Source organism: Mya arenaria, chromosome 7 (genome assembly GCF_026914265.1).
Source record: "Mya arenaria isolate MELC-2E11 chromosome 7, ASM2691426v1".
NCBI lineage: Eukaryota > Metazoa > Mollusca > Bivalvia > Myida > Myidae > Mya > Mya arenaria.
This window is the reverse complement of record NC_069128.1, coordinates 64,179,476-64,251,564: the sequence shown is the minus strand read 5'-3', so window position 1 is coordinate 64,251,564 and position 72,089 is coordinate 64,179,476.

Genomic DNA, 72,089 nt, shown 5'->3' with positions numbered 1-72,089 from the left:
CTAATGTTGAGAAAAACAACCCATACAGAATAAATATTTGTTAGACGGCACTCCTGAGCTGTTCCATGTAAAATCTAGGCAATAGTAAATATTATTTTTACCCTTTCATATACATTAAACATTCTTAGCCGCTGTTTGCAGATTCGGAATGTATTGCAATACGACGTGTCTTAGCCACAACGCTGTTTATATTGACATGACTCCAATCACTCTCAACATGATAATATTGTAATATGTTGTACCCCCTTTATATTTTAACAATTGTCCGGATATCCGAATTTACTTACACTCTGTTGTCTTATCGCTGTTTTTCCATTTCTTTTATGATTATTCCAGAAGTCTTGTAGTACATGAATATGTTGATAATTACAATTTCAATTTAGATATAACTTCCATAAGTATACCTTGAATCGAAGCTGTATAACCCGTTTATAAATTTGAAGTACACACGACTGTCACAAATATGTACGCCATTTTAACTGTTGGGTTACAGCGCAGTAATATTTATTAGATATTTATTCATTGGAGTAAACTTTTCCTGTATGAATTGTAAAGTAAAATTGTTTCAAGCATAATTTTATTATTAATGTTTTATATAAATGTGCTCATGTTACAGATTATAATTACAATGCTGCGAGCGCACTATTTGATTCGATTGTTGCTATGACACTATTTCGCGGATGAAGGATATAGGATAATATTATTTCTGCAGCATTAAGATATTTGTTTTATGATAATTAGATTGTTTAATTAAGTGTTCGAATAGGATGCAATTTGTCATTCTCGATCGATTGATGTATCTATTATTATGATTGTCTTGCAAGACTTCATATTTACTTACTTACGTTTTATTGTACTCGAGCCTTGGCACCTTCTTCTCACCTGCAAATGTGAGCTGCAGCCCTGCAGACCAATCAAAAGCCTTGCAGCATTGCTGCAGCATCTTGCGGGTATATAAGAAGTGTCAAGTTCGAGCTTGTGACAGTTGACATTTCTGAACCTTGAACTATTTTTAACATCTTGAAAACAAACATGCGAGCTATATTCTTTTGACACATATTCTAATTAAATCAACGCGCACATTTATTAAGTAAATGAACCTCGCATATTATTTAAACTAATATAAGAATAAATAATCATTATAATTACATTGAACTTGACTTTATTAAACTATTGATCAACTCGTCAACTGTCCACTGAACATGTCCGCAATTGTAATTATTGACTTAGCTTTGTGGAGTTGATATTAACTTGAATAAATAACGTTTAATTGAGAAACGGACTTGCGTTTTCGAATATTCATCACTGATCATTATTAAACTACATATACCTTGGCCCACCAGGCACTAGGCCTGGTGTAAACAGTGATTCACCACAGATATACTTTGGCTCACCGGGTAAAATACTTGGTGTAAGCAGTGATCCACCACATATCATCGAAAGTTAATAATCATTTAACTTTAAACGTATGAGACGGATGATACAATATGTCATTTGTGCTCTTTCCTCAAATGCCAAGTTCAGACGTTTTTATACGTATCACTACAACGTTTTCATGTTAATTCCAACCATGCTGATAATATTATAACACAGCTTTTAATATTGTAGAACATCATTACAAACTGAGTTACCGTTAACATGTCACGGGGAACCATTGTGACCGCATTTGTCTGTAGTCCCCATCTCATTAACCGTTGTCTTATTTCTTGGCCTAAAGCTACTCTATAATCGTGTTCCGAGCCAGTAGATATACACTAGTTTAAATAAGTGTATCAATTATCCACCAGTTCAAAATGCTTTACCAGTTGCTTTCAACTCATAACCCTCAGATCAAGACACGTCAAAGACTTCATTAGTTTGTTACTCGTCTTAAATCATGTAGCTATATAGTGTACAGCTTAACTTATAAAAGATGCATTCAGCCAATACGTCTTCGATATTTCAGGACTTGCAAATATGCTTGTAGAGAAAGTAAAATATAATAACAACTTCTTCAATATCAGAAGGCCTGAAACTGAGCTATTTAAAACGGCGCAAGGCATAATTCACGTAAGGGATCCTTTTGTTAACACATTAATCTGAGGAATAACGTTAAAATACACTAAGACAATCACAGCGATACCGCATTCTCGTAATACTTTTCCATTATTTACACATTAGCGCAGATGTCGTAAATCTGAAATAAACCAGACCGCTGATTTATTGCCGAAAGATAGTCTTCCTTTCGTGCAAGGAGCACCCCAGGGAAAACTGTTACTGTTTATTCAGAGCATACACGGAATTTCGCGGATTGCCACAACATAAAACTTACTGATAATTACCGATGGTGAACCACGGCCGTCAGTTCTTTCAGTATATATCTATAAAGAAATATTTATAAGGCGTGTCTGTTAAGTAGGGACGTATAAGAAATATGTACTATGTCTGACCAAAACAGTATATTATCTTGAATCAGTAGATGCTGCGGCCAAAAAACATTAATCTCACTTTTGAAAAGAACAACAGGACAGATACTTTGCGTAGCTTTTCTACTTATTTTATTAGTTGTAATATATTTTTTCCGTTACATTATTGAAGTAACTGTAAAGTGAATTGTTAAAATCAACTGCAGCCAATTGCATATAACCTTGGCTAGTTTGCATAGTTAAATGACTTGGTTCGTATATAATATTTATTGGAAAATATTGGCGAGTCAACGCTTTGGCTAACTTTGGCAAAACCAACAAATTAAAGCTGTACTATCACAGATTGAACATTTTGACAACTATTTATTTTTTGTGCTGGAATGGGCCAATCTATGCGAAAATGCATGGAAATCAGTGAGATAAAGCTGTTGTCAAAAAATCAAAGCGCAGATTTTCATCTTTAAGTTCAAATATTGATGTTTTATGCATTTTCTTAAACCGTTATCATTGATCAAAGCCTTAACACACTCATTTCCGACCGGACATGTTCAAATCTGCGATCTGATCTTTTGTCAGCAGTCTTAAATCACTAATTTGCAGATTTTTACGCAAAAACTGGCTCATTCCAAGAGCAAATATAAAATAAAAGATGTCAACACTTAATTCTTTGAGAGTGCAGCTCTTACTAGCTGTATAAAAAGTTTCCGCAGTTCACCCTCAGCAATCCTCAATATAAACAAATAACTGATTGTGTATACTGTTTTTGGTTTGGAATATTAAATTTCGGACTTTGATCTTTACAGCACTAATAATTAACGTCTAAACTCAGACTTCGAACATTTCTTTTTGATACCGGAATGGTTACACAAAAGTATAGTTGAAGCCATCTGATGAGGGCCATTCAGTAAATTATGTCACTGCTCTTCCCATGTCTAAAATAATCACTGCATCGGAAACTTTTTCACTTCAATACGATTACACGAATGCTTTGTATATTAACTAAAAATAAGGGCAACCGACGGTATTGCTTGTGTCATCAGGTCAAATTTCCCTAATTACCATATACAAAAGCCATTTCAAAGGTTATTTCTACTTTTTTATAACCAGTAATTTTATCCGTCATTTCTATAGCGTACCCGCGTACCCTATCAACTCTTTCCAGGGACTGATTTTGATGTAATTTAATATACCTTATCACTTTTCCATCAGGTTTTCTGGAGCATTATCCGTCATTTCTATAGCGTACCCGCGTACCCTATCAACTCTTTCCAGGGACTGATTTTGATGTAATTTAATATACCTTATCACTTTTCCATCAGGTTTTCTGGAGCAAAAGCTACAGTTCTTTTTAACTTTAAAATGGTGTTTCTTTACAAGTGTGTGACAAAGAGCCGCGGTGCCCCATCCGATATCAATACACCTTTCAATACATATATTTTAATATACTTACCAGATACACATTACCGTTCAATTTTCCCCGGAGAGCCGCCAACACAGCCTCAAGGTTTGCGCGATCACCAACACCGACGAAATCGCGTACGAGTACCAGGTAACCTCACTATGAAAGCATGTTCTGTATTGAATTACTTGTTTTAACCGTCTTTTTGTGTACTTATACAAACAGTGTTGACTGTACAACAATTGCATCGTACATGGGATGAGTTTGCTTTATTCATTTATTTGCAGATGATGTGTTTCACCTCATATTACATAATCTTGTAGCTGATCCTGACTCCGATAACGATCTTCTGTTTAAGTTTGCTATTATTGATGGATGCTGGGACAGGTAAGACATTGGGTACAAATACACTGGTTTAAACAACCAGTATGGTGGTAATTCAAAACACGGTTTTATAGAAATGTTCTGCCATTTTTAATGTCAATAAAAATAGTATTTTGATTATTAAGAAGGCTAAAAGCACATTGTTTAATAATAACATAATGGTAAAAAAATATGTCATGATCGACAAAAATGTTAAGTTTTTTTAGATCCAACAATGAATTCGTCATAATTGAGTTCAGCCTTTTCATACTACCATTTGTATTTTTACATAGAAGTATAATGAAACACTATGTTGACTTTCTTTGACAACTGTTTTAATAGTTGTTCACTTTTCTAAAACAAGTATTTACAGCCATTAGCGTATTCTGCAACTGGCATTTCAACGATATAAGAATACCAGAAAATGGATGGAATACAAACCCATTTGATTCCACTTTGTTTTTCATAAATAGTCCTTTCACGCAGAAAAAACGTCAACTGTGGCGATACAACTTGTCTCTTATGTAAGGTGACATGACCTTTGTAACGGTCATTTACACAGCCTCCAAGAAAAAGAAAACAATTAAAAGATACGTCTATTACCTGAATGAAGTTCTGTCTGCGTTAGAAGTGTTTCAGATATACACGGATTTTTATATAAGGTCAAGCGCAACAGCCTAGCATGTCAGTTCTGAAATAATGTAAAAAGTAACTTTTATTTAGACATGCTTTTGTTAATAAATAACTGCAATCAAAGAGTTCCATGAAGCAGTAAGCGACAAAAAATATGATTTTATAATCCCCCAGCGCATTGGCCCATAACGAAAATTATTTTGAAAAAAGATCTAATACGATACCATACGACAACGGAATAGTATTGTCAAAGATGTATTTCTCCAACAAAGACAATATATTTTATGATGTGATATTTAACGCATTTAAGAGCAATAAAATTATATGACATATCTTTCATTATTACACAAAATCATGTTTATAAATCCATTTTAAATCATTGACAAATGACAAAACAGATGTATTATACAGGATAATACATGGTTGACCATGGCTTTTGGTTGATTATTGCCCCAGTGTCAGGAATAATTGCCCGAGGGCTTTAGCCATGGTCAACCATGTATTATTCTATAAATAATTGCAGTGAGGATGAATGTGATTATGCATTTTTTGCTTATTAATGTTTTTGGTCGTTTGGTAAATTAGCTTCAGTAACTAAAAGTTCAGTTAAATTCCGATAAATGTGATCAAAAGTATAAATTTGAAAAAAAACACACAAATTGTTACAATTTTTATGTCATTCCAATTATGTGAAGCCAACTGTTATACTGCTTACCTCTCTTGCAATTGCTGCGAGGGAAACTCTACATGGCCAACTGTGATGCTTTTAATGTGTCTGAAAGTATGTACGTGGTCTATGATGGATCATTCATGGACTTTGATATTCCATAGCCATTGGTATATAACGTAACCTTGTTTTATCATCACAGATAAAATGCAATATAATTGTAACATTCGAAATTTATGTTTTTCCAACAAAGCGAAATAAAGAGAATGACAAAGTGTTTTCAAAAATCCCCTAAAACAGTAATTATTTCGAGGAACGACATCTGATGGCAGTATCCAACGACTCGTAGCAATCTAGATTTCGGACAGTGTAACCCTTCTCACATTTGTGGTTGGTCTATGAATGATGTTGCATTCTGTTAGAGCTGAAATATGTTACGGGCTAGGATAACTCAGATGAAAATCTTTTTTAATGGTGTACGAACTCAATAAGTAATAATTATTATTTTCAGCAATGTTTAATTTTAAGTCATTCTAAAGACGCTTGATAAAGGAATCACAATACATAAATGAATCAAACAAAGTATTTTGAAATTAAACGTTTATTTATATTAACCAAAATTGACAAACAACATTAATATTATAATCCTACAGTAGTTCTACATCGAAATGCATTCTTAACGACAAAACAATCCAAATCAATATACAAGCTTTTCACCAAATAATTAATACCAGGCTGCCTCTTCTTGGTACAGTGTGAAGTGAAGAGAATGACAAAGTATTGAAAATAATCCCCCAAAAGAATAAATGATAACATTTGTATTAAACCGAATCTTTATAACCAATGCACCTGGTAAAGTTGAATTAATATTTGGTTCTTATGCAGACATATATAATAAAGGATCGAAACAAAACGAAAACATGTTTGATAAATACTTAGCAAATTAAACCAAAAACAAACATAAATGACGTAATGATACACATATTGTAAATATTACACAGCATTATATGACTTTCGACCTTCATAAATCGACCATACATACTTGCGTTCGTATTGTATGTGTATAGCGTATTCCCTTTTTTCAAAAGGAGATGGCTTAAAATTGACATTTTTAAACTATTTTATTTGACCAATTCTGCTTTAAAGAAGCAACCTAAGTTGTTTTACAATATAATGTGAACGGGTTGCTAATAAATAAACACTTAAAAATTATAGTTGTTATTAGTTTTGAGGTCCAATCAATCTTCAACATAGTCTCATGATCCTCTGCGTCATGTTGTGGTGTAAGAAGGATATGTTAAATGTTTCCCAGTCAGTAGTTCATCAGAGATGTGTTGAAATTCCGTTACGAACAAGTCTTTTGATACTGTTAATATGCTTTTGTGTGAAAAACAAATATTGTTGTTTTTTTAAACCGGTACTTGAATTTGTTGAATTTCAAATCAAATGTTAGACTAACAAGCACAATTCGCATAACACATAAACTAGGCAATTATTTTGCTTGCATTTTCATTGTTGATGTCGGACCAGCTACAACAGTATTTATTTCGACAAGGACGATATCTGATAGCATTATCAAACGACTCGTAGCAATTACGAATCCGGACAGTTATAACATTTAAACAACTGTGTTTAATTTACTCATTATGTTGCAACCTGTTTGCACTGAAATCAATTGTTTTTGTAATAATAATTAAACCTTGTTACCGGTCGGAGTGACTCATCTTTTCAACATATTTTTTTTAAATGGTGTACGGACTCAATAAGCAATAGTTATTATTTTCGGCAATGTTTAACTTTCAATCATTCTAAAACCGGTTGCAAAAGAGATTAAAATAGATTAATTATTCAAACAAAACAATATTATCGCCTTTGAAGCAATTTAAATAAAACGGGGGTTTTTTTAACCAAAATTGAAAATCAACATAAAAATTATAACACTACAGTATTTTCACATAAATATGCACTCTTATGACAAAATAAAATAAAACAATATAAAAGACAAATAAATATTACCAGGCTTCACCTTCTTTGTTTATGTTTCAGAATCATAGCAATTTAATTAAAGCATCACATAAGCATTTATATAAACCATAGAAAATAAATTACAGAGAAATACTTGCACGTTTGATATTGAACTTATATATTAACTGATTAACACTATTTGCGAGTGAGGGCTGTTGACAAAGGAGCTCGAGAAAAGCATGGTTTTTACCCGCGCTTGTGTATTGTCAAAAATAGCAATTTCAACAAATTACAAAAATGTTTCCACTTTAACCTCCAATACACTTTTCATAGTTAAGTAAGCATTACTATTATTATTGTTTTTTTTGCATAACCGGGATTCTGTACTTAACACAATGACCTAAATCAGGGTATATCATTGTAGACAACTTAACATCTGAAGTAAAACTCAAATTAATTCATTTATTTTAGAAATTACTAAATTAAATCCACATATAAAAACATGCAATCAAAATGTGTAGGGTCGGGAGGGAAACGGGTCAGTTAGTCTAGTAGAAATGAAATCATGATTGTAACGCCTCATTAAAAGAAATGAAGATAGGTGTTGCCAAAATAACCCACCAAATTTGTAATAAAAACACCTGAATTTTCGCCATAAAACCATAAGGCATTGGCAATTATAATTGGACATTTGTACTTGCTATTTATTCATTAAGATTTCGAATGTGAAATCTGACTCTGACAGCATTAAGTCATCTGTCTAAATTGCTTGGCAGTTTTCTCTGACATCACAGCCCCCTTTGTTATAACAGTAATTGAATTATTCTGTTTGTACGAGAAACCTGATTTAGCCATTTTCTACAAAGATCTCATATTTCATGCTTCCGGTTGTTCTTCTGATTGGTTTATTGACATTGAGAGATAAATGACGATTCAATATGAGCCATTCGTAAAAGTTCTGGAGCAAATGTCACCAAGAAATCCCTGTGCAATTTTACTTTATGTAAAACAACGAATATTTTGTACCTGGTCATATAAGAACATAATGATACTTTAAATATATGTAATAAGTCAATATCTTTGGTGTTTCTAAAAAAGGACGGACGAATGGACGGATTGGGTGATTACTAAAGAGCAACAACATTGTTTTTTGTTTGGACTTTAGGACTTAATAACAAATGTCTCGTGGGAAAACAGCTGCACATATAATTGTACTCAAAATAAGTTTTCTTTGATATATAAGCAATCTTTAAAGAATGATTATTTTTTTCTTCATGCATCTTTTTGAAAATGTACCATCCATAGTTTTATTGCCAGATGTATTTGATATGTAAGTGCAACAATTGATGCTATATACTGTTGATTCCTCAAGAGACAGTTATATGTATTTATGTATAATTCAATACATGTTTCTGTATTTTAAATGTGCTTCGTTACACCATAAGAAGCTTCAGACGAAAAGAGCTCCTCGGGCCGCTGATCCGGGTCCCAAAACACAACGTTGTGTGAGGAATCCTTTGTGCCAAAGCTGAATTTGTTGTAATGTTAAATGTTCATACCTGGGGACCAGATACAAAGGTCGTTTAATTTAAAAGGGAATTATTTAAGGAATGAATTGCGGGGTGGATGTCATTACCGGGGTATGAACGCAAGTGGGCTGGTCAATGTGTGTGGAGTCCGAAGGACTTCACGCGTACTTTGACCAGCCCAATTGCGTTCATATCCCCGATAATGACATCAACCCCGCAATTCATTCCTTATATTTACACCAAAAGTTCATTATTTCAATCAAGAATTGTTAAAAAAATACTTCATTTAAGAAAACCTTTTAGTAATCCGTTCTTACCCATTCTGTAAATAGAACGACCCGACTGTCACCGGAAACATTTTTTCAAATGACGTCACAATAACGAGGGAAAAGATCAACCACTTGAAATCACTTTAAAACGTAAAATTGGAACACTTATGACAACAATTCATTTAAAATATAACAAATTAACACTTAAAATGTTTATTTACATTTTACGGGACCTGCTGACACAATACAAACAATAACAAGATCTGCTCAATAGTTTTCATGTATATGTTGCCGAAAGGCAGTTCATTTAAGTAATGGAAGTTGGGGTGTAAATATTAGCTGATTACTTCTACCATACAACGCATACAACATTCAAAAGTACATGACAAGAAGGATATTTTATTTTATCTTTATTTGAAATCAAATCGGACATCGGACAGTCTTTTAAGGCCATATAAACACCTTATAAAAAAGCGACATGAACTTGATAGTATGATAGTTTTACATATAAAACACTTCCAGGTGATTTCAAAATAATATGGAGTCAACAGGCATTCAAAACTCACGTATTCAACAGTGTTTACAAAACGGTTCAGTGTTCTGAAACTCCACCGACGTGACGGACCCGCAAGAGTATTGTATGAAAGACGGCATGCTGTCCGTACCCATCTACAACATCATCATTAACATTGTTCTAGCGGAAGCGTAGCCGACGATGAACGGTCGTTAACATGTCTAGTTTGGCTTAATATGGCAATAAACGAAACTATCAGTGTTTTTATATAGAACTGTATTACTCTTCTATCTTGAAGTAACTGCATGTCTAGTCAGACCAATACAGTGATAAAGGTCGTGCAACTATTGTATTTTTATGACAATTATTGTCAAACACGCCGATCATAGGGATTGTCGTTCGCAACTTCCCAACTTGTCCTTTGTATAAATTATAATCAGACTTTATAGGTGCAATAAACATATTGTATATTGATATAAGTTCATGGCAGTGATAAATGTGATGATAAGATGACAAAAACCGTTTCGAGTTTAGCAAAACCTTCTATTCAGGCATCTGTTTAGCTTCGGCCTTTGATCTTTGTGCCATTCATTAAGACGTTTAGACTACAGTTAAGGTGTAAATGCCTGCATTATCCATGTAGTTTTCATTGCAATGCTGTTTGTAATATATGAATGCATCTGATGTGTTAATCTGTGTATGCATAAGTGTGAATGAACAACGAGTTAATGGAATGATTTCCAGATAACACATACATAAAAAACATGCGTCAGCAGATACTTCTTGGCCATATCCAGAAGTAAAAACCTACTTTAATAGATTTACAACTTATTGATCTAAATCCAAATCACCAACCAATGATAGACAATACTGTTGCTACGAGGGTAACGTGTACAGGTTTATTCACCATTGTTTAATCGGTAACCAATAAAATTACAGGAATCTATTTGGTAAACGAGAAAATTAAATATTACGCAATAAAATACTTTTCTATTTTCTACTCTTTTTCTGTTTTCGAAGCGCTTTGATTTGGTTTGTTGGAAGATGTGGTTATTCACTTAGGAGGCAAATATTTTGACATGCTGATATTGAAGGCACGAATAACACCCGCTAAAAACAATAATGTCTGTCAGTATCTGCTCTTCACTTATCTAAGAGAACAGGAGGATAATTTCAAGTGTCAAACCGCAGTTAAGTATCGTCCCTACGTCAACAAATGACCCACTTGTCAGTCAAGTCATTCTTATTAATGGGAACAAATAAGTTTGCAAATTTACGGAAATCAGTATGACAACTTATGCAATTTGTCGTCGTTATGTCTTCTTGACGATAAGGTTAAATAGTATTGCCAGAAAGTACTTTAAGTGGTATATATAGTTGGAAATTGTTCTATATTGGCGGAATTAAGTCGCAGTTCATGCGGAAAAAACGGGTCTTAAATAACTACAAAAATAGTATATTTCAAACATGGTGTAGTTATAAAATCGATACACACTATGTGTGTTCGACGTCATATGTAAACATAATTTTGATTGGTATTTCGGATATTTTCAGCGGGACATGAGGCTTATGCGCATGATGGCCACATACAGATAAAGAAAACGTTTCTAAAACCCAATGAGAAATATTCTTTAGCCATTTTGCGAAACAAATCGAACGAGCAAATGTGTTTTCTAAATGATTGTCATAGAAAGGGATACAATTTGTACATTTCTTCAGCGCTACACAATAAGCAGAACTCATTTTAAGTATACATATGCAGTGAGCGATGATAGCAGGAAAATACAAAATATAATATAATTTATATATGCATAAATAAAAATATCAAATAGTGGGGTTAAGTTTTGTGTAAATCCGTATGGTTAAGCGCATTACATTCATTAAGTTGTAGCAGTTCAGACAAAGTTTAGACCGGCTGCGCGTACTGTCCATCTAGTAGGGCAACGAACCCAAAGCCCTGGTGTGTATGGTCTGATCTCCCTCTTCAGTTCTTATATATTGCTATCTTGTGACGGCTTATATTTGAATGAGTTTGTTATGACATCAGAAAAATATAGATAGTAGGCATTGTGAAAAATTAGTAATATGCATAACCTGTACTCAACACTCTTCCTGACAACACAATGTTTCCTCCGAATATTTGCTATTTTTCGAAAGAAATTGGAAGCCATATTCAATTTGATGTGGTTTATCAAAAAACGTTCATTTTCTGCACACACAAAAATAAAATTCTTGCTATAAATTCCATTTATCACAAGCCATACCATATTCAGATTTGTTTGCTGTCCTATTACCAAAACAAATGTGGGATGTTCCTGACTTTGCGCTTTAATAAAGGAAATAGAACGTCGCCATTAACCCTGCCAGACAATGGATACCGATATTCACGATGCAGACACGAGGAAAATACTCACAATTATTCAATTATTTGGAAGAGATGTTTTGGATTAAGGTATTGATTTAATGGAGCGAGTACACTACATTTCGCATCATGCTCATGAAAACGGTACTTTGTCATTCCATATTATTTTTAAATCTTTGACTATATATACAATCTTATCCCTTTTAAACACCTTTTAAAAATCACACAGGTCCACAACCAGTCAGATACTTTAATATCATGAGTATTTAATGTTTTTCACAATTTCTGCCTACACCGGAATGAATTCGCACAGTCCTGCTGTGAACAAGAGACGACATCAGCGTGACTGTGCATCAATAATCCCATATTGATTCATTATCTCATAGCAAGGTGTGATAACGCTACCGCCAACAACAAAATATGGCTCTCATATTACATAGGGATATCATCCTGGACCATTGTAAACCCGCATTCCATGCGCAAAGCCATAAAACACTTGAACACGGCAAATCGCGATCCGCTGTTGAAATGTCGCAATAAATTATGACAGCTTTTAAAAATAATTCCCATTTCTAGGAAAACTTTGATGGTACAGTGTCAGTCTTTAATTTTCATTGACTTGCGTGGTTTGTTCATAAATGTATGTCATAGATCGTAGTCCATTCCCTGCAGTCACTCAATTGCGTTTTAACCAGATTTCGTCTTTCACTTGTAATAGTTTCCATTTTCATATATGATTGATGCACAAAAGATAGGGACGTCAGGAAAATATTAGTTTATAAATTGGTAAAACAATCTAATTACTATATGGATTGCAATGAAAGGATGTAATTTTAGGACGCTGATTTATTTTCTATGAACAAACCAATCGTTTCGTCATCTTTTGTTGTTATCATGATGTTTGTATTACGAGACTTTGTTGTTTGACCCAGTTTCTGAGTAAATATACGGAGTGTCAATTAATTTTTTCTGAAAATATTTCTACAACCAATAATTACATTGATGCTTCGCATGAACTAGATCAACGAGATGGCACGTGCTGTACATTCATCATCCGATGGTCTTATATTTGTTTGTAAATTATTAAATAGTTTAGTTGGGTCTTGATATACATGTACGTACTTATGCTGGAAACATGTGTAATAAGTTTCATTTGAACATTTGGACGGGTTTGAGTTTCGGTTAAATTTAAAGTGTTCGCACTAAGATAACGAAGACGACAACGACACTAAAGCTATGACAATACCTCCGAAAGACAGACAAGATAAAAATGTTTATTTGGTAAACTATAAACTATATGAGGTAACTGTAAACAGATAGAAGAATCATTGCAATTTCAATATATGTCAAGTGATCATTATAACACTCGATGGCAGTTAGTTTATATACGACAATTATGATATGTTTGTTGACGGTGTTATTTTCAAATATAACCAAATGTTCCGCTGGTATAAAATATTGCATCTTCGGTTTTCCTCAAAAAGATTAGTTTTGACTTAGATTTTGCACAAAAACTTGTATAAATAGATATGCAATGTTTAAATAAATGCAAAATAACAAATGCCATTTTAAAAAATAATTTGAATAAATGACAAGCATCAAATAGATAGAACAATGCTTGTTTTAGAGTAGGATTGCAAAACAATCCACCCCAAGTTAATATTCCACTCGTAGCAAAGCCATTCATGAAATTTAAATTTTGGTTCTCACTTTGTGAAATTAATTGCTAGCTTTAACTGAAACAAACAACTATTTTCCATGTAAATATAAGAATGAAAATGGTTAATATGACGATGGACCTTTGCCAATGGTTCAAAACTGGTCAATTATTGGTTCTGTCATTTTTATCCGAAATTGTTAAAATAACATAAAATATGAATCGGTTTTGTGTGTACATTGTTTAATTGATATGTGTTCTAGTATTCGTAAAAACGATGTTGTGAAACGTAGTCCAAATACTAGTAACAAATTAACAGACAAATATAGAAAACTCACAAGGACTCTAGATAAGAGTTTCATTTAGCCAACAAATTTCAGGAAAACTATGATTGTTTTACCAATTTTTAAAAAAAAATGGATAATGAAAAAGAAACTAGCTGGACATTTCCAGAAGTCAACAATACTTACTATTGATAGTATATTGGCTTACTTATTAAATGCCAAATCATAAACCAACGCAAAGCTAGAGGAAAAATACATCAGCTACGATAATTGTAAAACGTTCAGTTAACATGAACACATACATCATGGGTAATGAATACACTTATCGTCTGACAACTATTCAACGCACGAATAACAGTCGACATAAACGCAATATTATTTCGATGTGCTTTGATTCGGTTTGTTGAAAACTATGGTTTTTCAGTTCATTGTTGACATTTTTATATTTTCCAGACACGAAAACACCGTTTAGACACAATAATTACAGTCAGTATCTGTTCTTCACATTATCTTAGAGAACAGGGGAATCATTACATGTCTCTCATCGTTAATGTGTACCATCACTTCTTCCACATATGATACATATCAGCCAACTATGGGTAAACACCATTTTTATGTTGTGGAACTAGGGGTATCAGTCTGCCAAAGTGTACATGTTCTTCAAAGGTATATATGTTTTACTTGGATATAAATACTCGAGAGAGACATTTCAGAATATGCTACATATGCTTGTATCATACCATTTTGACAATAATTCTGAATTTACATACAAATTCTTACTTCAATTACGTGGACACCGAGAGGAATAAAATTAACAATGACAGGTATTAATACGCCAATTAACTTACTTAACATGCAGATTTTACGTTATAATTAGAGTCCCATGTACAATAACGATACTCGTCTATGAATTAATATTCCTGAAAAAAATGTTTGATACTGGAAGGTATCACGGTTTAATGAGACTTGGTAGGTTTCGGTTAATAAGATGATAAATATAAGCATAGTATTCTATTTTAGCATTATTGTCTATCATTTACATACTATACAGTTTTGTTCCAGTGATCAGGCGGAACTGTTGACATTGGATAAAAAGAGCAGTGTTAAACATGTGTTTTACACCACCACTAACACAATCAGTGAATGTGTTGTCCGATTATTTTCTTCAAATTCTTTATAATAACTATCATACCAAATCACCTATACCTCCAGAATTTTCCGTTTTACTCGGACTATGACAGAATACATCACATTTAGCGGGTTCGTTTGAGATTGTTGTCACCCGAAATGTCTTCTGAGAAGCATTTGAGACTATATAATTCAATATCATTACAAGCTCATGCATGTCATTTTGAAAGTATCCTTTAGTTTGAAAGGACAATGACGCAGTACATATAAGAAAATAGAAATGCTTTATAGAGACAGAATCATTTTGTCGGAATAAAATGCTCTTCCTGTCGTGCAAGGCACATCCCAGTGAAAGCTATTAATGTTTCATCCAGAGAGATCACGGAACTTTCTAAACTGTTACAGCATTAAAGGATCTGGTATCTAATACCGTCCATCACCTCTGGCGACCTGATCTAACTAGAACTAATATGTTTTATGTATTTATAACAAATATATTGAAATGAACTACGATTTACATAGAACGAAACATTGTGTATTATTGCCTGACGTAAATTACCATAGTAGGTGCAATCATTTAGATCTCTAAAATGTTATATTTTTTGTTTTAATTCCACACGTAAGTCGTTTTTTTCTGATAAAGATGAATATGTCAATGACGAACATAACAGACGATAATCATAAAACCATATATAACAAAATTAAAACAAAGTCAGCGAAAGATATACATATCATGGTTGTTTAAAATACATTGTATCGACTGTCCTGCAAGTCTAACAATCAATTGTTTTATGATATATGAGGTATATAGCAAATACCTTCTGGAGATGATTTCAGTCGCTTATTTTACTTTTATTCAGAAAGGAAACAGCAGGTTCACATTTTTGTGTTCTCGCTTATTCTTAAACATCTTAGCTTAATCAGAGGACCATAATCTCTCATCACAATCTGAAGGTTGGGCAATTATCGCGGAACGCAATAACCAGCAGTGATTGGAACTGCACAGTTAAGCAAATTTCGTACGTAATTCACCTCTGTACTTAAACAATTAACACTGTGTTTGTGTAACAATTATATAATATATCTTAACATGTCAGTCCTAATGTTTTAAAGACAGATTCTGTCTAATAAGAAGAAAAGCTCCTTTTTTCTTGTCTATGGTAGACATATCCTGTTTTGGGTGCAATAATGATAAGTGCATTGGTAATGCATTGGTAATTAATGCTTTGCTTTAAATCGTTCTTAAATGTAAAATTACCCTGGACGACTGTGCGCGTTACATTCAAACGATCAGGTTCACTTCTTCTTCAAAAAAACGCAAACAAGGTGCGCGTCTATTTGAAATTGTATTGAGCTTTTTTTGCTCGATTGTGAATACAGCTGAAACCTTTTATGACGTACTCTTAATGCATGTTTCTTGGATAAAAAACAGTACTGAAGCTCTTTTAAAAGGGCACATAAATATATACATGGAGTTAAATAACTCATCCTGAAAAAGCGTATAAAGCTCTAAAAGTGTGGCGAAAGTAATACATGAAAATGCAATTGAAGTTTTGAATTCGTTTACGGTGCTTCAATGTCTTGCCCGAGTTTGTGATGACATGAGAAAAATATAGATAGGAGCCATTTTGGTCCGTAAAATCCTTCATTACCTAATCTCGAAATGCTTCCTGAAAAAACAAGTTTGTTTACTCGAAATATTTATTTTTTCGAATAATTATTGGTGAGCCAGATTCACTTTGATGAGGTTTATCAAGAACGATTCATTTTATTTACAGAGAAGATTTTGCGCTCCCTGCAATCAAGTTCATTTATCACAAGCGTACGTAAAAGGTATGTTTGTAGTTCTATGACCGGAACATTCTGTGGGATGTTTTTGAGCATTTATCAAGAAATTTGAATGTCTCTATCAACCCTGCCAGACATTGAATACCACAATTTACGGAGAAGATACATACAATTATTTGAAACTGATGTTTGGGTTCAGTTTACGAGTACAAAACATATATGACAATAATTGAGCCTTACAAATAAATTTGAACTCTTTGAGTAGTATACATTCATATAGTCTTATCTACACCTATTCAAACTCACATATTTACTTAATTCGTCATAAACTTTAATATCGTATGTGGTGCACTCACTCCCTCTACCGGAGCGAATTTGAATCGTCTTGGTTGAAAAGTGTGACGATGTAAGCGTGAATGCCTAGAAAGAAATAACCGTTTGTTTCAATAGCACATCAACCTAGCGTTCTGCTGTAAGGTTTCCACCAACCACATTCTATTGATTTAGTATCTTATAAGGACAAAAGCCTCGACCATTTAATCTCCGTCTGCAATGCACTAATCCTAAAAAAATGGCACACGCTGCTGTAATATCGTCATATTATGCGATAGTTTTGCAAATAATTTCCATCCCTATAAGGCATAGATTTAGTGCACCTCGTCGGCTTTTAAATGTCATAGACTTGCGTGTATTGTTCTTAAGCGTATGCCATTGTTCGAACAGCATGTCCCTGGAGTCACTCTATAACGTGTAAAACAAGATAAGTAATTAGAATCCAACGAAAACTAAGTCACTTGACAAAGTTATTTCCAACTTATCTAAAGTGAAGGGAACCGATATCTTGCAAGGTCAAAATGAGAGCTTTAGTTTGATTGATGCACAAAAGACAGGGAAATGTAAATATATAGATGGCAAAACAGTCTTATTTCGTTATGGATTGCGATGAAAGGATTCGATTCTAGGACGCTTGTTTTCAAGCCAAAGACCTTTTGTTTATTATTAGCAATCAACTTGACGTTTATTTTGCAAAAACATGTTTAGCTAAATATTACGCAGTGGTGTATTTTTTCAAAAGCAGATATAATTAAATATTAATGAAAATATACATAAACAAAAATAACCTGGAAGACTTTCATAAACTAAATTAACGAGATGTTGCTGTGCAGTCATCATTTAATGGCCTTATATTTATATTTAAATTTTAATATATACTTCCAGATACCAGGCTAACATAAAAGGATGAAAATAGTTTACATTTGCTTAATTCCATAGCAGTAATCTATAGCGGACGTTTGTCCTGGAATAATTTGTGACGTGAACAACAGGTTACAATAAGCATTAAAACTAATAAAAATGAAAGTGAATTAATTATCTGAACCTGGCTCAGATTTTTTCCTTCGAAAAGCAGACCAGATAAAACAGTTAAATTCGTAAAACATTACCTATGTTCAAGTTCATTTGAACAGAAAGGAAGTATTACTTCCGAACATACATACGATTGTCTTCCTTTTAATTTCAATAAAGCTTGTATTGTTTGTTTGTATACGTTGATTCAATTCAGCATAATATTTAGTTGAAAAGTGTTGTTTTATGCATTACTAACCATTAATATCTTTGTCATGTGTTTTGTCTTTTAATGATCCCTGCAATTTATTGTATGTGACCTGAATGCGATAAGACACATGTTTAAGTTGAGTTGATCGTAACAATCGGAACGCCTCGGTCATCATCTAAACCTTTCTATCTTATCGGATATATTTTAACAATTATTCAATGAGCAGTAAAAAGACTGCACAATGATTGTAAAAACACATTTGTTCAAACAATAAGTAAAATACTGCTGTGTTGTTTTGATTTTTTTTTACTTCAAACATTATTCCATCTACGTCGTTCATCTTCTAAATTTGTTTTCAAAAGGATTTGAGCGTAGAATTAAAAATGTTTTGTTGTTTTAATAACTTAAATTAAGTATCATGCAACATTTCTAAAGCACGGGGGGAAATTACAAATAAGAGCGATGTGAATTATTCCGGAAGTGTAAAAAATGATGTGCATGTTTGCCGATTGATGTCTAAATAAATAATTTATACAATCCCACATGAGAGGAAGAATTTGAGACAGATAACTTTTAGGCAATCTTTTCGGCGTGACATGCATTGTAATCCATGCTTCCAACAGGAATTAGTGACCTGTCATGAACGTGGCATATATCAGAATTTTGAAGCAAGTTTGTAAGTTTAAACATCTTTATTTTACAACGATTGTGAAACAAGTTATTACAACGTTATATTAATCACTCTCGTTGGTCCGTTTTACGCGAGAGTACGATCTTGTGATTTGGGGGATACCGAAGAACCCGGAGGAAAACCCACTTGTCCGGCTTGGTGATCACAAACCAAATCCACATGCGCCTATGCCAGGAATCGAACTTGGGTCGCCTAGGTGATGAGCGAGTGCGCTACCCACTGCGGTAACCGGACAACCACGAGTTTGTTCGAATTTTAAGGTTGAAGATGTATCATTAATAGATTAAAACTACAAAAACAATGTACAAACCTGTTCAGAGACTTACAATAATATATATGCCAATGGGTCATTGTCGCTTGGGCTTTGCTTTGCTCAATTAAACAGCGTTCTTATTTTGTCAACGGGGCTTGTCTCGTAGTTTGCATTTATTAATTAAAAAAAGTATCGTAAAAAAGTAACCGTCAGTTTCTCATGTACATTTATTGAAATTGCACCTTCAACATAGAAAACCTAGTAAATTATCAAGAGGTGATCAAGACTCGCTTATACTTGAAACCGTTTTTCTAGAGAGCAATGAGTGTTGAACGAGTTCTTCAAATCTGTAGCAAATACATTTTGAAATTGTATAAAAAAAAGTAACTAAGGCAATGTTTCTGGTCGTGTTTTTCTTACATATGATAAATTGTCTTTTTTGTTTGTTTTCTCGATTGATATCTCAAACCAGCAATAAAAATATTATTTTGACGTTAAACATATCTGATTGCAATTTAAAACGAATCGTAGCATAGAAGATTTATCAATTCTGATCCTAATTTTCTTAACTGTTTCGTCTATCTAAAGATTTTGCATCACTGTTTGAAACTTCACTGTCTCTGACATTTAAGTCGGATTCTCTTTAAGAAACGAACGTAAATGCTGACATTGCTGCGAAGACAGAATTTGGCAAGCGTTGGAGCACTTTACCAATATATTATCATTTAAAGAACATTTTCAATGAATGACAAGCTTTTTTTCTAAAATTCAATGTGGTTGTTTCAGCGTAAAATGCAATAGATTTCACTTCATGGACATAGTAAATATTTCACTCGTGTCAAAGACATTCGTCAAAAAAAGCTTTTTTGTTCTAGTCAACTAAATTGCTAACTTAAAATTAAACAAACACGTATCCTATATGATAACATCGTAAGCATAACAATTTAACCGATAAATCGGTTAGGGTGACGTCATACTGTATAATTATTAAAATTTTATGGGTAAGTGTAGGCTGAATAACTTTCGATCATACTAGTTGCGTTAACTATCAAAAACAAAATATTAACAGCTGATTAAAGCAAAATTTCGTTATGTGATTCTTCCTAAACGAAACAATACATTATTGTCGTAGTAAGTTGAACAAAAACATACAATACTTACCTTTGATTTAGTTAAATTTAACCATCAGTATACAATAATTACTACCAACCATGCGAAACAATATACCAATGTAATAATGTTACCTTACTGAATAATGACTAGATCATTTACTGATTAATTTGAACCGAAGTGACTTCTGCGTGTGGGTGGCTCTGCAAAGTTATAACGTTCTATTGTTATGCATTTAGTCAAATGTGAGTTGTTCCAGCATGAAGTGAACACTTTTGATGTCGTAGTCCATTCAGCAGCCGTACGCTCAATGATGATGTAGCGACACTTATTGGAAATGTTATAGACTTATTTACACTACCAGAAAATATATGATAATCAAAATGACCTATTTTCTACGTAGATAAGAATTGTATGTAACAAGTCAGTCCATTAAAAAAAAATTCAAGAAAACGAGTGCATAGTATTAGTTTAGCTAAGATTACCTCCATGGACATTTCCAGTGATGACAAAAACCTAAACGACGATAAGTAAAGTGTCAGAATGATCAAAAGCAAGATGATAAACCAACGACACTCAATAGTGAACTCAATTAAGAAAAATAAGTAAAGACAATTGTTGCACTTAAGTTTATACCATCATCGGTTATGACAAAACTTGTGGACAGACACCTATTAATCCCATGAGAAACAGTGGACGTAAACGTAATATGATTTGTTCTTCCATGTGTTGTTATTCGGTTGTTGAAAGCTATGGCTGTTCAGTTCAATGTGGACATGTTTATATTCCAGGCACGAACAACACCCATTAGAGACAATAATACCTGTCAGCATCTGTTATTCACGTTATTTTAGAGAACAGGAGGATCATAACATGTCTCAAACGGCAAATTTGTATCATCCCTACGTATAACAAACATGTCAAATGAGTATGGGTAAACACCAGTTTTGTTTTTGCTGCATTAGAAATAAAAGTGTGCCATGTTCTTCGGTGGTAAACATGTTTTCGATTAGATGCATTATTTTCTTGGGAGATGATGGTTCTGATTTTGTTTTCTATGCTTGTGTCATATGATGTCAACAATCATTCTGAAAAACAATCTTACCAAGTACTTACTTTAACTAGTTACGTGAAAACCAAGTGGCGTGAGGTGAACTATTAGAAATAACAATTTTAACGTTTTAACATTTTACTTAGCTTGATATGCACTCTAAAAACTATACTCATAGTTTCGTGTTCAATAACATATTTAAATTAATATTCAAGACACACTAAAATTATTGGATTATGGAAGATTTGGAGATTCGGTTTAGTCTGATAATAAAATGAATAGTTACAAATTATTCCAGCTTATTCAGCATGATAGCCTGCCATTTGAAATTTGAAATGCTTTAAAGTTATGTCCCATTCCAGTGGTAACGGCGGATCATTTCCATCTAGTTCTTCTCATATAATTGCATAAAAAGTATGACTAGAAATTGACTACGATGTTTGATACAAGTATTTTGCACTGCGAATCATCGTTATGTGAAAACGGTGTTGTCACCGTCTGACTTACTCCATCAAACCCTGAACATCAAAATAAGTAACATACCGAATCAACTTTATTTTTAGAATATTTGTTCAGCTTGCGTGATGCTCGTGACTGCTGACAAGTATACATCTGATCAAGTGAGTTAACCATATGTTTAGATTTTTCAAACAAAAGGAGATAATCATCAGCATACACAATGTTTTAGATTACGTGGCGAAGATTTCAAGTTCTGGCAATTCACCTTTCATTACAATATCTTCAAACACAATCAATATCAAAATTATTTTGAACTAAGCAAAAAGGGTTTTAAACGAAAGGCGGGTAATCTAGGGTTTAAACTTTATTGGTAATGGAAAAGAAAGTTATGATTCTAAAGAGGCAATTTGGTGAAATATGGTCACTGAGTGAGTGTTCTTGTATTGCACACAATGCAATGATGTTGATTCTTCATTTGCCATTCAATTCCTTCCAAAATTGTCTTAATTGTCAAAATTTAATTGTTAAATTTGAATATTTTATTTTACAAAAGGCCATAAAGCTATCAAAACATTAACGGAAAAGTGGAAGAACCTGTCACAAAAAATAGAATTGTTATTGTGATAGAATATAAAACGTTTAATATAAAGTCATACGACGTCGTTTAAATATAATTTGAAAAGAAAGCATACACAACTTGAATGAACGGACAGTCGGAGAACGTGATTTCCAATACTCTTAAAAAACACTTGCGGGTTTCTTATTTAAAGCATTCTGTTATTGATCATCGTTTGCAAAAAAACAATATCAGTTTCAAAACTTTCACAAATTTCTGTGATTGTTCGAAATTTCGCTCTAGATGATGAGGAATCTTTGATTCTCAAACGTCAGCGTATTTACGACTTTCAAAAAGATTCAAGTGTTTTGCATTTCATATGCTTAAAAAGACTTATGACTTATGCAAACTCATATTTATATACTCTATTATACTAATATTTACATACTATGAAACATTGTCTAATATATCAATGACGAAATCTTGTAAATCTTAACATTGTAGTGTATATTTATTTTATACTTCTAACCATATGTCAGTTTCCAAATTACACTCCGTTTACTAATAAACACATATAATAGTTGATGAATAAAAAGTGTGAGTGAAAACAAATTAATAATAGTGGTTTATAAGACAGTCCTGAAAGTCGTACAGCTCATGTTCTAAATGGCATGATTGTAGGTAGATAAATGAAAGCTTCTGAAAACAGTTCTGCATGTTATACATCTATTTACAAAGGGGACAGCATGAACATTTGCTTTATTTTCGCTAATTCTTAAACATTTTACCTTTATCAAAGGTCCATTAACTTCTGCTATGAACTGAAGCTTAGAGGCTTACCGCGGAATGCAATAACCAGCAGTAGTTTAAGCACAATTTGTACGTACTTCTAACTCTGTACGTAAACCATCAACTTTATTAGTAAGTATAACAATATGTGGTAATTTTTCAAAACATTGCTTAACATGTCAGTCCCGCTGTTTTATATACAGTATCTATCTTATAGAGAGTAGAGTTCCATTTCCTATTATTAATAAGAGTTATTTTGTTTTTGAGTGCAATTAGGTGAAGTGCATTGATATATCATCTTTTGCTATAACCGTACTTTAATGTCACTCCATTCAAAAACGTGGTCGTAGCATTGCAACGATCAAGTTCATTTTTTCAAATGTGATTTCCTATCCTGGTTATGCGATTTCAGGGGTCACCCCTTCATTAATTTTCAAATTATATCGCTTAAATCAAGCCTTAAACCCATTTCCATAAATAACGTATTTCGTTTTAAACGGCATTTAAACAGTGCTATTTTCAACCTAGTGTAGATTAAAAATGTTACACTTGTATATTATATCAGTTATTCCAACTTAATTAGTTTATCGACTTCATAAAACATGCATATAATTAAGTATTATAAATAATATCATCAGTAAGCATTTTTATAACATAATTCACAGCAAAGTCCTGGTCGTCAAGAAACTTTGCATCATCTCTCACACTCTTCCAGATGTTTGAAGGTATTGTAGCCTTGCTGTTCAGCGATGATTGCCTTGGACAGATCAAATGGTGCACCTCCACACATGAAATACATTTTTACAATCAAACTGGCGATGCAGTACTTATAATTACTGAAAATAAAATACAAAATATCAACACACAAACAAACGGCCTGTTCTGAGAACAAACCGGATAAACCGAAGTGTTCTGGTTGAAATTATAAATTTTATATGACGGCAACGAATGTTTTGGTGGTTTTTAAATTTTGGAAATGATGCACATGTAATAGTGAAGATGTTCTCTTACTTGTATCATATTTCATCAGGGAATAAGTAAGGATGATGTTTAAATAATCATTATCTTCAATAATATTAATTTGATAATACACTTCCTTTACGATTAGGACTGGCCAGATGGTGTATTCAAGATTTCGGTCGACGGAACACCACTGGAGTGATTTGTAATAAGAATGACATAAACATACGTTTGAACCTCTAAATACGTGGCAGTAGTTAGAAATGAAAATAACGCATAATGTTTTGAATTTGTTAACGGTGTTTAATACCCAATACACCGAGTATGTTATGACTTCAGAAAAGAAATGTTTAATATACAACACACATATAAGCCAATTCAATAGCAGAAAGGCAATCATTAAATATTAGGCTTAATCATTTCAACTTTAGCGGTTGATTAAAAATGTGCCGATACATACTACCTGCGCCAGAGTTTGCGTCGACACTGTGTAAGTCAATAAGGTAGTATTCTAAGACATTAAGGTGACCCCAATTTCTTTTAAGTCATTAGGATTCTTAATCGTTAAAAATGTATTTCATGTCGTCTACCTTTTTCATAGAAATGAGGCGTTATGGTCCATGGAATCTATTTATAATCAAAATGCTTCCAGGCAAAACAATGTTGTTTACTCCAAATTATTGTTATTTTTCAAATTATTATTGGAACGCCAGATTTACTTTGATGAGGTTTATCATGAAACATTCACTTCATACCCAGAGAAGATTTGAGTTTCTGCCATCAAGTCCATTCATCAAAAGCAATTACGTAGTCAGATTTCTTTGCAGTTCTATGACCAAAACATGTGTGGAATGTTCCTGACTTGGGGCATTAATCCAGAAAATAAAGAGTCTTTATCAACCCTGCCAGACATCGGATACTGCAATTTACGATGCAGACGCGAAGGGGAATACACATTAGTTTGGAAATTATGTTTCGCATTGAAGTGTGAATTTAGTTTTACGAGAACAATACATATATCATACCAATGAAAACAATCTTTAATAATTTGAATGGATTTAAGTCGATGATGTTTATTTCTTTGCTATGTACTCGTACGTACATTGTTTCTTTATTATTTACAGTCATCTTGACGTTTATATTTCAAGATTTCGTTAGTGTCGGCGTAAATGTTATTAAGTAAAGCTTTTCTCTTTTCTTTTTAAAATATTTAAATTAATAACAATAAAAATATGGGTAAAACGAATTTACAAAAAGGTTTTTAAAAACTAAATGTTGATGACACGTGTTATGCAGTCATCATACAATGGCTTTATATTTGATTTTACAGTTTTATTCGGGTTTCTAGATGTGACAGTTAAAAGTGAAGAGTTGATGACGGTTTGAATTATTTTTCATTGAATAGTACCTTTTTTCAAAAATAACGTTCATGTTTCAAAGCTCTGAATCAAATATATTGATAAATATGCACTGACTAGCCAGGAAATAAAAACAGAATGTGTTTATAAAACGTCAAAATAGCAATTTATCATATATAAAAAAAGAAAGTTTACTTGTCGGTTAAAAATATTATTTATAAAACCCAAGAATTCGGTTACCATACTTTATCCTTCAAAATGTGATCTTTCCTAGATATGTCAGCCAAGTTCTTAAATCAAACCCAATATTGCCCGTCGTCAGAAAACATTTTTGATTTAGATGGTCGTAAATTGGGAATCATATGTATTAGCCCCGTTTGGCCTACTTGCAAGGGAATAACAGTTCCATTTATTTTGATATTGATATTTTTCCACTCAAGATGAGGTTTCCAAACGGAGATATTTTTACTGAAGGATGCTCTCGAAACACAAAAAAATAGTGACACTAAACCGATATTATTACAAATATTGGCTGCAACAAGACCTATTCATTTGGGGTATGTTTATAGTATACGATTTACGATTGATTCCTCACACTTGTCATTTCAATAGAATAAAGCATGAACTATATAGAAAGGGCAGTTAAAACCAGTTAACACACATGACCACAAACATATTTTATAACCGTCTTCTCCATTCTTTCGTATCTACGAATCAACATTGAAAACGAGTCAATTAATCTTTCATGTGCATTTCGTCATTACCCTAAGCTAAAATCATTTAAATATTTACAAAATGTAACGCAATGTTCTGTTGACACCAGCAACACTGTATACTAATTGCGACATCTTCATGTGGAAGTATCGGCATCCTTATGAGTCAAGTTGTTAATCCATTACTGGAACTCTAATGTTTAGTAAATCACAGTTAAATCATTTCATTCATAATTGATGAGGAGTTATATTTAATGCCCGCTAAATAAGCCATTTGACCCAAAGGCTACCCAGTAGTTCCCAAGATTCCTAGTTAACAGTTTACCCTTACCATTCTTAGGCATCTGTGAAAGTATCGGGAGTCACACAAGAATATCAGAAATTCGGTTCAAATAAGAATTATCCAGGAACTGTTAAATATCCAATGTTAAATAACTCTTCCTAGCAAGGCATAATAAGGCTAAAGAATTGTGGCAGTAGTAAAAACAATAAAGAACAAAAATTTAAAAGTGATGGTAAAAATAATGAGTAACGGTGTCAATATAATGTCTTCAGCGAGTGTGTTATTACATCAGCAAATATGAATATTAGGTATTTTTATCCGTTAAAAGCTTTTATAGACTGTCATTGCAATACTTCATAATAAAATAACGTTGTTTACCGACAATGTTTGTTACTTTTTGTTGAAAAACCAGAATCATTCTAAAAGGTTACAACGAAACATTAATGTTATTCACAGAGTAAATTTTAGTTTGCTGAAATTTGAGTTTTACTCTAAAGCAACCGACAACAACGTCCTATTGGCTGGGAGATATTTGTTATGTTTGAGTTCAAGAATGTTTGTAATTTTGATAGTCCTTATGAATTTAACCATTTTAGCCATTTATATAAGCATTAGTTCTTAATTTATATTTAGAGTATTTTAGATTATGACCGGTTGTACTTAAAAGGTAGTTAATTTAGATTAACATAAAGGGTACTATATGTATTTCTACGTAGGATAGTGATTCTAAGAGAAGTTATATTGCCTACAAATGGTGACAGTGGTAAAGCTACCGGACTTTTAAAAGACAAAAACATTTTTTAATATATATCAGTAAAACATCCCGCAAATTTAAATAAAGTTTAGTTATTCATCGCATATTAAGCTTCAAAAAACGACTAGACATGAAATAAACGACTGTTTCTTTTGGCAACCGAGGGAAGTCGTTACGGAACACTTTGAAATAGTGCTCAATTGATAGTACTTCAAGCTTAAACGGATGTATTCCAAATACATAAAATATCACAACTTTGTTACACAATAAGCTTATTTTTTACTATGTAAATTATTAGGCCAGAAAGCCGCTTCTGCTATGAGCGCTGTGTGAATGGTTCAGATGTGTTGCAGGCAATGAAAAAAACTATAAGACTTTTATATTTACACACTGGTTCAAATGTAGTCAAAGAGCCGTTTTTAACATAAAAATAACTAACAATTAAGAAAGAACAATGGTTTATATAAAACATGTTACATACAGAGCTATTACTAAGACCATAACCTCTTAGTATATCCTCTCATTTATTTTTGTAAAGGTCATAATAACGGGTAGGTGATCAGCATCATATGGTAATTTCGGTAATCACACATGGCAAGCTCGTTGATAAAATTACTAGCCGGCGATGGTAAAAACAATTCATATGTAATTAATTTGAAGAGATAGTTGGTGCCTGTTAAGACATGTGATTTGCCGAAAGCCAATGGTCGCAGAATATTTGTTGTATTTGTATAAATTCAATAAATAAAAGAATTACAGACATGCGCAGAAATCAGACATCTTTTTATGTCATCTTAGCTCAACTACGTATATCCCATATAATTCGGTTTGCATGGCTTTGATGTTGGGCTGTCAAAACCGATTTAGTTGTCCTGTTAACTCCTGTTCTAAAGCGGTGACAACCACAACATGCTTTACTGTTCGAAACGAATAAGGCATGCAATGTATAGCGAAGTTAAATATCGTAATTGTGTTTTATCTTTGTGTAAAACCTTCATGAAAACCAAAGAGCCACTTAAGATGAAGTATGTTTCACAAAAAAACAACTCAAAAATACAGCAATCGATCAATGTATGTTCCGACTTTATATTGGCACATCATATCTCAACATAACGTATAACCCATGTATCAAGAAACTATGCTAATCTTATTGCTGCGCATGTCTATGACAATTTTGTACTAGCATAACAAGGCAGTAAATTCGTTATGTCCGGCAGTATCTGCACAAAAATATTTTAAGCTGTCGAGTTTTGAAATATCTGACGTTACATCATAACAAATTGTCAGGTTCTTTAATTGTAAAATGACTGGTTTGGAAATAAGACAAAGCAATGTGTGGTAGTGACTATTGCCCGCTGGGTAACGCGGTTCAACGCCAAAACTTTAGATAGACATATTGATCGTGCTTTGGAATGAAAATAAAATCATCACATTTAACACTAACCAGAAGCACACACAAAAGGAAGCATTGTTTATTATCAGATTTTATAAGTATCAGCCGAAGAGGCACAAACAACATAGAAGCGATTACTAAACTATTTTTATTCAGTATTACAATGTCTCTGATATGTTTATCTTGGAAAATAATGCCTGCCGAATTAAAATATTTCATTCTGTCGTTCAAGCAGCACACCAGGGAATGTTTTTGCTGTCTTGCATCGATTTCGAAGCCTCTGGGATTGCTACAACATCTGATTTCGTACTAAAATCCATTAATTATATGTGTCTGATTATAAATACGCGTTGATGTTCTTGAGGCATATTTTAATAAAACTCGAACATGTAAGTCCCGCTGTTTTATAAACATACTCCTTCTAATAAGAAGTTCAGTATTATGTTCTAAAATAGTTGTTTTTTGTTCTTGTGTACCTAAATACATCATTTTATGCTTATTTCCACGCTTTAATATTGCATTTTAAGATATAAGCGTGTAACTTCCCAGCAAAAAAATAGTGTCAGCATTAGATATTCCCAAACTAGAGGCGAGTGTCGTCTCTTTATTAAAGGTCACAATTTATTTTCTGACTGCCAGCTTCGTTCCTGTGGTTTACATTGCGTTAGTTTTAGCTCTACTGAATCCATGGATTGTTGTTCAAGTATTACAAGTACCATAGTGAAAGGATACGCTTCGAGGGTTGTACGAATAAGCAGAAACCGTTCATTCGTAAAAAATTCAAACATGTATATCCTAATTAGATTCATGAAAAACAGTAATGTCTTCGAATGGCTATCAGTATGGAATTTTTGATAAATTATTATCGTATAATTGTAGCAAGTGGAAATTCTTGATTTTGAAGGTTATTTGCAACTGCTTGATTTTTGTTTGGTTACACATAGCATAAACGTGCAGAATATACACACATGGCTTTTGAGGTTTAGGAATTTGGTACCATGATAAAGTGATGATGAATTCAAAAACAATAATCAGAGATATTTCACCCCCTGTTAAATTCTTTATAGTATTTATGCCAATACTCGAAATGATTCCCGACAAAACGATGTCAAAATAATTCTTATATCTATATATTTATTGGAACGCCAGGTTCACTCTGGTAAGGGTTATCATGAAATGTTTAGTTCAATCACAAAGAAAATATGCCTTTTAAATTAAGTCATCTCAATCCAGACCGTGGTCTGGTGATATTTTGTTGTTCTAAGACCGAAACATGTCGGTTAATTTCCTGACTTAGAATATTTATCAATAAAATAGAAGTGCACCATAGGCCTGCCGCAATTAGATAAAAAAAAAACGTTAAGATAATGCACACAATTATAATGAAAAGGATATTTTTAGCAGATGGAGTACACATAATTTAATAAACATGGACTTATAAACACATATCTGCTTCTTGACACATCATTTCTCGCGTTTCCCAAATCACCCGTTCTCTTTCAATTACTACAGTTCATATCCTCGTTACATGTATATTACCTATTATTTACATAATTTCATACTTCAATAATGCAGCTTTTGAGAACGACAGAATCATGACATTGTAAAAGCTTTAAGCTTTTTTTAATCTGTCAATACATTTCGACTATCATAATGCATTTTCCATCGTATTAAGGTTGCGATGAACTGGTTTGATTATGCTTAATGTGTGTATACTTGATCTTGGATTGATTATCTAAATAAATCCTGTTTAATCTAAATACAATTTTAAACGTGGAAATTGGTGACGTAATTTTTCAGAAAGAAACAAATTTTTTCTGGTTGACATACCTCATTCAAAAAGCGTTTTCTTGTACAGCAACGTATTGCAAACTTTTGCAGATTTGGCTGCAAATGGCGCCAACTAAGCTTCCATTAGCAAACTTTTACATCAAAATGAGTTTTCTCCTAGATATGTCAGCCAAGTTCTTAAATCAAACCAAAAGTTGCCCCTTGCCGGTAAGCAGTTTGATTTAGGATGTCGTAAATTGGGAATCATACGTATAAGCTGTTTGACATATTTCCAAGAAAAATATCCCTTTTTCTCCTCTATTTTTCATTGAGCTGGATTGTTTTTATCTTGAGGTTCAGGTTGACCAAGTTTTGGTTACGTGACATATGCTTCTTGTTGAAAATGTTATTGTAAAGTATATTTTCTGTTGTTCTTCTTTAATTGTCCGGACCGTGATATTTGCTTTGTGTGACAAATTTTACCTTGATAATTCTACAACGAATATTGGCTTCAAAAGAACTAGGGTCTACTTAATTTATTATTGATATCATAAAACAGTTATGCGGACAAAGATAGTGCTGGCCAAATTTCTGCAATATTTGTTAATTTGAAAAATAAGCAAAAAGAGCATGCATTAAACCTATACATTGTATTTTATAATTCCGCTTGTCGTGATTGGTCAATCGGGCAAATACTTTACCATAAACCCTAAAACCCTAAGATGATTCGGTATCCCAATAGTATGCCCATCATATTGAATCCCCATTTTGGTGCCTAAATAACGATGGGAAATTGATGGAATTTACGTGATGAATATGTTCAATAAAAGTCTGTAAATTATTTTTATTGGATGTAGTATTTGTGGTATATATGATTTATAAAAAAGTAGTTGGTTTTGATAGTGTAGGTTCATTTAAAAAGTTTCACAATTAAATGAAAGCATATTTGATTAAAGCGTGAATAGAATACACACACTTATCGGATAGTTGAAATCGGAAGTTCAACTATCCATTAAAACATTATTTTATCTTTATTTATTTTTTAAAAGGGGGCATCGGTTTGTTAATATAAGCTTGAATATATACTAATATTTGGACACATATCACAGTTGCTCACACCCACTAACGTTTTCGATTTGGTTCCCATTTTGCACAATATAGAAGGGGTAAAAGAACAAAACACTTTGCTTACGTGAGCGACAATAAGCCTTTACTAAACGAGCGCAGGGCTGCTCAGACCATTATACAATCGCCTTTCGCGATATTTTTGCTCAGTAACAAAATTGTACCTCCTCGGCTTTTGTTGTTTGTTCATATATTTCTTGCAATCCGGAAAAGGCAGTTCAATTGAATAGTTACGTGCTTATAATTTCCATGCAAGATAAGTCAGGGTAAACAAAGCACCATTCTAATTTGTTTGTTATTTATTCTAACAAAATGTTTAAAAAAAAAGAGCCAAATAAAAAAAATCATTTTCAAAAAGCGCATTTTAGATAAGCTTTTCGACGTCAGCATAGAACGAAACATGAATGAGTTGTCTACGTTATCGAAAACAAATCGAAATATTTAACGCATGGGCAATCTGCGATGCCGGTAACTCGGCAAGCCTATTTACCGGCTACCGTACGTGCCCTCGAGTCGGACTCGCCTTTTCGCACCGAAAACAGAAACCGGATTAAGAGTATTATTAATATGCCATGAATCTAACATATTTGATGTCCTTGCAGACATTGCTGCAACAAAATACCAACTCTTTACTACGTGATAACTAGATTTGTAATTTTAGCTCTCGGGAAAATGTATTTGCCAAAATGAATCATTCCTTTCCTCTGTAATATGTCTTTCCGAAAATAGGTCTAATGGAGAATGAAGCGATATTTGGCAAGGTTAATGGGGGAGCTTTAGGTTTCTTGATTGATGCACAAAAGATAGAGTCCCAGCAAATGTTAACTTACAGAAACCAAAGCAATCCAATTACGTTATGGATTGCGATGAAAATATTCAATTCCATGAAGCTCATGTACCTCCCTCTGTACAAACGAAGCGTTTATTCTTTATGATATGAAATTCTCTTGAAGTTTCTTTCACAATTAATTGTTTCTAAAATTGTTTGCTGAAATCGATATTTGGACGAAAATGCGTTTTTTTTTATGTGCGTTAAAGAATTATATTTAGTGAGAATATATTATTCTTGACACAACAAGTTAACCTTTAAGGCTGATTGACAGTTCGCATTTTGTTTAAATTTATTAGTAGTTTCTACATGCACTGGAAGGTCTCTTCTTCAATTTTCGGAATGGAATAGTTATAATGTTTGCATTCCATTGACCAAACCTCGTTTAATTAAAAATATGTGCGTCCTAAACAATAGGCTACCTTGAATATAAACATAATAAATAAAAACTTCCTTCTGAATGATTTTTTTAACGTATCAGATGATCCGTAAACTGGTGCGCTCGTATAACATTGACTACCAATAAAAGGTGATGGTTCCTTTTTTACCCTTCTAATAGCAGCAATTGGCTTCGACTGAAAACATTGGTTAGCTTGGAAAACCGTTGTATCTCATATATACGAAGTAAAGAATTGAGTTATCGGAGAGAATCATTTAAAGATGTTATTTCGTTTTGGTTCGTTTCAGTTGATCATTTATATAAAAGCACCGCATTTTATGTTGGAATATGATGTTTTATATGTGCGTTAAATAAAATAGGTTTTAGCTATTCTGCCAAATATCTATTTTAATAAATGTGTATTTATTGTACATTTATACAGCTCTTTGGTAAAGTAACGTTTAGCAGGTGTTTTCAGACTTGGCTGCAAGTGGCTTGGTTCAATGTGTATTATTGTAAAATGCTTTAATTCTATTTAAACGCTTTTTCTAACAAAATACGTTCTTGCCAAGTTTTTAACCAAACGAAATTTTCCCATATTATCAGTAAGCAGATTATGTTGTAAATTTTAAATCATAGTAGCTATAAACCCCGTGTGACCAACATGCAAACCAATTTATGGAAATTAAGTTTTTTATATGACGTGCTTGTGTGTATCCTATCAATTAGTTTCGTTTGAAGTAAGTTCCTAACTTCAAGACTTTGTGTTAGACGCGGAAAACAACCATCAAACTATATTACAATGCTTAGGCTCCGAAGATTATGTATAATCTGAAAGCTACGCCCATCAAATTAGATTCATATTAATGTGTTAAAACAACGATGAAATAGATCGAATGTACGTTGGGCATATTTTCTTAAATGAAACATCCATTTCATTGGGATGAGGTAATGTGTTACATAGAAATTTCAATACGTTCTCTTTATAACGCAGTGTATTTAATCAGTTCAATTATCCATGAGAATCGATGAGCGCATAGATGATTTCATCTTTTCAAACGCGTATCGCGTGTTATATCACAGAAATATGATTGAATTTACTAAACAGATTAACTTGGAGCAATGGTGGCCCAATGTTATACAGCGGTAGCTCATTTTCCACCCGCCTCGGAGTGATGTGAAAGGTGATTTGTTTAAGCATTGCATCTGTCCTATTTTGTTCTACACCAGAGGTTGTAGACCGCTTACTCTCTCAAAATACAACATTACCGACTTGAAGTTTGATGTATCAGGTTTTATTTTTTACCTTTTCACATAGCTTTATTTTCGTCCAGACATTATTGTCTGCAAATTACAACAAATAATATGGTCTGACAGATACCGATGCTTTTATTACTTAAAAAGGAGTGCATATCATTTACAAATGACATTACAAGGAAAACGAAACAGTTTATTGCGTAGTGAAACGAATACGAGAAAAAGCTACAGTGTATATCACAAGATAAAAGAGACATCATTCTGCAATATGCGAATTTTATTTTCGTGGTTAAGAGTGTATTGAAAACAAATGAAGATAGAAGATGTGTTTTTTATTATTATCATCAAAATAATTGTAGATTGGGATACTTTACTTATGTCGATGAAATAGCATATCTCCAACGTTAATTACATTGATTGATTATGCCATTAATAAGAACTTATCGCAGTCTGCATAAAGTCCTAAGACTGAATGCAGGTATTGACATAAAACAGAGATATTTATCCGAATACAATATCTACAAGTTTGCATTATTCATAATGCAAGGGAATTGTTTTTTTCCATAAGAGGAAACACTCGAGATTAAAATCCCTGCAATGACTTCTGTGCGTGTCACAGTGTCCCTTGGGGAACGTGGAAGCAGTTTAATCCTTGCCCCATCACGGCTTGTTCGGAATAGGCGGCAGACAATCAGAAGATATATCGACAGGCGCTTGGCTTTGTGTGGGTCATCTGGTTGGGATATATTTACTGCTTTCAGATGCCGTAATGCTTTTATATTTTTTACTAAAGATGTTGACGTCTGTTTAATAGCAGACGTTTCAATTACGCCATGTCAAATTAATTCTTAGTTTAACGTAATCTGGTTGATTGGTTTCGGGCCATCCTTACATGAAAAATAAACTCAAAATGTAACAAATAACTAAAAACATCGTTTTATTTAAGTAAGAATAACACCGGATCGGATATGGCTCTTTTCTTCTCGATTCGCATTTTTTTGTAAATATTTTGACATCTATATACTATTTTTCAATCTAATTTTCTCAAATATCACAATTTTTATGCACCTGTTGATTAGTTAACTAATTAGGTTTACCCTTTGCTTAATATGTTCCTTTGCGCCTTTATATGTTGTGTTGAAATATTTACATTAATGAATAAACTGTTCGTGTTCAATGTATTTATTGTTTATTCAATATGCTACAGGTGTGTTCTGTAACGAGGTGCATTATTTCAATAATATGTACAATGAGTCTTTAGCAAATATTCAGACATCGTGGAACATGTGGCCACATTTCGTCTATTTTAATGAATTATAACAACAATTTCTCGTTCAATATCGGAAGGCTTGAAGCTGAGCTAGTTTAGACGGCAAAAGTCAGGAGTTTGTTAACACAATAATCGGAAAAACAACGTTAGAATATAATTAAGCAATCACAGCGATATTGCATTCTCGTAATACTTTTCCATCATTTACACATTTGCTCAAATGTCATAAAACTAAAACAAACAAGCCTGCTTATTTATTGCCGAAGGATAATCTTCCTTTCATGCAAAGAGCACCCCAGGGAAAGCTGTTACTGTTTTATGCAGAGCATTCACGGAATTTCGGGGATTGCAGCAATATAAAACTGCCAGTGTTATCCATACAGATTGGATCGCACTGTTGTTCATAATATTTGGATACTTCTGGATACTTTTGGTGTCCTCATTTGGGTAATAATACGTGTGCATGTACAGCGATGTATTGGAACCTTTTCACAGCCACTGTAAGGAAATAACCCGTGCACAGAGCTTCCATTGCCATTTCTTGTAGTAAAATGTTACTATAGTTTAGCGGTTTAATGATCAAAATAAAATCACAAACCAATGACAGACAAGACTATTGCGACAACTGTTATATGTACAGTTTTAATCTACATTATTTAGTCGTCTATCAATAAAATATAGAAAACCATTTAGACACCGAGAAACATTCGACATAAGCATACTTTATTCGATGTGCTTTGATTGTGTTTGTTGGAAGCCCTGGTTATTAACTTAGGAGGCATACATGTTGACATGTTTATATTCCAAGCACGAATAACAGCCATTAGAAACAACAATGCCTGTCAGAATCTGCTATTCAATTTATCTTAGAGAACAGGGGGATAACAATGAATCTCAAACGGCAAAAACGCACTAAAGTCAACTTAATCTTGGTGTACACACTGCCTTTGTGACATTATATGTAAACAGAATCTTGATTGGTATTTCGGAAAGTTATCAGCGGAATATAAGCTCACTTATTATCTTTTCACAAAATTGAACGATGGCCTGAGCGCATGATGACCGTTTTTGTATTTCCAGCCGTGCAGTTGAAACAAAGCTGCGGATGAATGTGATAATGCTCCAGTACCTAATGGATGTTGAGTCTTATCGCAATCAATGTAATCAAAAGCATAAATTTGGTACAGTTTTAATGGCTTTCCATCTATGTTTAACCAACTGTTATATTGCTTACCTCTCTTGTAATTGCTGCTAGGGAAACTCTACATGGCCAACTGCGATGCTTTTAATGTGACTAAAAGTATTTACGTTAGATCCTGCTTGGGCTTTGATATTCAATAGCCATCGGTATATAACGTTACCTTGTTTTCTTTCATCACAAATAAAATGCAGTTTCATTCGAAGTTTTGTTTTTCGAACAAAATGGAAATAAAGAGAATGACGAGACGTACTGTACAACATTTGTACAAACCCGATTCTTTATAACCAATGCACCTGGTAGAGATCAGTAAATAGTTGGTTCTAATACAGACATACATAATTTTAAAGGATTGAATCTTCACAAAAATATGTTTAATAATTAAGCTGAAATAGTTACCAAAAACAAAAATAGATGACATCATGATACACATATTGTAAATGTTACATAGCATAATAAGACTGTCGATCTTCTTAAATCGACATCTTACTTGCGTTTCTATTTTATGTGTATAGCGTATTCCTTTTTGAAACAAAGGAAACGGCGTAAATTTGACATTTTTAAACTACTTTATTTGTCAAATTCTGCTTTAAAATACAACTTAAAGGTCCTTTCACAAAACCAAATGGGCGAGTATTGCTAATAAATTAGACGCTTACGAATTGAATATGTTTTTAGTTTTGAGGTCCAATCAATCTTCAACATGAACTCTTTATCCTCTGCATCATGTTGTGGTATGTTAAGATATTGTGAAAAGTTCACTAGTAAACATTTCACCAGATATTTGTTGAAATTTCGTTACGAAAATGTATTTCGATACTGTGAGTATGCTTATGTGTCAAATACAAATGTTTTGTGGGAACCGGTAATTAAAATTTGTCGAATTTCAAGTCACATTTTAGACTGGCATGTACAATACGCATAACACATAAAAGAGGCAATTATTATACCCGCACTTTTCATCGTTTATGTCGGACCAGCGGCAAAAGTAGTTATTTCGACGAGACGATATCTGATCAGCAGTATCAAACGACTAGTAGAAATTTAGAATCCGGCTAGCGCTGAAATGAGTTGTTATTGTAATAATTAAACCGTGTTACAGGTTCGGATGACTCAGCTTTTCAACAATAAATATTTTCTGAAATTATGTACGGACTCAATAATCAATTACTATTATTTTCGGCTATATGTAATTTTCAATCATTCTAAAACCGCTTGCCAATACACTAATGATTCAAACAAAACAATATTATCTCTCTTGAAGCTATTTTAAATGAAAGTTGTTAATTAACCAACCTTGAAATGCAACATAAATATCATAATCCTACAGTATTTTCACATCAATATTCATTCTTTACGACAAAAGAGTTCCAAACAATATGAAAGCTTATCACCAAATAATTATTACCAGGCTGCACCTTCTTGGTAAATGTTTCAGAATCGGAGAATTCTGATTAAAGCATCAACACCTTTTTATTAACCCTAGAAAATGCATTTCAGAGAAATATTTGCATGTTTGATATTGAACTTATTTATTAACTCATTAACAATATTTGTGGGTGGTTTTAAAAAAGAATTACAAATAGGCATTGTTTTATCCCGCACTTGTGTGTTTTTAAAAGAAACGATTTCCACTTTAATCACCAAAACACTTTTCATAGTTAAGTAAGCATTAATTTTGTTAATATCTTTTTGGCATATCCGGGATTCTGTTATATATCATTGTAAACAACTTTACATCTGAAGTCAAATTGAACAAGAGCAATCAAATGAATTTATTTATTTAATAAGTGAATACACTGAACCCACATATAAAACAAAATGCAATCAAAAAGTGTACCGTCGGGAGGGAGAAGGGTCAGTTGGGTTAGTAAAACAAACAATAATTTATATGCCTTACTGAATGTGCACTCCTACTCCGGAAAAAGTACCACAAATAAGAATTGTTTTAATAACCCCCCAAAAAATGAATACATATCGAAATAAATGGTTATCATGAAGGATGCCGAGTTGAATTTGAAAAAGAAAATGTAGACAACAAGGTATTTGTACCTTATGAGAAGATAGTAGATCGCACTAAATATTTTAGCACTCACCAACCATTTATTATTTGTGCGTTTTAAGCTAGTAAATACACGGTTACAATCTTATTATCAGTTATTTATATTTTCCTTAAATGCATTATTTAGAAAGTAGTTAAAGGTTTATCGCTCAAAATATATGTTTGTTGTACAAGTGTTTGTATTGATTTTGAATAGGAGTATAACTTTAAAACAAATGAAGATAGGTATTAAAACAACAACATCAAATTGTAATAAAAACGGCTGAAATTCCACCATAAAACCATAGGCTTTGGCAATTATAATTGGACATTTGTACCTGCTCACTAATATTTTCATTGGAAAATCTGACAGCTCTAAGTCATTTGTCTTAAATGCTCGTCAGTTTTCTACGACATCACAGTCCCCTTTGTAATATCAGTAATTGAATTCTCTTGTTTGTACGAGAAACCTGATTTAGCCATCTTTTTCAAAGATCTCATATTTCATGCTTCCGGTTGTTCTTCTGATTGGTTTATTGACAGTGAGAGATAAATGAGGATTCGATATTTGCCTTTTTTAAAAGTTCTGGAGAAAAAATTCGCCATGAAAACCCTGTGTAATTTTTACATAATGCAATTTATACATAGAAAACACATTTGTGTTTTAAAAAATCAAAACAAATTAAATGATATACCTGGTCATAAAACAACGTATTGATACTGTGTACATATGTACTTAGTTTGAAGTTAATATCTTTGGTGATTTTAAAATCAGATTGACGGATGGACGAACTGGGTGATTACTAAAGAGCAAAAACATTTCTTTTGTTGGGACTTTATGAATTGAAAACAAATGTCTCGGGGAAAACAAATGCACATATAACTGTACCCAAAATAAGATTTGATTGATCTATGAAGAATCTTTACAGAAGGATACTTATTTCTACATGCATCTGTATGTAATGTACCATCCAAATAGGTATTGCAAAACAGATTTACTTGAGATGTCAGCAAAACAACTGTTGTTAAATACTGTTGATTCCTCAAGGCAGGTATATTTATATTAATATATAATTCTAATATATGTTCCTGTCTTATAAAAGGTGCTTTGTAAGACCGTACTAAGCTTCAGACGAATAGAGCTCCCCAGAGCGCTCATCTGGGAACCCATATACAACGCTGTGTAAGGAATCTGACTTACTTTTAAGCTAGATCTGTCAAAGCTGTTTTCGTTATAGTGTTTTATGTTGATGACAAGTGACCTATACAAATCTCGAATAATTTAAAAATGTATTGCTAGCTAATCTATTCTAATATATACAACATTCAAAAGTGAAAATATTCTAAAACGGGTATTGTTATTTGTAATTTTGCTCTTTATTTGGACTCAAGTCGAACATCGGATAGTCTTGAAAGGCCAAATAAATTAGTTATCTGATTTTTTTAATAACATTTTCGGTATTAACTTGATACCTGAAAGTTTTACAATTCTACATGATATCAAAATACTATTGAGTCAACGGGCATACCAAGCGTATACCATAGCGTCTACAGAACAGTTCAGTGATCTGGTTTAAAAGTACCTTACCATCCTGACGAGCCCCCAAGGGTATGGTATGAAAGGCGGCATGCTGTCCGCACCCCTTTATTTCATCATCATTAACATTGTTCTTCAGAAAGTCGAGCAGACGAGGAACAGTCGCTTACTTTTCTGGTTTGGTTTATTATTGCCTTAAAAATACTCAGTGCTTTGATATTTAACTGTTATACTCTTTTAACATGAAATAAAGCAGGCGTATGTCTAGTCAGAACAAAGACAGTGGTAAAGGTCGTTCCAATATAGTATCTTAATTACATTTATTTACAAACGCGCCGATCATAGGGATTGACAGTACACAACTACAATTTATCTGTCTTCCGGAAAGAATCACGATCTTTCAAACCAATTTCCGACTTTATCGTTTGTACGCCTTCTTTTATTCGTATATAGGGGTTGTTCGCATCTTTTTTATGTTTAACCTTTTTTAAGAACATTTTCTGTAATTTAAAAGCTAAAACAATTTCAACAAGCATATTTAGGTCTCTAACTGACGTCGAATTTAGTTCAACAGTTACTAAAAGCTGTCTTTCAGTATGTGTACTTAATTTGTATTGATATTAGCTAAAACCAATTTGGTTTGTAAAACATAAAGATCATAAACAAATCAAAGCTCTGAAATTAGCAAAAATATACAGGTTTGCTATTAAACTATTTAAATCGCTTACGGAGGAGAATAGTGGAACATAATGATCGCTGTTGGTAAACAGCGTGGTCCTGCGGTTAAAATGTAAAACTTAAAATAAGCCCAATATCTGTTCAAATAAACTTCATAAGGACAATTATTATTTTAAAAGTTGATTGTTACTTTAAAAAACAAATAATATTTTATTTTTTATCAATATTTATATGAAAAGCTACAGAAACAGGCTGCATTAATTTTCATTTAGTTTCCTTTAGTTGATTTGCCCTGTTTTGAAGAACAATTTAACTTTAAACATAGACCGGGTTAATGTTTAAACTTTTTGCTGCTGAGCTTGTTTCTGTAGCTTTTCGCATAAATATTTTATCAGACTGTACATTAAGTGCAAAGTATAAACATGCTTATATTGATATAATTTTATGTCTATGATAAATATATTGAGATGTCAAAGACACTCTCGTGTTCTTTAAACTCTTCTATTTTCATCTTAGCTTCGGCATTTGATCTGTGTGCCATTCATTTAGACATTGAAACTAAAGTTAATATTTGACTGTCTGTGTTACCATGCAGATTAAATTGCGTTGTTTTATATGTATGAATACATTATGTGTGTACTCATACGTTTGCAATTATTTTTATAGGCTGTTTTGGATAAAATTATTGAATAAATGGAGCGAGTACACTGCATCACACATCATGGTTATGAAAACGATAATTCGACGTTCTATATTATTTTTAAACCTATTCAAATTCATACAGGTCCAAAACCAGTCAGATACTTTATAACTATGCTTATTGAACGTTTTCCACAATTCTGCCTACACCGGATAATAATTCGCACCATCTTGCTGTAAAAAGGTGACGACATCAGCGTGATTGTGCAGACATAATTACATATTGATTCATTACCTCATAGGTGGTGCTGTAACGCTACCGCCAACAAAAAATTATGGCTCTCATATTTCATCGGGACATCATCGTAGACCATTATATATCCGCATTCCATGTGAAAAACCTGGAAACAATTAAACATGGCATATCACGGTCAGCTGTTGAAATTTCGCAATAAATTATGACAGCTTTTGAAAAAATTCCCATTACTTGGAAAAAATTGAGGGTACAGCGTCAGTCTTTAATTTTCATTGACTTGCGTGGTTTGTTCATAGATATATGTCATCGATCGTAGTCCATTCCCTGCAGTCACTCAAATTCGTTTTAACCAGATTGCGTCTCTCCAAATAAGGTCACTTGTAATAGTTTCCATTTTCATATATGATTGATGCACAAAAGATAGGGAAGTCAGGAAAATGTTAGTTTATAAATAGAGTTATTATAATAATATAAGCATGAAAATGGTTAATATGGCGATGTACTTTTGCCAATGATTCAAAACTGGTCAACTTTTTGGTTCGGTCATTTTTATCCGTTATTGTTAAAATAAAATAAAATATGAATCGTTTTTGTGTGTACATTGTTTGATCAATATGTGTTCTCGTATTTAAAAAACGATGTAGAGAAACTTAATCCAAATGTTATGAACAAATTAACAGACAAATATAGAAAAATTACAATGACTCTAGATAAGAGTTTCATTTAGCCAACAAATTTCAGGAAAACGATGATTGTTTTATCAATTTAAAAAAACTGTATAATGAAACAGAAACTCGCTGGACATTTCCAGGAGTCAACAATACCTACTATTGATAGTATATTGGCTTACTTATTAAATGCCAAATCATAAACCAACGCCAAGCTAGAGGAAAAAGACATTAAATACGATAATTGTTTAACGTTCAGTTAACATGAACACATATATCATGGGTAATGAATACACTTATCGTCTGACAACTATTCAACACACGAGAAACAGTCGACATTAACGCAATATTATTTTGATGTGCTTTGATTCGGTTTGTTGAAAACTATGGTAATTCAGTTAATTGGTGACATGTTTATATTTTCCAGACACAAAAACACCGTTTCGACACAATAACTACTGTCAGTATCTGTTCTTCACATTATCTTAGAGAACGGGAGAATCATAACATGTCTCAAATCGTTAATATGTATCATCACCTCTTCCACATATAACACACATATCAGCCAAGTATGGATAAACACCATTATTATGTTGTGTAACTAGGGATATCAGTCTGGCAAAGTGTACATGTTCTTCAACGGTATATGTTTTACATTGGACATAAATACTCGAGGAAGACATTTCAGAATATGCTACATATGCTTGTTTCATACAATTTTGTCAATAATTATGAAATTGCATATAGGTTACTACAGTGACGTGGATACCGAGAGGAAAAAATGAACAATGACAGGTATTAATACGACAATTAATTTACTAAACTTGATATGCAATTTTTACGCTATAATTATAGTATAATGTACAACTATGATAAACATCTATGAATTAACATGCCTGAAAAAATATGTTTGATACTGGAAGTATAATGAGTTTATGAACCTCTAGTAAATTTACATTTTACTACTGACCGTTCCAAGGTACCTAACAATTCTTGATAAACATACCACTTATTTTATATATATATATATATATAGTATTTATGCACTGTGCTGTTTGTAGAGTTTTGTACTGTTCTATGTTTCTTGTTTATGATTTTGTGTTCTATGTCTTTGGCGTTTGCCCATTGCCACTAAACCGGGTTTATGTTTAAACTTTTTGCTACTGAGCATGTTTCTGTAGCTTTTTGCATAAATATTGGTATGTTTCGGTTAATAAGATGATAAATATAAACAAAGCATTCCAGCTATTTCAGCATTATTGTCTATCATTTACATAGCATACTGTTGACAATTGATGAAAAGGGCAGCGTCAAAGTTGTTATGTGTTTAACACCATCACTAACACGATTAGTGAATGTGTTGTCCGATTATTTTCTTCAAACCTTGAACATTATAATAACTATCATACCAAATCACCTTTACTTCCAGAATGTTCCATTTTACTCGGATAATGGCAAGTATACATCACATTTAGCGAGTTCGTTTGTGATTGTTGTCACCAGAAATGTCATCTGAGAAGCATTTGAGAATATATAATTCAATATCATTACAATCTCATTCATGTCAGTTTGAAAGTAAACTGTTAGGTTTGAAAGGACAATGATGCAGTGCATAAAAGTGGATAGAAATGCTGTATAGAGACAGAATTATTTTGTCGGAATAAAATGTTCTTCCTGTCGTGCAAGACACATCCCAGTGAAAACTGTTAATGTTACATCCAGAGCGATCACAGAACTTCCTGAATTGTTACAACATGAAAGGGTCTAGTATCTATCTACGCCCATCACCTCTGGTGACCTGATAAAGCTAGGAATAATATGTCTTAAGTATTTATAACAAATATATTTAAATGACCTACGATGTACGTACGAAGTATTTTGTATTATTACCTGACGTAATATTAACATAGTAGGTGCAATTGTTTGGGTATCTAAATTGTTATATGTTTTTGTTTTAATTCTACGCATAAGTCGTGTTTTTCGGGTAAAGATGAATATGTCAATGACTAACATAAGAGAGGATAATCATAAAAACCATAATATTGCATAACTCAAACAAAGTCATTGAAAAAAATAAATATAGTTATTTATAAGACACTGCATCGACTGTCCTGCAAGTCTGATTCATTTTTATGATTATGGTAGGTATATAGCAAATATGTTCTGGAGATGAATTCAGTTGTACATTTTACTTTTATTCACAAAGGAAACAGCAGGTTCACATTTTTGTATTCTCGCTTATTCTTTAACATCTTAGCTTAATCAGAGGCCCATAATCTCCTATCACGATATAATGGTTGGGCAATTATTGCGGAACGCAATAACCAGCAGTGATTTGAACTGCACAGTTAAGCAAAATTCGTACGCAGTTCAACTCTTTACTTAAATAATGAACACTGTGTTTGTGTTACAATTTTTCTATAACATATCTTAACATGTCAGTCCTAATGTTTTAAAGACAGATTCTGTCTAATACGAAGAAAAGCTCCTTTTTTCTAGTCTATGGTAGATGCATTTTGTTTTGGGTGCAATAATGATAAGTGTATTGGTAATGCATTGATAATTCATGTTTTGCTTTAAATAGTTCTTAAATGTAAAATTACCGCGGACGAAAGTGCGCGTTACATTCAAACGATCAGGCTCACTTCTTCTTCAAAAAAACGCAAACAAGGTGCGCGTCTATTTGAAATTCTATTAAGCTTATTTTAGCTCGATTGTGAATACAGCTGAAGCCTTTTATGACTAACTCTTGGCATGTTTCTTGGATAAAAACCAGTACTGAAGCTCTTTTAAAAGGGCACTTAAATATATACATGGAGTTAAATAACTCATCCTAAAAAAGAGTATACAGCTCTAAAAGTGTGGCGAAAGTAATACATGAAAATAACAATTTAAGATTTGAATTCGTTTACGGTGATTCAATGTCTTGACCGAGTATGTGATGACATCAGAAAATATTGATAGGAGCCATTTTGGTCCGTAAAATCATTCATTACCTCAACTCGAAATGCTTCCTGAAAAAACAAGGTTGTTTACTCGAAATTTTTATCATTTTTCGAATAATTATTGGAGAGCCAGATGCACTTTGATGACGTTTATCAAGAACGATTCATTTTATTTACAGAGAAGAGTTTGCGCTCGCTGCAATCAAGTTCATTCATCACAAGCGTACGTAAAAAGATATGTTTGTAGTTCTATGACCGGAACATTCTGTGGGATGTTTTTGACTTGGGGCAGGGCAATTTGAATGTCTCTATCAACCCTGCCAGACATTGAATACCACAATTTACGGAGAAGATACATACAATTATTTGAAACTGATGTTTGCGTTCAGTTTACGAGTACAAAACGTATATGACAATAATTGAGCCTTACAAATAAATTTGAACTCTTTGAGTAGTATACATCCATATAGTCTTATCTACACCTATTCAAACTCACATATTTACTTAATTCGTCATAAACTTCAATATCGTATGTGATGCACTCGCTCCCTCCACCGGAACGAATTTGAATCGTCTTGGTTGAAAAGTGTGACGATGTAAGCATGAATGCCTAGTTAGAAATAACCGTGTGCTTCAATAGCACATCAACCTAGCGTTCTGCTGTAAGGGTTCCACCAACCACATTCTATTGATTTAGTATCTTATAAGGACAAAAACCTCGACCGTTTAATCTCAGTCTGCAATATACTAATCCTAAAAATGGCACACGCTGCTGTAATAACGTCATATAATGCGATATTTTTGCAAATAATTTCCATCCCTATGTGGCATAGATTAAGTGCACCTCGTCGGCTTTTAAATGTCATAGACTTGCGTGTATTGTTCTTAAGCGTATGCCATTGTTCAAACAGCATGTCCCTGGAGTCACTCTATTACGTGTAAAACAAATTAAGTAATTTGAATCCAACGAAAACTAGGTCACTTGACAGAATTATTTTCAACCTATCTAAAGAGAAGAGAACCGATATCTAGCAAGGTTAAAATAAGAGCTTTAGTTTGATTGATGCACAAAAGACAGGGAAATGTAAATATATAGATGGCAAAACAGTCTTATTTCGTTATGGATTGTGATGAAAGGATTCGATTCTAGGACGCTAGTTTTCAAGCCAAAGACCTTTTGTTTATTATTAGCAATCAACTTGACGTTTATTTTGAAAAAACTTGTTTAGCTAAATATTACGCAGTGATGTATTTTTTCAAAAGCAGATTTAATTAAATATTAATGAAAATATACATAAACAAAAATAACCTGAAAGACTTTCATCAACTAAATTAACGATATGTCGCTGTGCAGTCATCATTTCATGGCCTTATATTTATATTTAAATTTTAATATATACTTCCAGATACCAGGCTAACATAAAAGGATGAAAATAGTTTACATTTGCTTTATTCCATAGCAGTTATCCATAGCGAACGTTTGTCCTGGAATAATTTGTGACGTAAACAACAGGTTACAATAAGCATTAAAACTAATAAAAATGAAAGTGAATTAATTATCTGAACCTGGCTCAGACTTTTTCCTTCGAAAAGCAGACCAGATAAAACAGTTTAATTCGTAAAACATTACCTATGTTCAAGTTCAATTGAACAGAAAGGAAAAACATTTTTTGATAAAAGTGTTCTTTATATCATTTTGTAAACTTTTTTTTTATTATCAGTCAGATCACCATAATTGTACTCAATGCTGTTAGATCAGATGCGGAACGACTGATATGTTTGAAGACGTTAATTTGTATCCAAAAACTACTCAAGAAGACCATACTAGTTTGTTAGATAAATATTGCATTTTCGGTAAACTGTATCAGACCCAGATTTAACATAGATTTTGCAAACTCAAAAAATCATTTGGTAAACAAAACACAATGTTAAAATACAATACAAATAGCATGCTTTGATAAGATCATTTTAACATATAGAGACACCAAATCTGATAGCCAATAGGAACATATTATTACAATAACATATATGTGTAAGGCTTTGTATCAAAATCAGCAATTATAACTGGTTTCGAGTGATTTATATTCTAAATATACCTCTTATTTCGGTGCGTACCCCACTGGATAAACGCGATATTTAAAGCTTGGCAAATGCAGGTTGCAAAGAACTAGAAGTCTAACTTCCGAACATACATATAAGTGTCTTCGTTTTTATTTCAATAAAGCTTGTATTGTTTATTTGTATACGTTGATTCAATTCAACATAATTTTTAGTTGAAAAGTGTTGTTTTATGCATTACTAACCATTAATATCGTTGTCATGTGTTTTGTCTTTTAAAGATCCCTGCAATTTATTGTATGTGACCTGAATGCGATAAGACAAATGTTAAAGTTGAGTTGATCGTAACAATCGGAACGCCTCGGTCTTCATCTAAACCTTTCTATCTTATCGGATATAGATTGTAAAAACACATTTGTTCAAACAATAAGTAAAATACTGCTGTGTTGTTTTGAGGGTTTTTTTACTTCAAACATTATTCCATCTACGTCGTTCATCTTCCAAATTTGTTTTCAAAAGGATTTGTGCGTAGAATTAAAAATGTTTTGTTGATTTAATAACTTGAATTAAGTATCATGCAACATTTCTAAAGCACGGGAGGAAATTACAAATAAGAGCGATATGAATTATTCCGGAAGTGTAAAAAACGATGTGCATGTTTGCTGATTGATGTCTAAATAAATAATGTATACAATTCCACATGAGAGGAAGAATTTTAGACAGATATTTTTTAGGCAATCTTTTCGGCGTGACATGCATTGTTATTCATGCTTCCAACAGGAATAAGTGACCAGTCATGAAGGTGGCATATATCATAATTTTTAAGCAAGTTTGTAAGTTTAAACATATTTATTTTACAACGAAACAAGTTAATGCAACGTTACATTAATCACTCTCGTTGGTCCGATTTTACGCGAGAGTGTAATTTTGTGATGTCGGGGAAGCCGGAGAACCCGGAGGAACCACAAACCAAACCCACACGCGCCTAAGCCTGGAATCGAACTTGGGTCGCCTAGGTGAGGAGCGAGTGCGCTACCCACTGCGTTAACCGGACAACGACGAGTTTGTTCGAATTTTGAGGTTGAAGATGTATCATTAATAGATTAAGACTACAAAAACAATGTACTAAACATGTTGAGAGACTTGCAATAATATATATGCCACTGGGGCATTGTCGCTTGGGCTTGGCTTTGCTCAATTAAGCAGCGTTCTTATTTTGTCCACGGGGCTTGTCTCCTAGTTTGCATTTATTAATTGAGAAATGTGTCGTAAAAAAGGTACTCGTCAGTTTCTCATGTACCTTTATTGAAATCACATCTTCAACATAGAAAACCTAGTAAATGATCAAGAGGTGATCAAGACTCGCTTATACTTGAAACCGTTTTTCCAGAGAGCAATGATTGTTGAACGAATTCTTCAAATCTGTAGCAAATACATTTTGAAATTGCATAAAAAAATTAAGGCAATGTTTCTGGTCGTTTTTTTATTACATATGGCTTTAATATGATAATTTGTCTTTTTTGTTCGTTTTTCTCGATTGATATCTCAAACCAGCAATCAGAATATTATTTTGACGTTAAACATATCTGATTGCAATTTAAAACGACTCGTAGCAGATTTATCAATTCTGATCCTAATTTTCTTTACTGTTTCGTCTATTAAATATCTAATGATTTTGCATCACTGTTTAAAACTTCGCTATCTCTGACATTTAAGTAGGATTCTCTTTAAGAAACGAAAGTAAATGCTGACATTGCTGCGAAGACATAATTTTGCCAAGCGTTGGAGCAGTTTACAAATATATTGTCATTTAACGATCATTTTCAATTAATGACATGTTTTTTTTCTAAATTTTAATGTGGTTGTTTCAGCGTAAGATGCAATGTATTTCACTTCATGGACATAGGAAATATTTCACTCGTGTCAAAGACATTCGTCAAAAAAAGCTTTTTTGTTCTAGTAAACTAAATTGCTAACTTAAAATTAAACAAACACGTATCCTATATGTTAACACCGTAAGCATAACAATTTAACCGATAAATCGGATAGGGTGACGACTTACTGTAAAGTTATTAAAATTTTATGGGTAAGTGTAGGCTGAATAACTTTCGATCAAACTAGTTGCGTTATCTATCGAAAACAAAATATTAACAGCTGATTAAAGCAAAACTTCGTTTTGTGATTCTTCCTAAAAGAACCAATACATGAGGCCAAATAAAAAATAGTCTGGTTCAGGTAACGTTGTTAAAAAAAGCTAGGGGGGTAGGGATTATTATATATATATATATATATATATATATTATTTTTTTTTTTTTTTTTTTTTTTTTTTTTTTGCATGGGCTCGACATATTGTTTAGATAGTGAATTTTTCTTTCATCATGTGGTAATTGTACATGTCTTGTGCTTGCTGCTTGCTATATAACCATTTTAACCATTTATCCTTTGTAATCCTAACTTATAGACTAGCTTTTTATGTACCCTTTGCCTTTTAGTCACCCTCTGTGCTATGCTAACATCTACAGCACCATGTATCTCGTGGAATATTTGATCAGACGTGCAAACATTTTGGACTGCTTTCATGAGCTGGCGCTCGCCGTGGTGATAGCATTTTAATAGTTTAATTGCGATCACGTTTGAAGAACCGACACACGCCGCCATCTTGTATCAAGGGAGGTAACCCGAACGGTAATACTAAATAGGCGCGGAATAGAAATATCGTTGTCGGCGCACGTTTACGATCGGATTTTTGGCGGATTTTCGAAAAAATGGGAAAAACTTTATTGACGAAAAAATATCGCAATAAAAAGTGTTAGGGTCGGCGGTAATTATTAGGGTCGGTCGGGTTACATGAACCAGACCTATTTTTTTATTTGGCCTTATTGTCGTAGCAAGCTGTACAAAAACCTACAATACTTACCTTTGATTCAGTTGAATTTAACCATCAGTTAACAATAATTACTACCAACCATGCGGAACTAGATCATTTACTGATTAATTTGAACCGAAGTGACTTCTGCGTTTGGGTGGCTCTGCAAAGTTATAAAGATCTATAGTTATGCATTTAGTTAAATGTGAGTTGTTCCGGCATGAAGTGAACCCTTTTTATGTCGTAGTCCATTCAGTATCGGTACGCTCAACATTGATGATGTAGCGACACTTATTGGAAATGTCATAAACTTATTTACACTACAAGAAAATATATGATAATCATAACGACCTATTTTCTACGTAAATAGGAATTGTATGTAACCAGTCATTCCAGTAAAAAAACAATTTCAAGGACACGAGTGCATAGTATTAGTTTAACTAAGATTACCTCCATGGACATTTCCAGTGATGACAAAAACCTACGATGATAAGTTTCAGAGTGATCAAAAGTCAGATGATAAACCAAAGACACTCAAGAGCGAACTCAATTAAGGAAAATAAGTTAGGACAATTGTTTCACTTAGGCTTTTACCATCATCGGTTATAACAAAACTTGTGGACAGACAACTATTAATCCCATGAGAAACAGTGAACGTAATCGTAATATGATCCGTTCTTCCATGTCGATTGTTGAAAACTATGGTTGTTCAGTCAATGTTGACATGTTAATATTCAAAGCACGAAAAATACCCATTAGAGACAATAATACCTGTCAGCATCTGTTACACTACTTTTGGAAACTGAAGAATCATAATATGTCTCAAACGGCAAATTCGTATCATCCCTACGTAAAACAAACATGTCAAATGAGTATGGGTAAACACTAGTATTGTTTTTTTTGCTGAATTAGGAATAAAAGACTACCATGTTTTTCGGTGGTAAACATGTTTTCGATTAGATGCATTATTTTCTTGGGAGATGATGGTTCTGATTTTGTTTTCTATGCTTGTATCATACGATGTCAACAATCATTCTGAAAAACAATCTTACTAAGTACTTACTTTAATTAGTTACATGAAAACCAAGAGGCGTAATGTTAACTATTAGAAATAACAATTTTAACATTTTACTTAGCTTGATATACACTCTAAAAACTATACTCATAGTTTCGTGTTCAATAACATATTTAAATTTATAATCCAGACACACTAAAATTATTGGATTATTGAAGATTTGGAGATTCGGTTTAGTCTAATAATTGAATAAATAGTTACAAATTATTCCAGCTAATTCAGCATGATAGCCTATCATTTTAAATGCTTTAAAGTTATGTCCCGTTCCAGTGATAACGGCGGAACATTTCCATCTAGTTGTTTTTATATAATAGCATAAAAAGTAAAACCAGAAAGTGACTGCGATGTTTGATACATGTATTTTGCACTGCGAATCATCATTATGTGAAAACGGTGTTGTCATCGTCTGACTAATTCCTTTAAACCCTGAAGATCAAAATAAGTAATATACCAAATCAACTTTATTTCTAGATTATTTGTTCAGCTTGCTTGATGCTCGTGACTGCTGAAAAAAGTATACATCTTATCAAGTGAGTTAACCTTGTGTTTAGATTTTTCAAACAAAAAACATACACAATGTATTAGATTACGTGGCGAAGATTTCAAATTCTGGCAATTCACCTTTCAGTACAATATGTTCAAACACGATCAATATCAACATTATTTTGTATTAAGCAAAAACAGTTCAAAACGAAAGGCGGGCGGGTAATCTAGGATTTGAACTCTATTGGTAATGGAAAAGAAAGTTATGGTTCAAAGGAGGCCTTTAGGTGAAATATGGTCACTGAGTGAGTGTTTGCCATTCAATTCCCTCCAAAATTGTCCAAGTTGTGATAAAAAGTAAATTTAATTGTTAAATTTGAATATTTTATTTTACAAAAGGCCATTAAGCTATCAAAACATTTACGGAAGAGTGTTAGAACTTGTCACAAAAATAGAATTGTTATTGTGATAGAATATAAAGCGTTTAATATAAATTCATACGTTTAAATATAATTTGAAAAGAAAGCGTACACAACTTGAATGGACGGACAGTCGGACAACGTGATTTCCAATAATGTTCAAAAACTTGCGGGTTCCTTATTTAAAGCATTCTGTTGTTAACCATCGTTTGCAAAAAAAAACATCAGTTTCAAAATGTTCACAAATTATTAACTCTGTGATTGTTCGGAATTTCGCTCTAGTTAATTAGGAATCTTTGATCTTCAAACGTCAGCGTATTTACGACTTTCAAAAAGACGCAAGTGTTTGGCATTTAATATGCTTATAAAGACTTATGATTTATGCGAACTCATATTAATATATTCTAATAAACTAATATTTACATACAATGAAACATTGTGTAATATATCAATGACCTACTACTAACAAAGTAGACGAAATCTTTTAAATCTCAACATTGTTGTGTATACTTATTTTATACTTCTAAACATATGTCAGTTTCCAAATTACACTCCGTTTACTAATAAACACATATAATAGTTGATGAATAAAAAGTGTGAGTGAAAGTAATAAAATAATAATGGTTTATAATACAGTCCTGAAAGTCGTACAGCTCATGTTCTGAATGGCATGATTGTAGGTAGGTAAATGAACGCTTCTGAAACAGTTCTTTTGTTATACTTTGATTTATAAAGGGGACAGCATGACCATTTTCTTTATTTTCGCTAATTATTCAACAATTTAGCTTAATCGAGGCCCATTAACTCATGCTAAGAGCAGAAGCTTAGAGGTTTACCGCGGAATGCAATAACCACTGCGTGGTTTGAACTGCACAATTGAGCACAATTTTTACGTACTACTAAATATGTACGTAAACCATAAATTTCTTGGTAAGTATAACAATATGCGGTCATTTTTAAAAACAATTGCTTAATATGTCAGTCCCGCTGTTTTATATACAGTATCTGTCTTATGGATAGTTGAGTTCCATTTCCTATTATTAATTAGAGGTATTTTGTTTTTGAGTGCAATAAGGTGATGTGTTCTGGTTGAATTATAAATTTATATGACGGCAACGAATGTTTTGGTGGATTTTAAATTTGGAAATGATGCACATGTCATATTGATGATGTTTTCTTACTTGTATCATATTTCATCTGGGAATAAGTAAGGAAGGTGTTTAAATACTAATTATCTTCATTAATATTCATTTGATACACTTCCTTTACTATTTGGACTGGCCGGATGGTGTATTCAAGATTTCGGTCAATGGAATACCACTGGAGTGGTTTGCAAAACGATAGACATAAACACATATCTGGGAAATGTTAAAAGTAAATTAAATACGTTTTAACCTCTAAATACGTGACAGTAGTAAGAAATGAAAATAATGTATAAAGCTTTGAATTTGTTAACGGTGTTTAATGCCTGATATACCGAGTATGTAATGACTTCAGAAAAGAAATGTTTAATGTACAACACACAGTTAAGCCAATTAAATTGTAGAAAGGCAATCATTTAATACTAGGCTTAGTCATTTCAACTTTTTAAAAATCTGCCGATACATACTAACTGCGCTAGAGTTTGCGTTGACAATGTGTAAGTCAATGAGGTAGTATTCTAAGGCATTAAGGTGACCCCAAAATTCATTAGGATTCTTAATCGTATTTTTTTATTCCATGTCATTTATTTAGTTCATAAAAATGAGGCATTATGGTCCATAAAATTCTTTTTTTTAATCAAAATGCTTCCAGGCAAAACTATGTTGTTTTCTCAAAATAATTGTTATTTTTCAAATTATTATTGGAGCGCCAGATTCACTTTGAAGATGTGTATCATGAAACATTCACTTTATACCCAGAGGAGATTTTAGTTTCTGCCATCAAGTCCATTCATCACAAGCAATTACGTAATCAGATTTCTTTGCAGTTCTTCGACCAAAGGATGTGTGGGATGTTCCTGACTTGGGGCATTAATCTAGAAAATATAAATTAAAGAGTCTTTATCAACCCTGCCAGACATCGGCTACTGCAATTTACGATGCAGGCGCGAAGGAAATACACATTTGTTTGGAAATGATATTTCGCATTGAAGTGTGAATTTAGTTTTACGAAACAATACATATATCATACCAATGAAAAAATCAATAATTATTTGAATGGATTCAAGTCGATGATGTTCATTTCTTTGCTATGTACTCGTTCATACATCGTTTCTTTTATTATTTACAGTCATCTTGACGTTTATAAGATTTTGTTTACGAACTTAGTTTTCTTTATAAAATATTTGATTTAATAACAATAAAAATATGGGTTAAACGAATTTACAAAAAGGTATTTCAAAAACTAAATGTTGATGACACGTGTTATGCAGTCATCATACAAAGGCTTTATATTTGATTGTACAGTTTTATTCGGGTTTCTAGATATGACAGTTAAAAGAAAAGAGTTGATGACGGTTTGTATTTTTTTAATTGAATAGTACCTTTTTTTAAAAAGAACTTTCATGTTTCAAAGCTCTGAATTAAATATATTGATAAAAATGCACTGACTTTGCAAGGAAATAAAATCAGAATTTGTTATAAAACGTCAAAATAGACAAATACAAAAGAAGAAAGTTTACTTGTCGGTTAAAGATGTTATTTATAAAACTCATGAATTCGCTTCGCATACTTTATCCTTCAAAATGTGATCTTTTCTGGATATGTCAGCTAAGTTCGTAAATCAAACCCAATATTGCCCGTCGTCAGAAAACATTTTTGATTTAGAAGATCGTAAATTGGGCATCATACGTATTTGCCCCGTTTGGCCTACTTGCAAGGGATTATAGTTCCATTTATTTTGATATTGATATGTTTTCATCTTAAGATGAGGTTTCCAGACGGAGATATTTTTTACCGAATGATGCTCTCAAATCACAAACAATAGTGCCAGTAAACTGAACTTATTAAAACACAATATTGGCTGCAAACAAGACCTATGCATTTGTGTTTTAGAAAATATTTACGCTTGATTCCTGAAACATTGTCATTTCAACCGAATAAAGCAAGTGCTATATTGAATGCGCAGATAACAAACATACCCACTTACATATTTTTATCTTTCTTCTCCATTCCCTCATATCTACGATCAACATCGAAACCGAGTCAATTAATCTTCTACATGCATTATATTATAAATTTAAGCTAAAATCATTACAGTATTAACGAAAGGTATCGTAATTTCACATTTTCTGCAATGCAATTGACTGATCAGAGCTGTTTATACTCGTAACGTATTAGAAAGTAAAGAGTAATCATATTTCAGCTATCTCATTAATCCATACGATGATGTATGTATAATATTTGTTGTTTCAATGTATGTTCATGACATTTATAATGTTTAAAAATGTATATTATCAATATAATATATATATTAATGATATCCTACCTTCCTTCAAAACAACTGACACACAAAAGAACAATGTTATGTTCCACGGATCATGTGACATCTAATTGTAACTAACGCCCATCAAATTAAATCAAGAGTATGTGCTAAAACATCAGAATTGCTCGAGTGTACGCGGTGCATATTTTCCTAAAATACTTCATAAATCAGTTAATCATTTGTCATGTTAGCATTAGATTGGATACTTACAGGAGTAATATCGACGCGTTATTTAATGTTACATACATTAAGACCAATTTCAGTAAACAGGTAGAACATTTTTTTTTTTTTAAAGATTATTAAACTCTCTGCCTTTGTTAGTAATTGGATGGAAAGTTACATTATGTACTGTACAAAGTAGACATCATTACTTATTTGGGTTCTGTGCTGTTGAGCTGTTTCCTTTTCAACTGTTTATGTAAAGGTCCTGTTGACACCAACGAAATTGTACTAATTGCGACATAAAGTTTGAGATATGATTGACATAAGCTTAAATATGTGTTTAGCATCATGTGATAGTATCGGCTGACTCACGTCTCTAGTTGTTTATTACATTCATAGTTGAGAAGGAGTGATATTCGATGCCGTCAAAAGTATGCCAGTAGACCAAAAGGCTCGGTATCAGTATTCTCCCTTAAAGCATTATAATAATTACTAGGTGGCTACTGTCATGGGGCCGAGCTCATCATTTGTTTAGTTTCCTAGTAAATATTTTCCCTTGCCACTCTTTGGCATCTGTAAAAGTATCGGCAGCCACACGAGGAAATCGGAAATTCGGCTCAAATACGTACAAGTACCAAACATATTTAAATGGTATATGTATATATCCGTTTATCGACGGTTCTGATCAGTATGCAAAAATAATCATTTTGGTGACATGAACGTATGGCTGTTGCGTATTCTGAATTGAAATCCAGTCCTGTACGTATTATTGATTTATAAGAATAAGAATGGAATAGCCGTGAAATAATATGCGTATAAGTGTATGATCAAGAGCATTTGAAAACATTGTATGCATAACTGAGCCAGTTTAGTGCTTCATGCTATACATATTATTGTAAACGATTGTTCAATAGTACGACAGTCGACAGCTTCTGTAAGGCTTATACCTGAGTTGAAAGATGGTTAATATCCTCTACTTTATGAATACAGGGGTGCAACTTTTCTCTAGAAAGATCTAAAAACCAGTGTATAGCTATCTGTTTACATGAATAACATGCAACCTTTCTCAAGCACACGCGGACGACCCTTTCAAAGAAATAGTATAAAGAGTTATTTTTGCCAGTATTGGGAATTTTAAGGCATCGACCATGTCTTTGAATGTCCTACAGTGACAAAAGACAACTCGATTTAGTAAGATGACTATCTCATTTCTCCTGTTTGGTTCTTTTGACACCATTGATCAGATCAACTCTTTATTTTAAACATTAAATTTGTAAGCCTGCATTCGCCAATCAAACATATTCTGAGCGTGTCAAACTAAATATTAACATACATATGTCCTGTTTATTCTTCATGACATCAAAACCTTTTATAAAAAATGTCATTGTGCATTCAATGAAACGTTTGAATTAGCGAATTTCTTATTTACAACAATAGAATCAAAAGCAGGTTTAATTAATCATGACAGAAGCGTTACATTGCATACACTTTCTTATTTCTAGTCAAGTTTGTCTTAATGCCTACGTACCATGATGCATTTTTCCATGTCTTATAGGTTTATATAAGTACTCACTATATTTGCTTGACCGTGCTTAATGATTGCATATACTCCTTAAACCAAACGTGAATTTACAAAAATGTAGAATTTGAAAAATAAATGTTATCGTCATTTATTTTAAGGTTCTTAGTTCTGACTGAAAGAGATGCTTATAATATTGGTAACTTTATTTATAATCAATCATTCATACGTGTTAAGTCGATGGTATCGTTTAAACATATAGACAGGAATGAAATGATAAACCAACTTGAACGTAGGATAAAACGATCAGACGACGTTAATTTATCAGAACTGACATTGCTTGTCATTATGTTTTATGTGTTAAATCGACATCATCGGTTATATTTTGGAACGGGAATGAATGATTGACCAACTGGAACGATGGACAAACCAACCAGACGACGTCAAACTTTATCAGAACTGAAATTGGTTTTCTTTATGTATAGCTTTCAATGGTTTTCGTCTAGAATATTGTGGTGAAATAAACGTTGGTAGCACATGGAAAAAATAACATTTGTTTTAGACTTCTGTCTTTGAAGTAGAAAAATAATAATATAATTTATATATATATTATTATATTTATTGGATTTCTTAATGTTACAAAATACATCCACGTCTTCAAGATCTGCGTTGAAGAACACATTTAAGAACACATTTATATTGCTTACATTGATAAATCTACAACGGAATATTGGCAGCAAAAAAAACATTTCTCATGAGTTTATACATTGGTAGCTGCCGGTAAAATGTTTCTTTCTAGATTGCTATAACTTTGGCATTTTATAAGATAAAGCTAAATAAAAAGTATGTGTTAAAACATATACATGTACATTCGTTCGTTATGATATCCAAACCTCCTGGACAAGTGTAAGACCCGGAAAACAGCCGACAAACTATAACAATGGTGATGCTCCCAAGATATTTAACGTAAACTGGTGCGCTCGTATAACATTGACTACTAATAAAAGGTAATGGTTCCTGTTTACCCTTCGACTAGCAGGAATTGACTTTAACTGAAAACATTGGTTAGCTTGGTAAACCGTTGTAACTCATTTAAGCGAAGTAAAGAATTGAGTTATCGGAGAGAATCATTTAAAGATATTATTTCGTTTTGGTTCGTTTCAGTTAATCATTTATATAAAAGCATTGAATACAATGTTAGAATACGATGTTTTATATGTGTTTTAAATAAAATAGGTTTTAGCTAGTTCTATTTTAATAAATGTATATTTTTTGCACAGTTATACAGCTCTTTTGTTAAGTAACGTTGAGCAGATGTTTTCAGACTTGCCTGCAAGTGGTTTGGTTCAATGTGTATAATTGAAAAACGCTTTAATTCTATTTAATCGCTTTTTCTATCAAAATGCGTTCTTGCCAAGTATGAAATCAAACCAAATTTTCCGTAATTATCAGTAAGCGGATTATGTTGTAAATTTGAAATTAAAGTAACTATAAGCCCCGTGTGGCCAACATGGTGATTAAGTTTGTTTTATAAGATGTGCATGTGTTAATCCTACCAATTAGTTCCGTTTGAAGTAAATTCCCAACTTCAAGACTTTGTGGTAGACGCGGAAAACAACCATCACACTATATAACAATGCTTAGGCCCCGAAGATTATGTATTATCTGAAAGCTACGCCCATCAAATTAGATTCAGATTATGTGTTTAAAGAACGATGAAAATAGATCGAATGTACGCTGGGCATATTTTCTTAAATAAAACATCCTTTTCATTGGGATGAGGTCATGTGTTATATAGAAAATTCAATAAGTTATCTTTATAAAGCAGTGTATTTAACAGTTCAATAATCCAGGAGAATCGATAAAAGCATCTATGATTTCATCATTTCAAACGTGTTATATCAAATATCATAGAAATATAATCAAATTTACTAAACGGATAGTACATTTAATTTACGAAAGGGTTGTAAATTAAAAACTGGTTTTTTGACAGTCCATTTACTAATTTATTTACTAATTTTAACTTCATATTTTCGGTGCTGATGAACCATGTAATTGCTTGTACAATTGGTCTCATGTATCCTTAAACACCCCAACCCTGTTGATGATAATCGTGTCCTAAGGTGCCGCAAAAGATTGACATTGACATAAGTTGGTGTTTGTCATTGTGATGTGTGGTAGGATAAACAACCATACATACTAAGTTAAGCACCATGTGATTGGATCGTCAATCATATTGATTTGTCGTCGCCCATATCCTACCCTTTTTGGAGAGTGATGGGCCATGTTCTACCAAATGTGGACAGTAGTTACATATGCCCCCATCGATGAGAGTAGTGGCTCCTGTTATATCCGTTTTTTATAAGTTATGGCTCGTTTTCCACCAATTTCGAAGAGTGTTAGAGAGTATTGGCTCATTTCATACCAAATCTCCAGATTGGAGGAGAGTGTGGCTTATGTCCCCCCAGGCTTTGCGACTGTTGGAGAGTGATGGCTCATCGCTTTTTAACTTGGAGAAATGGTGGCCCTATGTTATACAACTGTAGCTCATATTCCACCCACCTCGGAGTGATGTGAAATGTGATTTGTTTAAGCATTGCATCTGTCCTATTTGGTTCTGTACGAGAGGTTGTGAAACCACTTACTCCAAATACAATATCACCGAATTGCTGTTTGATGTATTCAGGATTCGTTTTATTTTTTACCTTTACACATAGCTTCATATTCTTCCAGACATTATTGTCTGCAAATTACAAAATTGCAAATTATGGTCTGACAGATACCGATGCTTTTATTACTTAAAAAGGAGTGCATATCATTTCCAAATGACATTACAAGGAAAACTAAACAATATATTGCGCAGTAAACAGAATAAGCGAAATAAGCTATATGACAAGATAAAAGAGACATCATTCTGCAATATGCGAATTTTATTTTCGTGGTTGAAAGTGTATTGAAAACAAATGAAGATAGAAGATGTGGTTTTATTATTATCATCAAAATAATTGTAGATTGGTATACTTTGTTTTTGTCAATGAAATAGCATATCTGCAACGTTAGTTACATTGATTGATTATGCCATTAATAAGAACTTATCGCAGTCTGCAGAAAGTCGTTTTTCCAGAGGGAACACTCGAGCTAATTAACATCCCTACAATGGCTTCTGTGCGTGTCATAGTGTCCTTTGGGGAATGTCGAAGCAGTTTAATCCACGCCCCATCGCTGCTGGTTCGGAATAGGCGGCAGATAATTAGAAGATATAACGACTGGCGCTTGGCTTTGTCTTGGTCATCTGGTTGGGATATATTTATTGTTTTCAAATGCCGTATTACTTTTATAACCCTTTTACCAATGATGTTGACGTCTGTTTAAAAGCAGACGTTTCAATTACGCCATGTCAAATAAACTCTTAGTTTATCGTTACCTGGCTGATTGGTTTCGGGCCATCCTTACATGAAAAATAAACTCAAAATGTAACAAATAACTAAATACACCGGTTTTATTCAAGTAAGAATAACACCGGATCGGATATGTCTCTTTTCTTTTCGATTCGCATTTTTTTGCAAATATTTTGACATCTATTAACTATAAACTATTTTTCAATCTAATTTTCTGAAGTATCGCAATTTTCATGCACCTGCTGATTAGTTAACTTATTCGGTTTACCCTTTGCATAAAATGTTCCTTTGCGCCTTTATATGTTGTGTTGAAATATTCACATTAATTACCTGTTCGTGTTCAATGTATTTATTGTAAATTCAATATGCTACAGGTGTGTTCTGTAACGAGATGCATTATTTCAATGATATGTACAATAAGTCTTTATCAAATATTCAAACATCGTGGAACATGTGGCCACTTTTCGTCTACTTTAATACATTTGACTACGAAACAACGTTTTCGTTGTTTTCATGTGATCTGCAGACGTTGTTAATACATGTTGGGCAAGTGTGAGGTTGATAATAGGAAAAACTATATTTTACGGAATGTTGTGGTGTAATAAGATATTGTGAATAGTTCACTAGTAAACATTTCACCAGAGAGTTGTTGAATTTTCGTTACGAAAATGTATTTCGATACTGTGAGTATGCTTTTGTGTCAAATACAAATGTTTTGTGGAAACCGGTAATTAAAATTTGTCGAATTTCAAGTCACATGTTAGACTGGCATGCACAATTCGCATAACACATAAAAGAGGCAATTAGTATACCCGCACTTTCCATCGTTTATGTCGGACCAGCGGCAAAAGTAGAAATTTCGACTAGACGATATCTGATCAGCAGTATCAAACGACTAGTAGAAATTTAGAATCCGGATAGCGCTGAAATGAGTTGTAATTGTAATAATTAAACTGTGTTACCGGTTCGGATGACTCAGCTTTTCAACAATAAAATATTTTCTGAAATGCTGTACGGACTCAATAAACAATTACTATTATTTATGTAATTTTCAATCATTCTAAAACCGCTTGCCAATACACTAATGATTCAAACAAAACTATATTATCGCTCTTAAAGCTATTTTAATGCAAAGTTGTTAATTAACCAACCTTGAAATGCACATAAATATCATAATCCTACAGTATTTTCACATCAATATTCATTCTTTACGACAAAAGAGTTCCAAACAATATGAAAGCTTATCACCAAATAATTATTAACAGGCTGCACCTTCTTGGTAAATGTTTCAGAAACGGATAATTCTGATTAAAGCATCAACATCTTTATATTAACCCTAGAAAATATATTTCAGAGAAATATTTGCATGTTTGATATTGAACTTATATATTAACTCATTAACAATATGTGTGGGTGGTTTTAAAAAAGAATTACTAATAGGCATTGTTTTATCCCCGCGCTAGTGTATTGTCAAGAAAAGCAATTTTAAAAGAAATGGTTTCCACTTTAATTACCAAAACACTTTTCATAGTTAAGTAAGCATTACTATTGTTAATTTCTTATCCGGGATTTTGTTACATATCATTGTAAACAACTTTACATCTGAAGTCAAATTTTAACAAGTGCACTCAAATGAATTCATTTATTTAAGTTAATACACTAAAACCACATATAAAACAAAACACAATCAAAAAGTGTACGGTCGGGAGGGAGAAGGGTCAGTTGGGTTAGTAAAACAAACAAACATTTTATATGTATTACTGAAGTTGCACTCATACTCCGGAAAAGTACCACAATTAATAATTGTTTTAATAAGCCCCCAAAAATGAATACATATCGAGAAAAAAAAATGGTTATCATGAAGGATGCCGAGTTTAATTTGAACAAAATGCAGACAACAAGGTATTTGTACCTTATGAGACGATAGTAGATCGCACTAAATATTTTAGCACTCACCAACCATATATTATTTGTGCGTTTTAAGCTAGTAAATACACGGTTACAATCTTGTTATCAGTTATTAATATTTTCCTTAAATGCATTATATAGTAAGTAGTTAAAGGTTTATCACTCAAAATATATGTGTGTTGTACAAGTGTTTGTATTGATTTTGAACAAGGGTATAACTTTAAAACAAATGAAGATAGGTATTAAAACAACAACATCAAATTGTAATAAAAACGGCTGAAATTCCGCCATAAAACCATAGGTTATGGCAATTATAATTGGACATTTGTACCTGCTCACTAATATTTTCAATGGAAAATCTGACAGCTCTAAGTCATTTGTCTTAATTGCTTGGCAGTTTTCTCCGACATCCCAGCCCCATTTGTAATAACAGTAATTGAATTCTCCTGTTTGTACGAGAAACCTGATTAAGTCATTTTCTTCAAAGGTCTCATATTTCATGCTTCCGGGTGTTCTTCTCATTGGTCTTTTGACATTGAGAGATAAATGAGGATTCGATATTTGCCTTTTTTAAAAGGTCTGGAGAAAAAATTCGCCATGAAAGCCCTGTGTAATTTTTGCATAATGCAATTTATTCACAGAAAACACATTTGCTTTTAAATAAATCCAAACAAATTAAATGATGTACCTGGTCATAAAACAACGTATTGATACTGTGCACATATGTACTAAGTTTGAAGTAAATATCTTTGGTGATTTTAAAAACCGACTGGGTGATAACTAAAAAGCAACAACATTGCTTTTATTGGGACCTTATGAGTTAATAACAAATGTCTCGGGGAAAACAACTGCACACATGACTGTACCCAAAATGAGATGTGTTTGATCTACGAACAATTTTGAAGGAGGATACATATTTCTACATGAATTTGTATAAAAATGTACCATCCAAATAGGTATTGAAAAACAGATCTACTAGATATGTAAGCACAAAGAATGTTTTAATATACCGTTGAGACAGGCATATATATATTAATATATAATTCTAATAATTATATGTTCCTGTCTTTTAAAATGTGCTTTGTAAAACCGTACGAAGCTTCAGACGAATAGAGCTCCCCAGAGCTGCATTAGTTATAATGTTTAATGTCGACCCTAGTGGCCTATACAAATTTCGAATAATTAAAAAAGGTATTTTCGTATCTTTGAAAAGTATTTGCATTAGGTGCTCTGAATTGTTTCCCTCCGTCTGCAGATGGAGTTGGGATCTCTAATCATTCAAGTACTTGGGGTTTACCTTTTCGTTTTTTATTATTATTTGTTTTATTGATAAGTTTCCTCAAGTTAATGCATACTTTGATAAGATTTACTTTTTGCGTTTTATCTTTATTAAGGATTGTTGGGATAAGAGTGAGGTTTGTGCACATAAACTGGTTTAAACCCCCAGTAAATTTACATTTTACTGACCGTTCCAAGGCGGTACCTAACAATTTTTGATAAACATACAAATTATTTATATATATATATATTGCATTTTGTATATAGTATATATATATATATATAGTACTTATGCACTGTGTTGTTTGTAGAGTTTTGTGCTGTTCTATGTTTCTTGTTTGTGATTTTGTGTTCTATGTCTTTGGCGTTTGCCCATTGCCACTAAACCGGGTTTATGTTTAAACTTTTTGCTACTGAACATGTTTCTGTAGCTTTTTGCATAAATATTGCTAGCAAATTTCTTCTAGTATATACTACATTCAAAAGTAAATTATAATTATTATAATAAGGGTATTTTTATTTGTTATTTTGCTCTTTATTTGAACTAAAATCGGACATCGGATAATCTTTAAAGGCCAAATAAACTATTTATCTGAATTTTATTAATTTATAATTATTATTTTCGGTATAAACATCATATCTGAATTTTTTACACTTTAAAACACTTCTACGTGATATCAAAATACTATTGAGTCAACGGGCCTTGTAGCATACCATAGCTTCTACAGAACGGTTCAGTGATCTGGTTTAAAGAACCTTACCATCCTGAGGAGCTCCCAAGAGTATGGTGAAAGTCGGGATGCTGTCCGCATCTCTTTAATTCATCATCATTAACAATGTTCTTCCGGAAGTGGAGTTTCGATGAACAGTCGCTTACCTTTCTGGTTTGGTTTATTATGGCCTTAAATATTATCACTGCTTTGATTTAGAACAGTAATACTCTTGTTACATGAAATAACTGCAGGCGTATGTCTAGTCAGACCAAAGACAGTGGTAAAGGTCGAACCAATATAGTATCTTAATTACATTTATTTACAAACGCGCCGATCATAGGATTGCCCGTACACAACTTCAATTTATTTGTCTTCCGGACAGAATCACGATGTTTCAAACCAATTTCCAATTCGGTTGTATGCCTTCTATTATTCGTATATAGGGCTTGTTCGTATCCTTTCATGTTTAATTTCTTTTTAGAACATTTTCAGTAAAGCTTAAACAATTTGAACCAGCATATTTAAGTCGTTAAGTGACATCGAAATTAGTTACTGTTATTTCGGTTACTGAAAGCTATCAGGGTGTGTACTTAATTTGTATTGATATTAACTAAAACCAATTTGGTATGTAAAATAAAGTGCATAAACAAATCAAAACACTGAAATTAGCAAAAATGTACGGATTTGCTATTAAACTATTTAAATCACGTACGGAGGAGAACAGTGGAAATATAAAGGTCGCTATTGGAAAACAGCGTCGTCATTAGGTTAAACAGTCAAACTTAAAATGTTTCCACATTAGGCCAACATCCGTTCGAATACACATGATAAGGACAATCTTTATTTGAAAATTTTATGGTTACTTTTAACAGCGAATAATATTTATGTTTTCAATATTTATATGAATATATACAGAAACAAGCTGCATTAATTTGCATTTGGTCTTCTTTAGTTGAATTTGCCCTGTTTTGAAGAACAATTCAACTTTAATCCGACTGCACATTAAGTGCAAAGTATAAACATAGTTACATTGATATAATTTTATGGCTATGAAAAATGTGATACTGAGATATTAAAGACCCTCTTGTGTTCAGTAAACTCTTCTATTTTCGGGCATCTTAGCTTCGGCATTAGATCTGTGTGCCACTCATTATCACATTAAAACTAGGGTTAATGGTTTACTGCCTGTGTTACCTTATAGATTAAATTGGGTTGATTTATATATGAATACATCTGGTGTGCGTTGTTTTATATACGAATATGTGTGTGTACTCATATGTCTGTAATTATTTTGAAAGTTGTTTTGGGTATAATTATTAAATAAATGGAGCGAGTTCACTGCATCATACATCATGGTTATAAAAACTATATTATTTGTTTAAATTTTTTACTATTAAAACACTAAACCCGTCTTATATACGCCTATTTGCAATCATACAGCCTGGTCAAAAACCAGTCAGATACTATATCATCATGTTTATTTACGTATTCCACAATTCGCCTACACCGGAATGAATTCGCGCCAGCTTGCTGTGAAATAGTGACGACATCAGCATGATTGTGCAGAAATGCTTACATATTGATGTATAACCTCATCAACTCAGTACGGTGTTTGTTAAGCTACCACCAACAACAAATTATGGCTCTCATAGTTCAAAGGGACACCATCCAAGACCATAATATATCCGCATTCCATGTGCAAAGGCAGGAAACACTTAAAAACGGTATATTGCGACAGCTTTTCAAAATAATACTCATAACTAAGAATAAATTTAGCATACGGAGTCGGTCTTTAATTGTCATTGCTTGCGTGGTTTGGTCATAAATGTATACCATAGATCATAGATCTTGCAGTCACTCTATAACGTTTTAACCAGATTGCGTCTTTCCAAAATAAGGTCACTTGTATTAGTTTCATGTTTATATATGATTGATGCACAAAAGAAAGGGACGTCAGGAAAATTTGAAATAATAAATTGCCTAATAATCTCATTACGTTGAGGATTGCGATGCATGGATAAGATTCCAGGACGTTTTTTTTTTTATTTTCTATGTAAAAACCAACGATCGTTTCGTCGTCAATAGCAGTTTGTTTGTTTAACGAGATTTTGTTTCGTCTAAAATTTCAGTGTCGTATTTTTGTCCTAAAAAGATTTAATAAAACACCAATAAATAGTTCTAGTTCTACAACGAAAAATGTAGTAATACATTGAAATTGGTTAGGCTGACGATGTATTGCAGTAAGTTCTATAAAACTATTAATACTTGTCATATATAACCCATAGACAACAAAACCATTCAATTTATAAAATTATGAAAACCTTACATAATGAACATTTGTTCCCTTCTTCGAATACTATTAACTTTCAATCATACTAGTTGCGTTTACCATTGGACACAAAATGAACGACTGATTCAGGCAACTCACAAGTAAGTATTTGGTATGTTAACAAAAACAACACTTTATAACCATGTCATACAGAAATAAGATGTTCACCATCAATCTCTGATTCGTAAGAATTTCAACAATAGGAACATGTTCTGCGACCGAACATTGGGGAAAATATTCCATATAAGTATTACCATACTGCAGCTTCTTGGTATAAATTTCAAAACTGGAGAAAAATGACTAAACCATTGCCACATTGTTTCGAACTGCAGTGGTATATTTGCATTTTGACTTAAATTAATCTGGACATACCTCGTACGAAATTCTGTATCTATAGCTAGGGCTGTTGGCTAGTGATACTTTCTTACTATTTAGGAATTTCATCAGGAAACGGCCAAATTATCCGACAACATTTTAATCACTACACGACTATAAACATGCAAATTATAAATCATTTGGAAAGCTGTCTGCGTTGCATCGTACTTTGGAGTATTCAGCATTGTTGCTCCGCCTAACTTGTCAATGTGTAGGTGACGTCTGTATTTGTTCGTTCATTACTTATATATATATATTGGAGATACATGAATTGTTTTCGATAAGGTCATGCCGGACCGTATAAGGTCTCAAATTGTAGTGTTATACATTTTGTGAGTTCAGATATCTGATACCAATTAGAGATCTGTTTCAATCCGGTGCGATAACCCCAACATGTTTTGGCTAACGAAATCTTAACAATGTATGTTTATTATTAATTAACGCTCTTATTGCTGATTTTTTATCATCTTTTTAGCATTACATCAGTGTGCCATTAGTTAAAAATAAAATGTCACATAATTTAATTAAAATATAAGTATATTAAAAGAAAATAATATATAATTTGTTTTTAACTAACAGACAGATTTAAAAAAATTACAATGCCTTATTTTTGTGATGTAGAAAAAATGCATGTAGCCAAGAAATTCAAAGAACATCACCAATTTCAAGAAAAACGAGTTCAGATGTTTGGTTTGCCAAGTATTAACTGAATGGTGAACCATAAACTCTATGGACATTTTCCGACGTCAACAAAACCTACTATGGTTATTATATTACCTACTGATAAAAAGCCAAAGGATAAACCAATGACCAGCTAGAGGGAAAAGATATCAGCTACGATAATTGTTAAACGTTCAGTTTACATCAGCACATATATCAGGGGTAGTGAATACACTTGTCGCCAGACAACTATTCAACGCACGAGAAACAGTCGTCATAAACTCAATATTATTTTGTTCTTCAATGTGCATTGATTTGGTTTGTTGAAAACTATGGTTATTTAGTTTATTGTTGACATGCTTATATATTCCAGACACGAAAACGGCAATTTTTTTCGGGTAAAGCTGAATATGTCAATGACTAACATAACAGACGATAATCATAAAACTATTTATTGCATAATTCAAACAAAGTCAGTGAAAGAAATATTTATGATTGTTTATAAGACACTGTATCGACTGTCCTGCAAGTCTAACAATCAATTGTTTTATGGTAGGTATATAGCAAATAGCATCTGGAGATGAATTCAGTCGTACATTTTACTTGTATTCACAAGGGAAACAGCAGGTTCACATTTTTTGTATTTTCGCTTATTCTTAAACATCTTAGCTTAATCTGAGGCTCATAATCTCCTATCACGATCTGATGGTTGTGCAAATATCGCGGAACGCAATAACCAGGAGTGGTTTTAACTGCACAGTTAAGCAAAATTCGTACGTAATTCAACTCTGTACTCAAACAAATAACAATCTGTGTTTGTATTACATGTTTTCTATAACATGTCAGTCCTCCTGACAGTGGTTTAAATACATTATCTGTCTAATAATCAGAAAAGCTCCAATTTTTTAATTCTAACGTACAGGTATTTTGTTTTTAGTGCAATAAGGTGAGGTGTATTGGTAAGTCAGGTTTTGCTATAATTCGTTCTTAAATGTCACCCTTTCCCTAAACGATTGTTTGCGTTATATTCCAACGATCAGGTTTACTTCTTCAAAAAACGCAAATAAGGTACGTGTCTGTTTGGATAACAACCAGTACTGATGCTCTTTTAAAAGGGCATATAAATATAAACATGGAGTTATATACCTCATCCTGAAAATGCGTACAAAGCTCTGAAAGTGTGGCGAAAGTAATAAATGAAAATTACAGTTGAAGTTTTGAATTCGTCTACGGTGCTTCAATGTCTTGACCGATTGTGTGATGACATCTGAAAAATATAGATAGGAGCCATTTCGGTCGGTAAAATCCTTCATTACCTTAACACGAAAACGATGTTGTTTTCTCTAAAAAAATATTATTTTTCGAATGATAATTGGAGAGTCAGATTCACTTTGATGAGGTTTATCAAGAGCGATTCATTTTATTCACAGAGAAGATTTTGCGTTTCCTGCAATCAAGTTCATTTATCACAAGCGTAAGTAAAAAGATATGTGTGTAGTTCTATGACCGGAACATTCTGTGGGATGTTTTTTGACTTGGGGCATTGATCAAGCAATTTGAATGTCTCTATCAACCCTGCAATACATTGAATACCACAACTAACGGTTCAGAGAAGATACATACAATTATTTGAAACTGATGTTTGGGTTCAGTTTACGAGTACAAAACATAAATGACAATTATTGAGCCTTACAAATAAAGTTGAACTCTTTGAGTAGTAAAACATTCATATAGTCTTATCTACACCTATTCAAACTCACATATTTACTTAATTTGTCATAAACTTCAATATCGTATGTGGTGCACTAGCTCCCTCCACCGGAACGAATTTGAATCGTCTTGGTTGAAAAGTGTGACGATGTTAGGGTGAATGTCTAGAAAGGAATAACCGTTAGTTTCAATAGCACATCAACCTAGAGTTCTGCTATAAGGTTTCCACCAACCACATTCTATTGATTTAGTATCTTATAAAGACAAAAGCCTCGACCGTTTAATCTCCGTCTGCAATGCGCTAATCCTAAAACTGCCACACGCTGCTGAAATATCGTCATATAATGCGATATTTTTGCAAATAATTTCCATCCCTATTAGGCATAGATTTAGTGCACTTCGTCGGCTTTTAAATGTCATAGACTTGCGTGTATTGTTCTTTAGCGTATGCCATTGTTCGAACAGCATGTCCCTGAAGTCCCTCTATTACGTGTAAAACAAATTAAGTAATTTGAATCCAACGAAAACTAGGTCATTTCACAGAATTATTTTAAACATTTATCTAAAGTAAAGGGAACCGATATTTGGCAAAGTTAAAATGAGAGCTTCAGTTTGATTGATGCACAAAAGACAGGGAAAAGTAAATCTATAGATGGCAAAACAATCTAATTTTGTTATGGGTTGCGATGAAAGAATTCGATTCTAGGACGCTAGTTTTCAAGCCAAAGATTTTTTGTTCATTATTAGCAATCAACTTGACGTTTATTTCGCAAAATCTTGTTAAGCATAATATCTGAGTGAACTTGTACGCATTGGTGTATTTTTCCAAAGTAGATTTAATAACAGATTAATTAAACTTTTTCTACAAACAAACAAAAACTTTGAAGACTTTTATAAACTAAATTAGCACGATGTCGCTGTGCAGTCATCATTTAATTATTTTTGTATTTAAATTTTAATTTATACTTCTATATGGGTGAAAATATTTTACATGTGCTTAATTCCATAGCAGTTATCCATAGCGAATGTTTGTCCTGTAATAATTAGTGACGTAAACAACACGTTACAATAAACATTAAAAGTAATAAAAAAAAATAAAGTGAATTAATTATCTGAACCGGTTTCAGACTTTTTTCTTCGAAAGTTGACCAGATGAAACTATTTAATTCGTTAACCATTACCTAAATTGAAGTCAATTTTAACAGAAAGGAAAATCATTTTTTGATAAAAATGTTCTTTTTATCATTCTGTAAACTGTCATTTTATTATCTTTCAAATCACAATAATCATACTCGATAGTTGTTAAATCATAAACGGAAAGACTGATATGTTTGAAGACGTTTGTATCCAAGAACTACTCAAGAAGACCATACTAGTTAGTTGGATGAATAATGCATTTTCGGTAAGCTGTATCACACCTAGTTTTGACCTAGATTTTGCAAACTAAATAAATTCATTGGGTAAACAAAACACGATGTTAGAATACAATACAAATGACACGCTTTAATAAGTTCATCTTAATATATAGCGACACCAAGTCTCCATCAAATCTAAATGCCAGTAGGAACATATTATTACAATAAAACAATTGTTAGGTTTTGTATCAAAATCTTCAATACAACCTGGTTTCGAGTAATTAATCGTCGAAATATACCTATTATCCGGGTGCATACCCATCCGGATAAACGAGACATTTAAAGCTCGGCAAATACAATTTGCAAAGAACAAGAAGTATATCTTCCGAGCATACCTACGAGTGCTTTCCTCTTCGTTTCAATAAAGCTTGTATTGTTTTGTTTGTATACGTGGATTTAATTTAACATATTAATATAAGTTTTTGTTTTATGCATTACAAAGCATTAATAATATTGTCATGTCTTTGGTCTTTTAATGATCCGTGTACGTGCAATTGTCATAACACAAATATTAAAATTGAGTTCCATTGATCTAAAAGACAATTGGTACACCTCGGTGTTCATCTAAAGCTGGCCGGTAACAATTCAGCAAGATGTAGATTTTCATTTTATAGATAATCGATAATATTTTAACAATAGTTAAAGAAAAAGACTGCACAATAATAAAATACTGCTGTGTTGTTTTGAGGTGTTTTTAATATTTAACCTCAAACATTATTCCATCTACGACGTTCATCTTCTAAATTTGTTTTCACAAGGATTTGAGCGAAGAATTA